Source organism: Zingiber officinale, chromosome 1B (genome assembly GCF_018446385.1).
Source record: "Zingiber officinale cultivar Zhangliang chromosome 1B, Zo_v1.1, whole genome shotgun sequence".
Taxonomy (NCBI): Eukaryota; Viridiplantae; Streptophyta; class Magnoliopsida; order Zingiberales; family Zingiberaceae; genus Zingiber; species Zingiber officinale.
This window is the reverse complement of record NC_055986.1, coordinates 85,376,684-85,448,772: the sequence shown is the minus strand read 5'-3', so window position 1 is coordinate 85,448,772 and position 72,089 is coordinate 85,376,684. Positions and strand designations below refer to the sequence as shown.

At 39.5% G+C, this 72,089-nt stretch overlaps 2 protein-coding genes across 5 annotated transcripts; one reads left to right on the top strand and one right to left on the bottom strand.

Moving 5' to 3' along the window:
* The first annotated feature begins 13,881 nt into the window (after positions 1–13,881).
* Positions 13,882–43,356, top strand: LOC121969040 (galactose mutarotase-like). 2 transcript variants are annotated; one of them, XM_042518998.1, is made up of 5 exons: positions 40,074–40,276; positions 40,415–40,464; positions 41,391–41,517; positions 42,358–42,465; positions 42,541–43,354. In XM_042518998.1, the coding sequence occupies exons 1-5, from the start codon at positions 40,177–40,179 to the stop codon at positions 43,161–43,163; spliced, it is 1,008 nt and encodes a 335-aa protein (XP_042374932.1). In that variant the 5' UTR covers positions 40,074–40,176; the 3' UTR covers positions 43,164–43,354. The 2 variants fall into 2 exon arrangements, with proteins under 2 accessions (XP_042374931.1, XP_042374932.1); XM_042518997.1 differs by lacking the exons at positions 40,074–40,276; positions 40,415–40,464 and adding an exon at positions 13,882–14,191 and having other exon boundaries at positions 42,541–43,356.
* Positions 19,256–25,890, bottom strand: LOC121969004 (TORTIFOLIA1-like protein 1). Of its 3 annotated transcripts, none has more exons than XM_042518995.1 (7): positions 24,982–25,890; positions 23,631–23,822; positions 23,442–23,529; positions 22,699–23,351; positions 21,354–21,504; positions 20,641–21,272; positions 19,256–19,734 (listed from the first exon to the last, which is right to left on the bottom strand). In XM_042518995.1, the coding sequence occupies exons 1-7, from the start codon at positions 25,825–25,827 to the stop codon at positions 19,543–19,545; spliced, it is 2,754 nt and encodes a 917-aa protein (XP_042374929.1). In that variant the 5' UTR covers positions 25,828–25,890; the 3' UTR covers positions 19,256–19,542. The 3 variants fall into 3 exon arrangements, with proteins under 3 accessions (XP_042374929.1, XP_042374930.1, XP_042374928.1); XM_042518996.1 differs by having other exon boundaries at positions 20,641–21,263; XM_042518994.1 differs by having other exon boundaries at positions 20,641–21,504.
* Positions 43,357–72,089: the final 28,733 nt, after the last annotated feature.

Sequence of the window (72,089 nt, the reverse complement as noted above, 5' to 3'; positions counted from 1 at the left end):
TGAAGATGATTCCAGTGAAGAGTGACCTCGCTCTGATACCACTTGTTAGGGTCGGTTAGTACTAGAGGAGGGAGTGAATAGCTCGTCGCATTCGTTGTCTTGATACTTCTTGACAATGTGCAGCGGAAAAGAGCTCGAAGCAAACACTCACAACGCTAACAAAAGGATTTACTTGGTATTCACCTCTAGAAGAGGTGACTAATCCAAGGATTCACACACGATGCTCACTCCACTAATAAAAATACTCATTCTCGATAACTACCGGAGGTAGAGAAACCTTATACAACACTCACACATACAACACACAAGAAGAAAAATACAATGAATACAAATGAAAAACTGTCTTCTTGTTCACTTATTGCTTGTTGATGTCTCTTGAACCTTGGAAGTGCACCTGCACTTGCCTCCAAGTGATTCCAAGAACTGGCAGTGAGTGTCAAGGAAGAATGTCTATGAATCAGGAGAAGAGTTGCGAAGACAAATGCTCACCACAACTTTATATCGTGTGCTTCTAGGGCTCCCAATCGATTGCACTTAGTCCTAATCGATTACCATGTTAGATCAGCGCGATCCTAGCCGTCCAAAACCTACATCATCGCAACGGTTATATCCCAATCGATTGGTCAATCAATTGGGGAGGCTTGAATCGATCGACTAATCAATTTGGAGTGCCTCTATGCTCTGTTGGAAAAGGCTTGAATCGATAGCCTGATCGATTCAGCGTTCCTTGCATCACTTAGAAATCCAGCCCCAATCGATCGTCCGATCGATTAGTGGTGCCCAATCGATCGGATGATCTATTGGGCTGCTATTTATCGCAACACTCTCCTAATTGATCAGTTGATCGATTGAGCTTCTGTTCAATCGATCGGCTGATCGATTAACCACCCTTGGCTTGCTTAACTCAAGGTCAAGGGTCCCTAATTTCAACATTCGGTCAACCGTGACCTGTTGGAACTCTTCATGCCTAGCATCCGATCAATCTTGACCTGCTGGGATTTCTTCATCAAGTGGCTGGTCAATCCTTTGACCCACTTGGACTTTTATCCTCGTGTTAAGTGTCCGATCAACCTTGACCCACTTGGACTTACCATCTCGTGCCAAGTGTCTGGTCCTCCATGACCCACTTGGACTTCCTTCCACTAGATGTCCAGTCACCTTTAACCTATCTGAATTTCCTTGTACCAAGTATCCGGTCACTTCTTTAACCTACTTGGACTTCCCAATACTAGGTGTCCGATTAACCTTGACCCACCTGGATTTTCATGCGTCTGGCTTCACTCACTAGGACTTTCCATCTACCTAGCTTCACTCACTAGGACTTTCCATCTGCCTGGCTTCACTCGCCAGGACTTTCACCTAGCTTCACTCACTAGGATTTTTCCACTGCCCGGCTTCACTCACTGGGACTTTCACCTGCCTAGCTTCACTCACTAGGTCCTTCACCTGGCTTCACTCACTAGGATTTCCTAACTAATTGACTTCACTCACCAGGACTTCCACTTGCCTAACCTCGAGTTAGGACTTTTCCAATTAAGTATTCGGTCAACCCTTTAACCTATTTGACTCTTCTTCACAACTAACTGGTCAATCCTTGACCAGAGGGGAATTATATCAACAATCTCCCCAATCGAACGATTGTTCCTACAATCTTCATATATTATCAAACATCGAAACCCTGAGACTTAAGCTTGAGCCAACTCGAGCTCAGTTAACCTGGTCAAACTTGACCCAGGGGATATTGCACCAACACCTGTGACCCACTCTTTGTGCCGATCAGGACGACGAACAACAACACTAGGCACATGTTTTCCTTTTACTTACGCATCCTCGGGAGAGCTCGGTCCTTGCTAATGTCATCTAAATTTCTTGAATATCATGCAAATCCCTGATAGTTATGGCCGAGCACGCATCCATACATTTTTAATTAAGCTCATTAAATGTTATTCGGTGACCGAAGGACATGTGCCCCATACTGTCGCCGCACGCTCAATGTGACAGGCGGATATTCTCTTGTAACGAGTTATGCACCTTTTCAAAATCAACGATGGGATTTGCTTCTAGGTTTCCGTAGCTTTGGATCGGACAGCTGAGATCGATCAACCGCGAGGTTTATAAACCTTGCTTGCGTTGTCATCTTCCTTCCTCTGCGCCTTCGTCTTCGAACTTTCCAGCGACACTGTGTTCTTCTTCCTTTCCGGCGATCGTAGCGATCTCTCTAGTAAGCTTTTTGTGCCCTTTAACCGACTATGTTCTTTGTTCTTAGTGTCCTTTCTTTCAATCAAACTTCTTTGTTATTTCTTGTTGGCATTTATTCCCGATGGCAAGCTCCTTTCAACCTCCAGTCTTCGTCCCTGAGCTCTGGTACACGTTCATTGAGTCTAGGTTTGATGGAGGCAATGCTGAGAGTTTGAGAGCTGCCTTTGAAATTCCCTCCGATTATCAAATTGGTCTTCCTTTGGCTTTTGACTACCCGAACGAGCTCCCTCTGGGCTTGTATGCTTTTTTAGGGACCAATTTACCGCCGGTCTGCGGTTCCCAATCCACCCTTTCTTCTCTGCCGTTTGTAAATATTTTCGTATTTCTCTATATCAACTAGTGTCGAACTCCTTTCGGCTGTTGTGCGGGGTCGTCGTTCTGTTCCGCCTGCACGACATTCCTCTTACTCCTCGGCTCTTCCACTATTTCTATTATCTCAAATTGTCCAAATCGGGGGCTTTTCTCTTCCAAGCCCGCGTGGGCCTAGTTTTCTTCGATAAGATGTCGTTCTCCGACAAGCATTGGAAGGACTACTGCTTCTTTATTCGCTTTCCCGTGCGGCTGGATTTTTCGACCGGCTAGTAGTTAGAGGTGTCGAACCCTCCCGAACTTAGGAAATATAAGAGTCGATCAAACTACCTCCATGTAGCTTCCATCTTGGCCAGTCAGAAATATAATATCCACAAGTTGTTGCTGGAGGGCGTCCTCTACGTGTTCGGCCTGAGCCTAATCCGCACAAGGCTTCTGTCCAGCCTAGGTATGCTCTTTTTTTCCCCAACCTTTGAATCTAACTGATTTTTCTTACTTTTGTGCAGCTCGAATCATGTTGCGAGCGTGTCTGGCTGGCAAGTGTAAGCTTGCGGACGCAGATATCAACACCACGGTCGTGGCCGAGCTAGAGAGCCATGATTTGTAGCCGGTCGGTTCCCACGAGGATTCGCTCGGTGAGGAGGAGGGAACTCAAGTGCTAGGGAGCCGCGCTGGAGGAAGTCGGATAGCCATGAGCGATGCGGCGACTGCCACAGTGGACCTTCTGCGTGAACGACCGTTTATGGTCCTGATCGTTGTCGCTTTGGAGTCAAGAACTTCTGACGTGTCCCTGCAACACCGCAAGAGGCGCCGAGTGGAAAGTTCCTCTCAAACTACCACTTTAGCTTTACAGACTCCTACCGTGGTTAGCTCTCGACCCCCATTCGAGTAGGGTGATACTTGTCTCCCACCTTTTGAGCAGGGCCTTGGGGAACTCCCTGCGTCCCTGTCCTCCGACCGGACACCTTCATTGTCCAGGCTGCCTCAAGGGACAATCTGTGCGCCACCAACTGCCTTCATGTCCCCTGTTCTGCCGGTGGCACAAGTGTCTTGCATTCGGCTAGTCTCTTCACAGCCAACCGACCAGGCAATTTCTGCACCTTTTGGCCCGAGTGGTCAGAGATCAATAAAGACAATTATCCACTTGTCGACTAATGAGTGCCGCCATTCGAACGACCCAATGTCCCTCATCCCCGAGCATCAAATAAGAATACAAGGGCCACTTGTATATATATGGGTTAATGCCCAAGATTGTGCGGGATTGTAACTCCGGGGGAACTTGCTAATAGCCACACCCAGATGTCTACTGGGTATGTATACCTTTCTTTTTTTTCTCTCGTCCTCTCGGTTTGTATAATGCTTAGTGTTTTTTGCAGTATTGGGTGGAAAGTTTGACCATGTGTCATAGGCTCGCTTACCTAAAGTATGAAGCCCAGCAACTCCGTGCTCCGAGCGGCCAATCATCTGCTTCTTAAGCACAACTGGAGCAGATGAACGCTGAGATAGCTCAGTTATGAGCCGATTTGAATAAGAGCTCCGAGCAGCTGGAGGCGGAGAAGAGCAAAGGCGTCGAGCATGTTGCAAAGTTGGCTCGGCTAGACAAACAGGTCAGCTCCTTTGAGTCCAAGCTCAACTTGGCCAACACCAAGAAGCTCCAGGCCATCGAGGACTTGGAGATCAAAAACAAGGAGTTTCGGGTGTTGGCTCAGAAACTAAAGGATACGGAGGTGTCTCTGGATGCCGAACGAGAGGGCAAGTTGGCTGATCAGTCTGCAACGATAGTCCAGCTAGACGCCAAAGATGAGGAGCTGGCGCAGTTGAAGGCAGACTTAGAAGCCTCTCCAGCGGCGCTGCAAGTTTATCAAGACGCCGAATCCACGTGGTTCGAGGCATAGAAGAAGGCTTATCTCCGCTCGGACGCTTTCAATGACAATGTCACCAATCAGGTGCTCCGTCTCTTCAACCTTGTAATCGACGGGACGCTGATCAACTGAAGGATGACGACTACATTCCAAACGCTCTGACAAGCAAGGTCATCAGCCGAGACAAGATGACTGATAGTCGCCGTTTTTCATGTCATGAGGTGCTTCAAATTAATAAAGATAGGAAATCAAAGTACTAAAGAACAGAGATGTAACAACGAGTCCCAAGTCGTATTTTTTTTCCAAGGATAACTAGTAAATGTGTGCTTAATTTTGACAAAATGTATTCTATTACAGAGATTAAACCTGAACAATCAAGTAACCAAACATCATAAAACCAATTCAAAGTAAACTAATTAAATGAAAACCTAAACTAGTTCAGAAATTAAATTGAAGTAAGAAGAAACTAGTGTCTTAATGCAACTTAATTACTTGAAACTAAACTACGACAACTGAAAACAATTAAAGAAATGCAGAAGAAATCAGAATTGAGGTATTTAAACAAGGTATCAGCAATGTCGTGATCAGGATTTGAATCAATGTTATGAGACAAGCTAAATCCTTACCTCTGGTCTCTGCACAATGAAGAACTACTTAACCAACTAATGAACTGATGCAATTACCTTACAAACTTAGACAATCAACTAAAAACAAGAATTGAAGTTGAAAATTCAAAGTGTAAATAGAACTTGTTGTAAGCAATTGATGAATTGGATTGCATAAGCTCAATCAACCATTACAAAAATGAAATCTAGTTGTAAAATTGAAACATGCTAAACTAAATGAAAATTCAGTAACAAATCTTAAGCACGAGTACTCGACATTAACAAATCCAGATTGAGTGGTGTTTGAATGAAAAGTAACAATTCTAAGTTTAAAATCTACAATTCAAATCTAGAATCTAGGTAAAGAAATCATTCCACAAACTCAGTTCGTTGGTCTGCTCCTTCCCTCCGTCGTCACAAGAGTTTCTTCTGGGAACACCCTTCGAGCAATCGACGGCAAGATCTGAAATCCTAGCTGATTCCGACGTTGTTCTTGTCCTTCTGGGAACACCCATTGAACATGCAATCATCTGAATACTTGAGGTGAACGACAGCAGCTCAGATCGGGGAACACCCTCGCATTTTTGCTTGAATGTCGCTCGCTAAAATCAAGATCGCAAAACAGGGAACACCCTCAAATTGCGCCTTGCTCCTTGATCACTGGATGCCGATTGGTTCAAAGCTCACTGTCAACGATGGAATTCGACCTCAAATCTGGTTGTGGAATGGGAGCATCGGAAACGAGGATGAAGAACAGTGCAATGTCGTGAAGATGAAAACCGAGCTCGAAGGGCACTGTAGCTTCTCGCGGCTTTTAAACCCTTCTCAAATCTGATTGGACGGTCCAGATCAATTCAGGTCTTGATCAACGGCTAGATTGTCTTGGATCTGGATCAAAATCTCTAGATCTTTATCAACGGATGAGATCTGCTTCTCATTAGGTTGGATGGACCAGATCCTTGCGATCTTCAATGGACGGTCCAAATCGCTCCAAGGCTTGATCAACTTGTTTAGCCCTAGATTTGAGTCCAAATGTGGTCTGATCTGATCAGGTCCATGACCTTTTTGACACCTACAAAATAATAATCAAATTAATATTAGCATCAAATATCATGATAATAAACTAATTTATAATTAAGTCCAAAATTAAATGCAATTAATGAAACATGATGAAAATATAAGTTCAAACTATGAGAAGATCATTAAAAGCATGCATTATTAATCAAAATAATATAGTAAAATCATGGTTATCAATGACCAAGTCATTGTCTGACGACGTTCTGGATTATCTTGAATGAGCCTGTTCATGCGAGTTTTACTTCTGAAATTTTTTTGAAGTATTAATGAATGATTGTTTATCTAGTGAACCCTTATTTTTTGGCCCTTTCTTGCCGTTCGACAGTTTTGATTTTAACTTGCATTTAGTTCAGGTGTTACCGCGCAAACTAGAGTGATACTAAGTCACTTATGCTCCCAAGTGTGGTTTCATAATCTCTTGATCGGCCACGGGCTATTTGATTTCATAGCCGATCGATCAGTTCTAAGTTGAAGGTCGCTGCTCGACCGTTGATCGAGACAAGAGTTTAAGGTCATCTCTAGACCGTTGATGACGAAAAGGGGTTAAGGTCGCTGCTTAACCGTTGATGGTGACAAGGGTTTAAGGTCGCCGCTCGACCGTTGACAGAGACAAGGGTTTAAGGTAGCCGCTCGACTGTTGATGGAGATAAAGGTTTATAGTCGTCTCTCGACTTTTAACTTGACCAATCGGCTCAAGAGTATGGAAAACTTGTTTTTTATTCATGTCTGTCCTACATCCAGAAGGTGTATGCACAAATACATCTATATTTACTTACGCACCTCTCATCCGACCCTCTAGGGTTGGAGATGATTCGCGCTCCATGGCCGCTCGAGCCGCCTTCCGTCTTCATCCTCTAAGTAGTAGGCCCCTGAGCGTAGTTTTTGTATGACCTTGTAAGGTCCTCCCCATGGCGCCTCGAGTTTGGTGACGTCATTGACCGACTTGATTTTCTTCCACACCAGATCTCTGACCTGGAAAGACCTCGGGATCATCCTTCGGTTGAAGTTCTGCCTCATCCACTGTTGTTCTGCCATTAGTCGAACGATGGCTTTATCCCACAATTCATCCACCAAGTCGAGCTCCATTAACCTCCGCTTGGTATTTTCCTCGTCATAGAGTTGCACCCGGTCGAATTTTACTCCAACCTCCACGGGGACCACTGCTTCCCCTCCATACACCAGCTAGAATGGTGTTATGCTGGTCGATTCTTTTGTAGTCGTGCAAAGTGTCCATAAGACACTTGGCGTAAGCCTCTGAGGATCTCTCGATTTGTGACTTCCGTTTGGCCGCTGCTCTGGGGGTAGGCTACTGAGGTGAAGGCTTGCTGGATGTCATAGCCTTCACATCACTCCCTGAGCTGCTGACTCGCGAATTACCTTCCGTTATCCGAGACGAGCCAGTGGGGGATACCAAACCGACACAAGATGTTTTGTTAAATGAATTTTATGACCATTTGCTCACTTATCCTTGCTAGTGGTTCGACCTTCACCCACTTTGAGAAGTAGTCCACCACGACGAGCAGGAACCTTCGCTGACCAGTCGCCATGGGAAATTGTCCCACGATATCCATGCCCCATTGGTTGAACGGGCAAGATACCGTGGATATCTTCATCTCCTCGGTTGATCGATTCGGGATGTTATGATACATTTGGCAGGACAAGCATGTGTTTAGTGTCCGAGCGACATCCTTTTGGAGAGTTGACCAAAAGTATCCGGCCAAGAGAATCTTTCGAGCCAGCGAACAACCGCCCGAATGGTTTCCACAGGAGCCTTGGTGTACTTCATGCAGGATGTACTCTGAGTCCTATAATCCAACGCATTTGAGTAAGGGCCTAGAGAAGGCTCTCTTATACAGCGAATCTTTGACCAATGTGAACCGTCCGACCCTCTTTCTTAATAGTCGTGCTGCCTCCTGGTCAGTCAGTGTGCTACCTGATCAAAGAAACTCAATCAACAGTGTTCTCCAGTCGATCCAAAAGACCACTCCCTCCATCCGGTCGATGTGCACCACCAATGAGACATGCTCGATCGACTGGCTGATCACAACTGGTGATCATGAACTAGCTAACTTAGCCAGTTCATTCGCTGCTTGATTGCCCGATCGGAGGATCTTCTGTATAGTGACCTCTTGAAAATTTGCCTTTAATTTTTCGAAAGCTTCTGCATATAACTTGAGTCAGGAGCTGCTAATCTCGAACGTCCCTAATAGTTGTTGGCCGGCCAGCTGAGAGTCCAAGTGAATGAGGACTTTTGTTGCTTCGACATGTCGTGCTGCCTGTAAGCTGGCTATCAAGGCTTCATACTCGACTTCGTTATTGGTGGTCTGATAATCTAGCCGAACGGAAAGTTACATCCGATCTTCCCGTGGTGATATGAGTAGAATGCCGAACCCGCTGCCTTATCGAGTGGATGAACCATTGACATATATTCTCCAAGTTGCGGCCAACTCGGCGTTCTGGACCTTTGTAACAAAATCAGCCAAGGCCTGAGCTTTGATCGTCGTTCGGGGTTGATATTGTATATCAAACTTGCTTAGCTCGGTTGCCCATTTGATTGGCGGCCTGGACGCCTCTGGATTGAGGAGGATTCTTTCCAGGGTACTGTTGGTTATGACGATGATCGGATGAGCGAGGAAGTACGAGCGGAGTCTCCGAGCGGCAAGCACCAATGCGTAAGTTAATTTTTCCAGACCAGTGTAGCTGGATTCAACATCCTTCTATATATGGCTTAAAAAATACACGGGTTGCTGTTCATAGTCATTCTGCTTGACTAATGTCGAGTCGACTGCATACTTGGTGGATGACAATAGATCCAAAGCGGCTCCCTGACGCTCGGCTTAGCTAACACAGACAAGGAGTTAAGATACTCCTTGAGCTCTTCCAACGTTCGATCGCACTCCACGTCCCACTGAAATTTTATCACTTGACGCAGCACCTTGAAGAACGATAGGCTCCAGTCGGATGACTTGGATATGAATCTAAACAATGTTGTAATCCGCCCGGTCAGTCGTTGGGCCTCCTTTAAGTTGCGTGGCGGAGGCATGTCTTGCAACGCCTTTACCTTGCTCGGATTTGCCTCGATACCCCGTTCGGTGATGATATATCTAAGGAAGCGTCCACTCTTAGCGCCGAACAAACACTTGCTCGGGTTTAACTTCATTCCGTATGTCCTCAAGGTTCGGCATGTCTCTTCTATATCTGCACACAGATCAGTAGCTCGGACAGACTTTATTAATATGTCATCGATGTATACCTCCAAGTTGCGACCGATCTGCTTCTGAAACACCTTATTCATGAGAATTTGGTAGGTGACGCCGACGTTCTTTAGTCCGAACGGCATAGTGTTGTAGCATAACGTTCCATTAGTCGTGATAAAACTTACTTTTTCTTGATCTTCTTTGGCGAGCGGCACTTGGTGATAGCCTTGATATACGTTGAGCATGCAGATCAGCTCGCATCCTACCGTAGAGTCCACCACCTGGTCTATTCGAGGTAGTGGATAGAAATTCTTCGGGCATATCTTATTCAAGTCATGGAAGTCGATGCACACCCGCCATTTGTTGCCTAGCTTGGAGACTAGCACGACATTAGCGAGCCAACTCGGGAACTGGACTTCCCGGATGTGGTCGACCTCTAGTAATTTCATTAGTTTCTGTCCAGATGATCAAGTTTTGCTCCGCACTGAAATCCTTTTCCCTCTGCTTTATAGGTCGGGCGTCCGATCAGATATGAAGCTTGTGTTGGGCGACGCTCGACGAGATTTCGAGGAGCTTGTGGGTCGACCAGGCGAACATGTCATAATTCTGCCTGAGGAAGGCGGACAACTCCATCTTTTTCTCTCTCTCTAGATAAGTGGCAATGAAGGTTGTCACATCCGATCGATTCAGGTGAATTTAGACTTCTTCTTTTTCTTCATAAACCATCGCAGGGGCCTTCTCAATGATGATGTTTACCTCCAGGCGCGGGTTTTTTCGAGCGGTCCTTGCTTCTGATCTAACCATCTCGATGTAACATCGCCGAGCGGCCAATTGATCACTTTTGACTTCTCCTACCTTATTGTCCACTAAGAACTTAATCTTCTAGCAGTAGGTGGACACTACCGCTCGAAACTCATTTAGGGTCGATCGACCTAATATAACGTTGTATGCTGACGGGGCGTCTATCACAATGAAGTTTGTGATCCTTGTCCTCTTTAAAGGCTCCTCGCCAAGTGAAATGGCTAGCTTGGTCTGGCCGATCGACAATACTTTGTTGCATATGAAACCATAGAGCGGGGTTGTCATCAGCAGCAATTCGCTCCGGTCGATTTGCAACTGATCGAATGTCTTTTTGTATATGATATTCACCGAGCTCCCTGTATCAACAAAAGTTCGATGGATTGTATAATTGGCAATTACCGCTCGGATGATCAGTGCATCGTCGTGAGAGATCTCTATTCCTTCCAAGTCTTTGGGGCCGAAGCTGATTTCGGGTCCTTCAGCTTTTTCCTTACTACAGCCAATAGCGTGTATCTCGAGTCGCCGAGCATGTGACTTCCTTTCTCGGTTAGAATCTTCGTCAGTCGACCCTCCTGCGATCATACCTATTTCCCCCCGAGCGGTGTTACTCCGATTCTCATCCTCCTGTGTCGATGGTTCATTCTGCTCAGTGAAGCCTCAAGCGGGGCTTCGAACGTTCTAACGCTGAGGTTGATGGTGGCGTGGTTCGAGCGTTGTCCTTTCTCCCTCCCTTCGAACGGTTGATCAGTGCCTTTGTTTCCGATTAGGTGATGGTGATCGACGGATGATATCCTCGCGGGGCTGGCCTGTTGGCTGTCAGGTAATAGCAGTCTCGGGTATTGTGCGTCGTCAATTAGTGGAAGGAGCAGAACATCTACGTACATACCTTATCTCTTGTAGTCTTTGGATGAGCGGTCACCACATGCTGTACGACATGTGTCCTGAGCTCATGTGGCAGCAGTCCTGATCGAGGCCCCTTGGGAGGTTGATGGCTGCTCGGTTGACGTCGTTCAAATACTCCTACGGGCTCGGCATGCGTCTCCTTCTTCCTTGCCGCCTAGGCTTCTTCCACGTTGGTGTATTCATTAGCCTTCTTTTGTAAGTGGCCAAAGTCCTTCGGCGGTCTCCGTATGAGCGAACGGAAGAACTCTCCTTCGGTGCGCCCTTGTGTGAAGGCGTTTACAAACACGTCCGAGGAGACCGTCGGCATGCCCATCGTCATTTGATTGAAGCACTGGATATAGACCCTTAATGGCTCTCAGGGCCCCTGCTTCAACGAGAATAGATTCACACTCGTCTTATGGTGGCGGCGACTGCAAGCGAAGTGGTGTAGGAAAGCTGCTCGGAAGTCCTTGAAGTCGTGGATCGAGCCGCTCGACAACCATTTGAACTAACGTTGCGCCGATCGTGGTGAGAAAGACTCAGCATTTCACTCCATCCGTGTACTAGTGAAGTGTGTCCGCGTTATCAAACTTGGCCAAGTGGTTGTTGGGGTCAGTCGCTCCATTATATTCCCCGATCGTCAGTGGAGTGTAATGCTTCGGCAGAGGGTCGTTTAGAATTCCCTCTGAAAACTGTTGATTGACCTGTTCGGGAGAATCATCCTCTCAGGGCGCCTTCCCTTTCCTTGCGTCTCGAGCGGGTACCTCATCCGAGGATGATCCCCGATCTCTTTCCGCTCGGCCCCTCTCTTCCGCTGGAGGCCATAACGACGCTTAGTAGAATGGGATTGGCGCATGAGGGCCTTCCCTATAGGTGTCGATCAACCTCTTGTTTTGTTCCCGAATGTCTCGGTCCTCTCGCTCAGCCTGGTGGCCTACTGCGGAGTTTGCAAGTTCCTGCACTTGACACTCGGATAATATCGGTTGACACTCAACCAACGAATGTTGTTGCTGTTGTTCCACTATCTTCACTGCTCGGGCTTATATCAACGTGTCAAGTTCCTCTTGAGTCAGCGTCACCGTTATGATTCATCCCGCGTCTTCTATCTTCTCGTTCGGATGCAGGTTACGTTCCCACAAACGACGTCAAAATGATCCTGTCCGAGAGCGTGAAGTTGTAAAGCCGGGGAGGTGGGCGTTCCGCTGACTGGATAAAGACTTTACTCCTATCTGCAAAACAAACCAGATCAATGAAGGAGTCCCTAGTGTTGATCCTCCGACGCTTAAGTTAGAAACAAAAGGAGAGGAATTAAAAATAATAGAGGCCGAGATCCTAGTTACCTTTCTTCATACCTATCATATTCTTTTATACCTATTTTAGTGACCCGTCATATGCCCTTGTTTAATGATATTGATTGCAGACAGATGACATTTTTGTCTTGACTTCTTTGCATTCAATGATAGATCGAGTATTCTCTTTTGTTTTCTCTTCCCCTTATGAAGTATCCGTTTTTTCCTCTTTTATTATACCGGTTCATTTTTCACTATCAATGGCATACTCCGAGCCGGACGGGTGGCCCGTTCGACCCTCTCTTCTGTCGATCGGGCTGATCAGACGTTGTTTCCTCTAGTCGGTCGACCGGACAGCGGTTCCTCCAATCGGCCTATGCAGCCTCGTCTTGCTCGGGTTACGCGATTGAGCCTCTGATCCCTGACGTTGATCATTTTGACTTTGACCTCCATCGTGACCGTTAATCCGTGACAGATGGGCTCCTCCTCATCGCCGCATCAGTATTCTTTATCAATTTTGTCAAAAAAATGTATTTAAACTCCCTTAAAATTATTTAAATTTTATTAAAGTCAATTTAAAATTTTTATAACATCTATTCGGTAGCCAGCTTCTTAAATTTACTCGCTATTCCAAAATAATTTTTAAAATAAAAAATAAATACGACATTGAGAGTAGGGGTGAGTATTCGGTTAAAACCGAACCGAACCGAACCGAATTAACCGAACCGAACCGATTTGTTTTCGAATAAACCGAACTGAACCGATTTTCGATAAAAACCGAACCGAACCGAACCAAATTTCCAAGAAAACCGAACAAACCGAACCGAACAAACCGAATAAACCGATTTTTTCTAAAAATTTGGTTTAGCTTAATAAAAATTTGGTTTGGTCTAAAATTTATGGTCTAAAAAACCGATTTGGTTTAAAAATTCGGTCTATTCGGTTTAACCGAATAAAAAAAATCAAAACCGAATCCGAACCGAATTAACCAAATTAATCGATTTTTTAGAAATAAAAAACCGAATTTCCGAATAAACCGAACCGAATTTTTAAATTCGGTCGGTTTAATCGGTTTATTCGGTTTAACCGAACTTTTGCTCACCCCTAATTGAGAGTACACTTGTACGGTGATACAGTCGAAGTAGCTAACTACTGCTAGGGGTGAGCAAAAGTTCGGTTAAATCGAATAAACCGATTAAACTGACCGAATTTAAAAATTCGGTTCGGTTTATTCGGAAATTCGGTTTTTTATTTCTAAAAAATCGGTTAATTCGGTTAATTCGGTTCGGGTTCGGTTTTGATTTTTTTATTCGGTTAAACCGAATAAACCGAATAGACCGAATTTTTAAACCAAATCGGTTTTTTAGACCATAAATTTTAGACCAAACCAAATTTTTATTAAGCTAAACCAAATTTTTAGAAAAAATCGGTTTATTCGATTTGTTCGGTTTTCTTAGAAATTCGGTTCGGTTCGGTTCGGTTTTTATCGAAAATCGGTTCGGTTCGATTTATTCGAAAACAAATCGGTTCGGTTCGATTAATTCGGTTCGATTCGGTTTAGTTTTAACCGAATACTCACCCCTAAAACTGAATCACTGGTCAAAACAATATCTTCTCCATTCGATCAGAACCAAAGGCGATCTCCTCGGCAGATCTAATCCGCCACCGTAAATCCATCCTCGATCTTGCTCCGACGTCGACGAGTTGGAACGATGCACGACTTCTGTTTCACGATCCCTATGGGCTCCTGGTCCTCGTTGTCGGTATCGTCGGCTATTTGCGACGGGGTAGCACGGCGTCGCTCGCCGGCGGAGCGGGCTCCGGACTCGTCCTTCTCCTCGCCGAATTCATTAGCCTTAAGGCTTTCGAGAAGCGGCGGAACTCCTACTTCGCCTTGGGCCTCGAGACTGGTAAGAAGTGCCCTCCCTTCCTTCAGCTAACCTAGATTTTGCTGAAAGGTTTGCAAATTTATGTCTTCATGTATATCGTGCTCTCTATTGTTTTGACTGTTTCTCTGATAAAAATTGGATCTTGCTTCTACTGTTTAGTCTTGATAAATGTTTTGCAGTTTTTATCGTGATTTCTTTCCATAAAAGGGAAATGCCTGAATTGATCGCAGTGCAGTTGTTTTATACTAACCGGAATGTATGAGTCTTGAGTTCAACATAATTGTTGCAAGATTCATTGGAAGAGTTCAATTGAACGCGCAGTATCAATATTTGGTTTCTGAATGTATAATGTGAAAAGGAAAAGTACTACTTATCCTTAAACCATCCATTGGATTATTGTCATATCATATACTGGAACACGTATATAATACAGATTATTAAATGAATGCACTCTATGAAGGTTCTTTCATATAAGTTTTGTTCCAACAAACAACTATAGAAGGAGATAGGAAATTACTGGAGCTGGGTACAGAGCCAAGTATAGAACCAAGGAATAAACCTTCCTAACAAAATTTTGGTTAACCCTAAGACCAATATTATGGGTTCATACTATTTTTCTTCTTTTGGTAAGTGGGGTTGGATTAACCTGTTTGAACCTCCTAAACTTGTTTCCATAGTGCTCATGTAATGCATGTCCTTTAGGATGAATTTTCTATTCTTGGCTTTGTTATATGTTGATAGGCAGGGTGAGTCAAGACCCATAAGTAAGTGGAGGAACAATTCCTATTGTATCACTCATTTTTCGATAGAGTTAATACTTGAATATGGTACAACCTTTAATGTTTTTCTCAAATCTAGTAGAATTTTTCATTTTTCCCCCCCTAATCTAGCATAACATTTAAGTTTCATGTATCCATCATTAATCAAGTTTCAATTAAAATGCTGACACTTTGCCAACTTAACAAGTTGCACACACTTCCTATATTGTATTGGTTCAGTTTGAGTCAGATTTGTCACTTTGTACGTTTTATCAAATTTAGCACAATCAATATAATTTTTTTTTTAAAAAAAAATCTAAGAAAACCAATATAAGTTCTATCAAATCTACCACAACCACATAAGTTCTATCAATTGTAACACAACCAAATAAGTTGATTTTAAAAATCTAGCACAACATTCCACATACAAACTCATATAATTAAAACATTAATTTAAGAGAAGTAATTAGTTTGATATAAGACGACACAATCAAAATACAGTAGACAAAAAAAAAGAAAAGAAAAACTATGCATACTACATTGAGTGTTCAATTCTACTTTACCACTAGTTAGTTATTTGCATGACAAGCTCCAATGACAACCAATAATGTTAACAATAAACAAATCAAATAATTGGTAAATCCATCTCTTTAGCCCTCTATTTTTCACTATTTCTTTAGTGGATTTTAATATCTTTAGTTTTTATTTAAATCTTCTTGAGTTTTTGATGCATACTACTCTAGTGCCCAATCACACATGGCCTTATCAATCTACTCAAGGAATTCATATCCCCTGGCTCTACAATAGACATCAATAAAATAGTAAAAATTACTTTCTATGTAATCTACTCAAAATATTAATCATATCACAATCATATCCTTTGGACACCTTAGAAACCTTCGACCTAGGTTTTGATCTTCCATGATGTTTTTTGGTATATTAGGCTTATGAGCCTGCATAACAGAATACATTATTTTTTGTTTGGTAGTCCTGTCGTGCTCATCTAATTGAGCAGCCTTTTATCTCTTTTTTTTTTTTTTTTTTAAATTTGGGGGAAATATCCATGGTGATTATATTTTTATGCACTTCTAAGGAATTATTTAGGTTTGCTCATGCATGCTTACCTGAAAGTTGAGAAAGTAACAGGTAGTGGAAGTATGCAGCCAGCAAAACACAGTAGTGGGGGAAGACGTGCACTTTAGTTCAAGCAGGAGTTATTGCAAACTTTACCATGGTTTGAAATCTCGTATCGTTGCCTGGTGAAACCTGTTGAAATGTATCATACCAATAAATTAGCAAAACTCAATACTATTCGACACAAACGTCTCTTTCCTGTGCCTCATCTCTTTCTTCCTACAACCTTCAATCCATCACCGGCGCCATGTATTAGAACATCGACATGATACTGAAACAGTATCGTTCCAATTAAAGACCGAAATTCAAGAATTTGAACCTTGATTGATGCACTTTTAGTTTAAGAGTTTGTTACAAAATTATAAAAGAAGTTGAGAATAACCGAGAGCATTCTATTAAGCTAAATTGATACATGCTAAATTGAAGCCTCTAGTTGTTTTTGGCATAAAGCATGTGGAAAAGTTCTCTTATTCCGGTATATTTTCTTAAGTAACTGGATTCTCTTCTGAACGTGTAAGATACACTAAATTATTCTGTTTACTAAATAAACTTTCTTGTGAAAAAAATATCAGATGAATTAGCGGTATACTTAATGTCTCTGGTAAGATTGTGAACTTAGTAGAGATTAAGGGAATGGCTATACACCGGCTTCTGCTCCTGTGAAAGGCTTCTATCTAGTTGAAAGAGATGGTGCAATGCCATTCAAATAATATCTAAGTTCAGATGCAGCTACTGGCACAATGCCATTCATATATTAGACTAATTGAACACCATTCACGAGACTGAGTTCGGGTTCAGGCAGTGGGATAGGAATTGAGGGTATCAACATCGACTTGGGCAGCAACTGGTGCTCCGCCTTCACTTGACCATTCTACTATCAACTGCTGTTTGGTATTTTTCCCGTGCTTTCCACTATCTTATTTGAATTACAGGCATAGGTTTGCTTAGTTATATTTAGTTGTGTAAGATCATTCAATTTGAACTTGACATTGATTTTCACTGATATTAATATGATCCTGAACCATCTGTCCAGTGAAAACTTTAAACAATACAGTTGAACTGTATATGCTTCATCTTGTTGGTTGATTGATACAGCGACTTCTCAACATAATCATATTAAAAATTGCTCTAAAACAAGGCCAGCTGATGTTCAGAAAAATCATTAGGATAAATTAATAAACTGAAGTAGTAAGTAAATGTTTCAGAGATTATAAGAATTTAATTTGTATATAAGTCTCTTCTGCTGCTTATAAGTGCATTGGCTACGCTTCAAGCTTTCTTTGGACAGACTTTTTTTTTTGTATCTTGATGTTTGTCTTCTAAAATTGTTACAATTGTGAAGTAAGTTTAAACTAATATGGTAGTACTTATTTTTCATTGTTTCTCTTAACATAGTTAATGGATTGTGCTAGTACTTGAATGCTTGCTGAAAACTCATGAATTTTGCTTATCATGTGATCGCTATGCAGTGCATTGATATCTCTGTTCTATCTGTATAAGATGGCAACTGGAGCAAATCATATTCCACCCAAAGCTGACTGAACTAGGTCGTAAAATCTACTGGTGGTAAAAGATACTTTGGCAGTCCTTCGAGGGCAGCCCCACACATTTTAGAAGTGGATAAATTACGGGGGCTTATTCAGCCTTAGTCGAGTAGCCTTCTTAGACAGGGGACACAAGATAATCCGAAGCAGTATTTGCATCTATCAGGAATCGAATCATGTCTCACTAGTGGCAAACTCTGCCCGAGTACCAACTCGGTTACACCCATGAGGGCAAATGCATATACTAGTGATCAAATTTTGACATGTGAAGTCGTATTAGTGACATTTATGGAGGTGCTATTGTATTCCAAATCATGTGCTATGTATAGTTTTAGCAAACAGTTTTGCTATGTTGTTTGGAGGAAATTGCTCAGTTTAGGGACAACGAGATAGGTTGCATTATGTCACTATTTAAAGACTTCAGTGGATGGATCTAAGGCTTAGGTACATTTTAGGATTTTTTAAATGATTTTGTAAGTGTATATTGGTAGTTTATGAGAGATCAAATATGATGTTACAGAGGGATTAATAACACAATAATAATAATTTTAGACAAAAATTAAAAGGGCTTCTCATTTTTTTCAAATAATCAAAGAGGCCACTTTTATTTTGATTGACGTCTCATTCTAACCAGTAACTCATGTATAATTATTCAACTATTCTATAGATATATTGTTTTCACGTTATTATCTTGTGACATCTGACCATATCTCTTGATTGTATGAACAAGACAAGTCCCCATTGTAGTAATTACGAATTCATAACTCCTCCGATAGTTATAGCAGTTACAGTCTGTAGCTGCTATAATACAATATTGTTGGACAAGATAAATCTATGTTGTTACAACTATAATTTCATAGTTGTTATAATGTTATAGTAGTTATGGTTTGATAGTTGCTACAACGTAAATATTATTAAACAATATGAATTTATATTGTAGCAGCTATAAAATCGTAGTTACTATAATATTATAGTGCTATGTTATGAATGTTGTTGAACAAGTCAAAATCAGTTTGACATTGTATTACTATATATGACAGAGATAATAATAATAATAATAATAATAATAATAATAATAATAATAATAATAATAATAATGAGGAGGAGGACAATATCATTTTACATGGGTTGTTAGTGGAGTAGAATCTCTTTTTAATTAAAAATTAAAAAGGAATGTTCTTATGATGATTTAGAAAAAATAGGATGTCATTTTAATTTTTGCACAATAATTTTAGAGTTATTATTATTATAGTCATACCAAATAATAATAATAATAATAATAATAATAATAATAATAAATTCTTGTATGTTATTGTTATAGCCAAATTACGCTATAAATACCAGTTGTTACAACCGTTTATAAAATATATCATCAAAAATATAATAACAGCAATTATGACAAACAATCACAATAATTATGATAACACAAGTATCATGATAACTGCAATTATAACACTGAATATGGATTATATGGTACAAACTTTCCAACCATATCTGCCAAAAAAAAAAACACATTTCTAAGGCACATTCCAAAAATATGGGAGAGTAGAATAAAAAAGATTAAGAATACTATGCATGATAATGTATACAAAAGTAAATTTAAAAGAAATACTGAAATCGTTTATTAACAGTAAAATAAGAATGAAAGATTTACAAGACCAAGAGAAATGTTTGTTTTTTACTAAGTGCAATGAAGAAAGGATCAATTTTCCTTGTAGAATTTAATTACAACGTATATTTCTAACAAAGCCAATACAACCAAAAATTGAAAAAGAAAATACATAGCAATGACAGATCTGTTATATGTTTTTTTCCCCTCACTTTAGCTTTGTTAGATGCTTTACTTGACAAGTTGTTGCAAACTGAGACCCCAAGCTGAACCTAACTGCATCATAAGTTGGTCTGGAAGTGCCCCCTCCCAGCTTTGTTAGATGCTTTACTTGACAAGTTGTTGCAAACTGAGACCCCAAGCTGAACCTAACTGCATCATTAGTTGGTCTGGAAGTGCCCCCTCCCAATTGTCTGGAAGTTTTAGCCTGCAAGCTTCATGGAGATTCAATAAAATCTCCCTTTTCAATTCAAGTGGAACCTTAAGGAAGTTAACGTCATTCTCTACAAGGTCTGACAACTGCAAATCAAACACAAAGTGCTCACATACGATTTCAGAAACAGTTAATAAGAAATGCCAAATCATCATGAAAGGCAGAATAAAATACTAGCTATTGGTTTGTTTTCCTATGGACTCGCATATTTTCAAGAGAGTAAACAGCAAAAATATAGAACACTCGGTGGAAAATACTGCTGCATGATAAAGCTCTCAAAATTTTTTTTTATTAAGACTAGATTACCATACCTATCTGAAACAACAAGTATTTATAGTTATACATTATTTTCAGCTGTCATATGATTCTCTTGCACCATGTTTGATCATGATTCTGGTGGTCATCCAACCAATCCTTAAGACGCATTTCATAGATTGGCATGACAGGAATTGGGAAACTGTTGCAATTTGCACACTTCCATGCTATGCCAAAATGTACACAGAGTAATCTTCGATACCTTAAGCCCCGTTTCATAGATGTCCTGATTGGAAAACAATATTCTAGACAGACTTATTTGCCCCAACCTGTATTGATTCAAGGAAACTTATGCAATTTGCACACTCTGAAGCCAAGTCAAATGTAAACAGTGTAACCTTCAATACCAACGAACAAGAACACTAACAGCAGCCAATAGAGAATTAAGCAATCAAAAAAGATATTAAAATCAAACAGGAAAACCTTAGAACCATCAATGCCTGTGCTTCCCTGCTTTATGAGCTTAATAGTCTCAGTAAACTGCCAATTGATGTTAACAATATGCACAACAATAGAGTCTCTCGAGATACAGGAAGGAATTAAATGATTGTGAGATAAGCCTATTAGCGCAATTAGTTTAGACTTTAGAATTTGATATTTTGAGAAATAACATCAGATATAATGAATTTTTTTAACAGACAAGATAAACTCTAATGTTGAGAGATAAAAATCGGTACCTGCTGAAGCCAGCTTAGGGCTATATCAAACAAACCTTGTTCTAGAATAAACTGTCCAATTGCATGCAAGACTGCACTTGTTATTTCACTAGAGAGTTGGTCAAAAACTGGACCTGATTTATCCATCAGCTTTACAAGCAATAAATCATCACTAGTTGAAAGAATCTCTGCATAAGCTGAATCAATATCACCAATATGAAATAAATCCATGGTGCGAGTCCAAGATGCCCAATGCGGACCCTTATCTGGCAATTGATTGTCATCTGTTAAAGCTTCAGCATCTAATTGGGGAGCAGGTATGTGTGCAGAATTTCTGGAAGTACCATTATCGTCCCCAGCTACCCGAATTGCTTCCAGAGTAGCCTCATCCTTTGAGGAGCGCCAAACACTTCTTGCTGAAGGTCCTTCACCAAGCCTAATTGATCCTGATCCCTTGTTCCACGAACTCCTGCCATTGATTTGATCCGTGTCATGATCAGTTCTGTGTGCCCCAACATCCACTGGAACAGCATCAAAATCCCGCTTTGAGTTCAAAAATCCATTTCTTGACATCGTGTATCCGTATGAATCACATGCTTCAGATTCAGACCTCCATGTAGAATCTCTTCCTCTTACACTAGAAACTACACTGCCTGATGAGAAAAACCTTTTGGAAAATGGAAATCGCATCTCAACTATGCTGCTAAACTTTGAGCTGGTATATGAAGATCTACCTGAAGAATTGTCAAATTGTAGAGCCATACTTCCTCCTCTCCTTCCAGATGGCATAGCCAAGTCATGAAGCATTTCTTCCACAACTCTCTCCAGACACCTGACTCTATTTTCTAGATTCACCATATTATCACGGGTGCCTCCCATGAAGTCCTGAAGTTGTGACAAATTAGTGAATAGTTTAATACCAATGAATGGGTATATCAGATGGTAAGAAAGAAAAAGACAAAATCCAAACAATGTGATGGGTGAAAATCTGACATCTCAAGTGAGAGAATTGACCTTGTTTCTGAAAGGGCTAAATTGTGAAGCATCTGGAGGTAAATGCAATATCCAAGATGAAGATCTGAGTGATGGTTGAAGGAGGATATAAAGTGCATGATATTTTTGTAGAAGCCTTGTGAAAAGGGATGTCTTTATCATACATCAATTTTCTTTATAGTTTTACAGGGGTGCATGGTTCGATATTTATATCAGCAAGATTATATTTTCTTCAGATCATGATCAGCAAATGCCAATATCATGCTTGCAAATATGCTACAAACATGGAATTTTTCACATGGATTAAATGTAGAGAAACCTTTAGGGACTTTTCACGTATTTCCAGCATACTAGTTTCAGACAATACCAGATGCAGAGACAATTAGAAGGAAATTATGTTGAAAATAATAACCATATGAATATAAGAGCTTTTAGGTGTTTTAACATATTTGAATAATATTCTCTATAATCAATAAAGAACAGTATATTTCAACTACTAATGAAATAAGCCAACTTAATAGGCCTACACATGCAACTGAAAATTCATAAGCCATAAGTAATAGTAATACACATGATGACATCCAGTTCTCCGACCCACCATAATCTTCCACTTCAGATATGAATCTAAAGAGGGTGTCATAAGATGACCCCACAACATTAGGATAATATGACTTGCTATAATTAAAAAAAATAAAAGAAACATGGCTTATTATAGAACCATAACTAACCAACATAAAGGAAATGAAAAATAATAGAGGAAAAGCTACAGAAGATGCTTGTATTTCAGGGACAACAAGGCAAAATAAAATGAGAATTACAAATTGAGAAAGTTATGCAAAATCAGCAATAGATAGAAACTGATAAAAACTTCAGATATATCCTGTGCAGACATATTATCATATGTTTTAGGAAAAAAAAAAACATAACCTAGGATGTAAAAAATGAATGAGAATCTAATGGAATTTGGAAAATAGAACATTTCAACAATCAGTTACAAGCCACCAATATTCAAAGCCATGAACAGAACGGAAGGGGGAAAAATCACATATGATGAAATAATAAAGAAGTTTTAGTTTATCGATAAACCTGTAACATATTCGTGATACTGGCTTGTTGCCTCTCTAATTGAGCTAATCGTCTCTGTATGGCTGACCAACTGGCTTTATTACTCATAAATGGCCCTTCAGTATGGGCATCAGATCTAGTGGCCTCTAAATGATCTGGAGGTAAATCCTTCAAAAATCTCTCACTTCTATTATCAATAAGTTTTTCTTTTGAATCTTTCCACCACAATAGCCTTTGTTCTGACCCCTTGTCCCATGTATTTAAATTTTCACATCCATCAGAGTAATCCAACTTTGGGAGTGTCGTTCCATCACAGTTTGGCACTCCCACCAAGTGTCTGCAATTTTCTTGTTGCCCTTTGATTTGTGAATGAGAGGACTGCAAGCACCTATGAGGTACCATTACTTCTATAGGTAAGTCATCTGAACTCCTGTTCTCGAGTTTCTGGAAGAATTCTGGGTTCAATTCTTTGTCTGTCAAAGCAGGTGCCTTTTTCTTTATAAGTGCAGCTGCTTTCTCTGGTATGTTAGTGCTGTTTCCCTTTAATACAGACATGGTTTCACCAGATGAAGCAGAAGCATAGGAAATCTTTGATAAGTCCTGAACTCTAATAGAACCAAACCCTTCATGATCTTCGTTTTCATTGTTATCAGCCAATTCGGATTTCCTAGATTCTGCAGTAATGTTAAATACTAAAAAGTAAGATGAGCGTCATGAACAACAAATACATAGCAGAACTCAGAAGGAAATTTAAAGTCACGGACCTTTTTTTTGTGGTGAAGTTCCATCCTGCCCTTTAATCCTCTTCCATAATTGTAGTGCCTCTGTTATGCTATCTCTGCAAGGTTTTACCTGAAAATGTAATGCAAGATTAAAAAAATCAACCTTGTAAAGAAATTCACGTAGGCACTGCATGTTAAATCATCATTAGTTATGGCACCTGACTAGCTTACCTTGTCAAAACGGCAAGCCTCAAGAGCAGCTATGGTTGTTGCAGCACCATCACCAAGAAAATGACTTGGGTAAGAAGCTAACACACATAATGTATCAGCAGCTGCCTTACGGGTAGCCCAGTCATTAATCTCAAGGCATTCACAAATTATTTGCAGTATTTGTTGTATGCTCTCGGGATTAATAGCTCCTACCTGAAAAAGGATATGACAGAATGATTTTCTGATTGAAAAAACAAAAATAGATTTCATCATTAAGTTCACAAATTGAGGCCTTTCCTATGTAGATCTGATTCAGAAGTCTATGACCCCATGGGCATAATAAAATTATGTCCAGTCACCTGTGTCCACCATTAGCACTAAACAAAACCAAGAATGGCAGAACAGATTAACCATAAAAGCATATGCAAAATATAACTATCCTCTGGGAATGTTGAATGTTGAAAAGTCATAGATCATAGCCGAAGCAGGTGCATGAACTAACTTCAAAGAAGCAAGACATGTGTTTATATTTATGGTGGTCCAACCTTTCAAGACTTCAGATTTTCTGTTTAAAAACATGCCTAGATAGATTTCATCATTAAGTTTACAAACTGAGGTCTTTCCCACATTAATCAATCTGATTCAGAAGTTTATGGAACTAACTCCATGGACAGAATAAAATTATGTCCAGTCACCAGTGTCGACCATCAGCACTAAGCAAAACCAAGAATGACAGAACAGATTAACCATAAAAGCATATGCAAAATATTACTATCCTCAGGAATATTGAATGTTGAAAAGTTATAGATCAATAGCCCAAGCAAGTATGCTTGAACTAAACTTCAAAGAGGCAAGACATGTGTTTGTATTTATGGTGGTCCAACCTTTCAAGACTCTAAATTAGCATCAGATAAGATAGTTATAAGAAGTTGCAAAATTGCATAGGTTATTCAAACTATCAAAGATAAAATTGTCTGTTTCACACAAACAGTATATGGTTCTTTAAAACCAATTATGAATATGATGTAAGAGATTATTCTTTGTCTCTATTTAAAAACAAAATTCAATGAAACAATAGATGTATAAAGACAAAAAAAAATATGTCCGAGGTAACTTCTAAGATTTAGAACAAAAAGATGGAGGGAAATGGCAGAATAAGTTGGCTTCAATAATTCCGATAAGGAAAAAGACCTGGAAGATGAGAGCAAGATGGTATGTATCCTAATCCCAGTAGTTCATAATATCAATATATGATTCTCTTCAATGCCATAGTCAGCAATGTTTAAAAGCATAATGCAAGGATACATGGTGTGCAAAGCCAGACATAAATTTATGATCTTATGTTTTAATGGAAACTACGGAGCCAACAAACCTGAGCAAGGCTAGAGACAACTGAAAGCAATGCTCCTTTGGCTAGAAAGCTCTGGCCACCAAGCATCTTAAATATCCTCGGGCACAGCCTCTGGAATGCGGACCCTGCTGCTGCAATTTTCCCATCTTCTCCTTTCCCCCCACACTCCACCACCTTTGCGAGGCACATAGCCGCCCCGCCCTGCACCACCTTGTTCTGTTCCGCCATTGCCTCAAACAACGGTTTCACGAACATCCACACCACCGGCGATGATCCGCCTACTCCACTTCCGCCAGGGCCGTCCTCTGACGCAGTCTCCGCCACGACCGACGGGAGGAGGTACAGCGTGGCGAGTGAGCCTGCGGCGTCGCCGCAGGCTTCTCGAACTAAGGAATCGGAAGTAGGGTCCTTGAGGCGTCGGACAATGTGGGCGATGCTCTTGGGGAGGTGCGCGGAGGCCGCATCCGTATGGCAGGCACAGAGAAAAGTGAGGAGGCGGAGGGACTCGCGGCGGGCGACGAGGAATGAAGATTGCTTGGACGCGGGTAGGTCCTGCAGGCCGGGCGAAGGCACGGCGGGGTCGTGGATGAGGGCGTGGAGGAGTATAGGGACGCCGGTATCTGGGAGGGTCCGAATGATCTTCTCGAGTTCGTCGACGGCGATCTGGTGAGTGTCTCTGTCGGAGAGTTTGGAGAGCACAGCGAGGACACGCGAGTTGAGTTCCACCATGGCGAGATGGGAGGAAAGCGAAGAGGAAGAAGAAGAAGAAGGTACAGATTTGGACAAGGAGGCAGAATTGCGAGGGCTTAGGAATGCGGAAAGGGACCTGGAGAGCTTGAAAGGAGGCCTGGGAACGGGAGTCGCCATGGAAAGAAGATGAACAAGCGAAGGAACAAAAAAAATTTATTTTTGGGGGAAACGGACCGACACTTACGCAAATGGGTTCAAAGTTCGGTAAAAGTTCAAATAGACCTCGAACGTCATCTGTTTTCAACTTTTTCTCTTATGTTTGAGCTGTTAATAAAAATAATAATAATAATTTTAATTAGTGTAATTGACTATCTCTTATCTCATAAAAAATTTTCTCTAGCTATCAAGATAAATTGAGAAGTGTACATGATGATTAATTTAGAAGTCTAACATCCTTTGATTCTGTCCTTCATTTAAAAAAAAAATTACTACAAATACGTCATAATTAGAGGTGACAATCTGAATATCTTACCGTGATACCATAGTCCCGGGGACAGAGTATGACACTTAATGAACCAAGAGCAACTTTATTGTTCAATTTAATAAGAGCTTATTTATATATCTTCAATATAAATTAAATGAATAAGTTTGAGCCCGGGGTTGTAGTGCAATGGGAGGGCATTCAGTTGTCGCCCATATATTCACGGTTCAATTCTTAGATATGGCGTATTTATAGGAAATTTTCCTCCAAATAAAACGCGCAACTAAGGGATATGGGCTTCTGGGTTGTCTGCCACGAGTGCTTCCCGATTTATCTTAGTGACCAATAGGAAACTTCCGTATGGCCGGACTGATCACCCAAGGTTTGACGTTACCTGACCTACTTAATCATTTTTTTTAAAATGAATAAGTTTGAAAGATCAACTTTTTATTGAGTAGATAAGTTTTCAAAATTATCAAATCGTGTAAGTTAGTTTCAAATCATGTATCTGCTTTCCATTTTGTCCCTAAATAATCAACTGATAAAAAAATCAATCAAATTGATTTTTGTTTGAAAACTAATCAATTGATTTTTAACATCAGTCGAATCAATTTCTCTATATACAAAGTTTCAAGTAAATCAGTCGATTGATAATGAAAATCAGTCAAATCAATTTGCATCTATATGAAAGTCAATTTTGGACAAAACTGGTTGATGAACCAAACGATGTCGGATTGACATGAAACTAGCTTTTATATATTCATCTAATTCTCCTAATATTCATGTTCTCAAATATCAATTTGATCAAATATATTGAAAGTAATGATTTTTTGAACACGAATATTTTTAAAAATTTAATTCATGTTAAAAAAAATCACTGCTCTCAATATATTGAGTTAAATTGATATTTGAGAACATGGAAATAATGAGAAGAAGTAGACAAACACATAGAAACTAGTTTCATATCAATCCAAGGTTGTTTGGTCTATTAGTTGATTTGATCCAAAATCGACTGATGGACAAAATGTCCTCGGATTGATAAAAAACTAACTTCTATGTATTTTGTCTACTTCTTCTAATTATATCCATATCCTTAAATATCAATTTGACTTAATATATTAAGAACAGTGATTTTTGAATATGAATGTATTTAAAAAAATTCAATTCGTATTTAAAAAATCATTACTCTCAATATATTGAGTCAAATTGATGTTTTAAGGCATGAATATTGATCCTCTCCGAAAGCGTGAAGGTGGGAAGCTAGGGAGGTGGTAGCTTCGCTAACCGAATGTGGACCTCGCTTCGCTCTACAAAACAAGTAACATCAGTGCTGAGCCAGCGAAGGAGCATTCGACGTTGGCCTTTTGACGCTCAAGTCAGTCACCGAAATTTGTAGAAAAAGTAGAGCAACAATAGAACTAACACCAAACAATAATCGCGCGTATCTTCGCCGGTGATGGACCCCCATTTATATAGAGTCTTGATAGGCAACGTGCACGCTTCTCGAGGAATTAGTGTGTTCTCCAATACATCCTGTGAAAGGACTTGTCAGGAAAGTACTTTTGACACAATACCTTAACAGGGCATGCATATCCCTAATGAGACAGTAGAAGTTTTTGCCATACGATCCGCCTGTCGACCATGCCTCGTGTCAGCGACACTATCTCCCAAAAGGATGTCAAGAGAGACTACAGTGGTCCTGTTGCTTGGCCGAGCGGGATAGCCGCTCGGCCGGGACTCCTCCGCTTCGTGTATGGCTAGGTCCTGCTGCTTGGCCGAGCAAGGTAGTCGCTCGACCGAGACCCCTTTGCTCTGTCGACCTTAGTTGCCCTTCCATGCGGTGGTTGTGTAGTAACATGCACTCCTCCTCTGTTCGGACAAACTATCTGGTTTCCTTTGGCGTCCTACTGCTCCGTACTGAGCGTTGTCTATCTTATATATCATCCTGAGCTGGACGGGTGGTATGCTCGGACATGTCTCCTACCGGTCTGGCCCCCACTGACCCGACTGGCTATTGTAATTGTCCTCCGTTCAGTCCTTTACCACTTGGGTGCTGACCACCTTGACTTTGATCTTCACCTTGATAATTGACCCCATGTCAGGTGGGCCTTCGTCAGTCACCGCATCACAAGCCTCCCTCTCAAGTCTAATCGAAGAAGGTTGCAAGTCTAATTGACTGGACAAGTAGCATCTTCGGTGTCTTACGCAACCGATCAGACCCTACATGTGTTCCTCGGGTTCTGATCGGACCCTACATATGTTAGTGCAATTTCCTCTGGATGAGTTGCCTCAAGCTTAAGTTTTGATGTTTAGGTTTCGATATTTGACAATATGTAAAGATTGCAGGTGCAATCATTCAATTGGGGAGATTTTTGGTGCAATTCCCCTCTGGTCAATGTTTGACCAGTTTGATGTAAAAAAAAGTCGAGCAGGTCAAGGTTGACCAGATACTTGACTGGTAAAGCCCTAACTGGAGGTTAGGCAAAGGTAAGTCTTGGTGAGTGAAGCCAGGCAGTTGGAAATCCTGATGAGTGAAGCCAAGTGAAAGACCTAGTGAGTGAAGCTAGATAGTTAAAAATTATGGTGAGTGAAGCCATGCGAAAGACCTAGTGAGTGAAGCTAGGCAGATGAAAGTCCCGATGAGTGAAGGCAGACAATGGAAAAATCCTAGTGAGTGAAGCTAGGTGAAAGTCCTGGTGAGTGAAACCAGGCGGATGGAAAGTCCCGGTGAGTAAAGTCAGGCATATGGAAAGTCCTAGTGAGTGAAGCTAGGCAGATGGAAAGACATAGTGAGTGAAGCCAGGTACGAGGAAATCCAGATGGGTCAAGGGTGACCGGACATCTAGTGGAAGTCCAAGTGGGTCATGGAGGATCGGACACTCAGCATGAGACGGTAAGTTCAAGTGGGTCAAGGTTGACCGATACTTAGCACGAGGAGAAAAGTCCAAGTGGGTCAAAGGATTGACCGAACACTTGGTGAAGAAGTCCCAGCAGGTCAAGGTTGATCGGATGCTAGGCACGAGGAGTTCCAACAGGTCATGATTGACCGGATGTTGGATCTGGGGACCCTTGAGCTTGAGTTAAGCAAGTCAAGGGTGGTTGATCGAGTCGATCAATTGGATCAAAGCCCAATCGATTAGGAGAATGCTGCGATAAACAACAGCCCAATCGATCGGTCGATCAATTGGGGATGTTTATCGCGTAAACAGAAGCCTCGGGGGCTGGAAATCGCATGTGACGCAAGAAAGTTGAATCGATCGATCGATCGATTCAGACTTTTCCAGCAAAGAGCACAGATGCGCTCTGAATCGATCAGCCGATCGATTCAAGCCTCCCCAATCGATTAAGATACGACCGTTATGCAGGATGTAAGTTTTAGACGGCCAAGATCACTGGGATCTAACGTGGCAATCTATTGGGAGGAGCTCCAATCGATTGGAAGCCCTAGAAGCGCAGATATAAAGACGGTGAAACCTTCAAATGCGGCAAATCCTTCTTCCTGATCTTCACGCGATCTTCTCCGACACTTCTCGCCAGTTCTTGGAAGGTCTTGGGGACAAGTGTTGGTGCACTTCCAAGGTTCAAGAGGCAACCACAAGCAACAAGTGAGCAATAAGAGTGTTTTTCATTTGTATTCATTGTATTTTTCTTCTTGCATTGAGTTGTTGTATGTTTGAGTGTTGTATAAGGTTTCTCCACATCTGGTAGTTACCGAGAATGAGAGTTTTATTAGTGGAGTGAGCGTCGTATATGAATCCTTGGATTAGTCACCTCTTCTTTAGGTGGATATCAAGTAAATCCTCTTGTTAGTATTGTGAGTGTTTGCTTCGAATTCTTTTCCGTTGCAAATCATCACGAAGCATCAAGATAACGAACACGACGAGCTATTCACCCCCTCTAGCTACAAATCGACCTTAACAAATAGTATCAGGGCAAGGTCGCTCTTCACCGGAATCACCACCGGAAAGGGCAATGGGCTAGAGGGAGAAGAAGTTGAAGCAAATTTCAAAAGTCAAAGACTTCATCAAAAGGTTTAACTTTAAATATAATTCTAAGATGGACTTGGATTCAACATAAGAGTGCCTCCACAATACATATCGACAAGCTTCGATTCTTGGAAATCAAGAATAGAAAACTTCTTCGTGATGGAGATAGAGCAATGGTTTGCTCTAATGGAAAGCTTTGAAGCTCCAACAAATTCAAAGGGCAAGCTCCTCAAGAAGAACAAATGGAGTCAAGAGCAAATTCAAAGATGTGAGGTCAATGATAAAGTGACCAAGCTATTGGTTAATTTATTGCCAAGCAATATTTTGACTCAAATTGGAGAATACAAGGATGCCAAGGAGCTATGGAGCAAATTGGCTAAAGTTCATGAGGAATCCTCCACTGTACCAATTCAAGAAAAATCCAAAGAGGGCAACTCATTGGATCAAGAAGGAGAGGAGCCCGAAGTTGAGAGATGCTCAACATCGGATGAAGAAGAAGAGACTTCATCTTCAACAGAATGCAATGAAAAGGGCAAAGAGGGAGCATACTCTTTGTTCTATGTATAAGATGAAGATGAAGAAGTCTCCACTTCTAGGATTGAGGGGGAGCGACATTCGATGACTCTGAACCAAGAAGAAGGAGAAGCTTCTACTTTCGGGTCAAGTGGAGAAAAAGAAGATAGGGCATCCTCAAAAAATCAAGAGACATTAAATGGAGGATCAAGTGTCATCCCTACACGTGAAGGTATAAGTATTTCAATTAATAATAAAAATCATATTATTTACTTTGAGTGTAGGGAACATGGGCATTACAAGAGTAAGTGCCCCAAATTGACCAAGAAGAAGGGTCAAGTGGCACCCAAGGCTAAGGAGAAGCCTAAGAAGGTTGGCCCTATAATAAGGAAGAGCAAGGAGCACATTGTGTGTTTCTTGTGCAAGTAAAATGGACATTATCGAAAGCCAATGTTCAAAGAGGAAGAAACCAACCAAGCTCAAAGAAGGAAGCAAGAGTCAAGGGGAAGCTTGTAAGAGCAAACCCAAGATATTATTTGTTTAGCCAATTTCTTTAAATCATGGTAAAAAGCATGCTAGTTCAACTTTATATCATTTTAATGCTATTTATCATAAAAATAGAAGGGATGATAGGATTAAAGAAAAATATGTAGCTCTTTATGCCAAGACTACCTCACCTAAGATTAGGAAGGTAGATAAACTAGGCAAGAATACTAAGGACCTTATTTATAAGCCTAGAAATAAAAATGCTAAAAGATTTAATGATAAATCAAAATCATGGGATTTATGGAAAGAAAATCAAGTCTTGAGGTCAAGGTTTGACAAAATTGAAAAGACCCTAAAAATGATGGAAAATATCATTAAGGGGTAAAAAGAACATAACCTAGGTTTAGGAAACCAAAAGTCTGTTGGTTGGTTCTAGGAAGATCGTACCGGTTTCACTGTACAAAAATTTTATACAAGTGTCGAACTTTTCCTAACAACCTATTGTGTTCTTTAGAAATTAAATTAGGAATCGCAAACGGAACTTAATATTATTAATTTCAAATTTAACTTATCTATTCTTAATGATTTAGACTTGGATCGCAAATGATGCTTAACATTATTGATCCAAATCCACCTATGTTATAAATTCAATTAAATATTAATTTCCAAAATTAGCTTCCAGGACTGCATGACGAGGCACTAGTCCTTCTTGGGTATGAGATCATCCACCACTGCCTAGACAAAGCCTTTTAAAGAAATCTAATATTTAATTTCCTTATATAACTTTAGGTTTAACCAAAAAGAACAATCGAATCACAAGATCAAAATAAAATAAAAGAAACACAACTTCGAATTACAAATCCGAAAATCTAGAATCATATGTCTCTTGTGTTTGAAATTCATACAAAGAAAAACTAGCATGATGCGGAAAATAATTACTGGTTATACATTTCTTTGTATGCAACGACCTCTTGATCTTCTGTCGTATTCCTCGCCTCCTCTTGGATGTCATGTGGGCGACGATCCTCCAAGATGAACACCACCCAAAAGCTCCTCCTCCTTCTTTAAGATTCGGCCACAACCACCACCAAGGAACAAAAGAGATCAAGAGGAAAGGGAAAGGGTCGGCCATAAGAGAGAGCACAAGCAAGAGAATAAGAATTGATCCATCATGAGGCCTCTCCTCCCCTTCTTTTATAATACTTGCCCAAGGCAAATAAGAAAAGATTTTTATAAAAAATTAAAATCTTCCTCTTGTTTTCCTTTCCTCCTTTTTAATTCCTTTTTCTCCTCTTAATTGATTTAATGGCTGGCCTCTTGCTTGGACACCAAGCAAGGGTGGTCGACCCTTAAAAGAAGAAAAAAAATCTTGTAAAAATTTTATAAGCAAAGAAGGAAAGCTCTTATAAAATTTTACAAGCTCTCTTTTAATTTCCTAACGTGGATGTTTTAAAAAAGGAAAATTTTAAAACAAGTTTTAAGATTTAAAACTTCTCATTTAAAATTTTCTTTTTTAACATGGTTACAAAAAGGAAAGTTTCAAATTTAAAACTCTTTTTTAAAACCATGAGGATGGTTAAAAGGGAAAGTTTTAAAACTTTAAAACTTTTTTTTAAACCATGTGGCCTAATTCAAATAAGAAAAGTTTTATAATTTTAAAATCTCTCTTTCAAAACTTGTAGATATCTACAAAGAGAAGATTTTAAAAATTTAAAACACCTCTCATACTTTGAATTATGTGGCCGACCCCCTTCACATTGCTTGTGGCCGACCCCCTTTGAGAAAGTAGTGGTCGACCCTTGGCTTAGTCACCAAGCCTTGGGTCGACCCCCTCTTGGACACCAAGATGGACTTTTCATGAGTGGAAATAAGGCATTAATGAGTCTACGACAGAGACCTAGAGGAGAAATTGGTTTTGGCCTCCCGACGAGCTCGAGTATCCCATGTTCGCCCTAAACACACAACTCAAGTTCATCAATAATAACTCATTCTACTAGAGAGTTATTATTGCACTACCGCATCAATCCCAAATTACATTATGAACTCCTTCTTATCATGAGTGCGTTAATCTCCCGTGTTTAAGATATCGAATGTCCATTAATTTAATGAGTTACCGACAACTCATTTAATTAACATCTAGCTCCGAGAGTAGTATCACTCAACTTTATTGTCATGTCAGACTAAATCCATCTGCAGGGTTTAACATGATAATCCTTATGAGCTCCTCTTAGGGACATTATCAATCTAGATTATTAAGACAGTTTCCTTCTATAATAAACAACACACACTATAAGTAATATCATTTCCCAACTTATCGGACCTTTTGATTTATCGAACTAAATCTCACCCATTGATAAATTAAAGAAATAAATATTAAATATATGTGCTTGTCATTATATTAGGATTAAGAACACATACTTCCATAATAACCGAGGTATTGTTCTTTTATTTAGTCAGTATAAAAAAGAAACTACCTCAATGGTCCTACTCAATACACTCTAAGTGTACTAGTGTAATTATATAATCAAGATAAACTAATACCTAATTACACTACGACTATTCTGATGGTTTGTTCCTTTCCATTTCGGTCGTGAGCTACTGTTTATAATTTATAAGGAACTGATAACATGATCTTTTGTGTGTGACACCACACACCATGTTATCTATAATATAAATTAATTGAACAACTACACTTAGCATATAAATGTAAACATTTTTTACCAATGTGATTCTTTATTTTAAAATAAATGTTTACAAAAGTTAGGCTTTTAGTATACACTCTAACAAAGTCATCCAATGACCATAGAGGTTTGTGATACAAACCTAAGGCTAAGAAGGATGTAGCTTCATATCATAGGATTCCATATACCTATGGAACAAATCCTAGGTCTAGGAGTCAAGTCAAGGATACAAGGGAAGTTATCCCTAGGAGTATCTTTGCAACAACAAATGTGACTAAGACTTCTAAGAAGTCAAAGAAAGTCACCAAGAAGGTCACAAGGGAAGCTATCCCTAGAGTTGACCTAAAGAAAGTGACCAAGGCTCCTAAGAAGCCTAGAAAGGTCATTAGGAAGGTATCTAAGGAAGTTATCTCTAGTGAATACCTAGAACATCCAAGGAGCACCAATAAAATTTGGGTTCCGAGGAGCATATTCTCTACATCCTAGATGGGTTTAGAGAGTGTCAACTCGAAATGAGAAGGGTGGTTAATCCAACCTTGATAAAGTTGACACTTTGAGACATTTTCAAGGTTTTTGTTCACCTTTGAAAATTAAAAGGATATATTAATTACTCTTTGGAAGAGTAAAATGTGCCAAAATTTAAGGAATTAAACTTAATTTTATTTGACACAACAAATCAACAGTAAAAGGAATACCAAGTTGGGTTTTGGTATTTTCTTGAGAAAATGAGGGTAAATCTAGGATCAATTTTAGATTTAGCAAGAATTAAGGATACTTAGATAGGTTATCTAGGTATATTTTATTTATGCTAAGGTGCTATGATTGTTTGCCCATCATATGTCATAACATCATATTTTACATTCATGTTTATTATGAAAAATAAAAATACCATGTCATGTCATACATACATCATGTAGCTACAATATATTTTCTTTTGAAAATTATTTCTTTTTGATGTAGCTATAACTTGCATCTTGCGCCTCTGTGCTCTTTGCTAGAAAAGCCTAAATCGATCGATCAATCAATTCAGTTTTCTCGTGTCACATGTGATTTCCAGCCCCCAATCGATCGGTTGATCGATTGGGGAGGCTTCTGTTTGCGTGCTCAGCGGGCGTCTCCCTCCTTCTTGCCGCCTTGGCTTCTTCCATGTCGATGTATTCGGTGACCTTTTTTTATAGGTGGTCGAAGTCCTTTGGCGGCTTTCGAATGAGCGATCTGAAGAACTCGCCCTCGATGAGCCCTTGGGTGAAGGCATTTACCAGCATGTCTGAGGAGACTACTAGGATGTCCATGGCCACCTGATTGAAGCGCTGGATATAAGCCCTCAATGCTTCCTTGGGCCCCTGCTTCAACGAGAACAAGTTCACACTCGTCTTCTGATGGCGACGACTGCTGGTAAAGTGGTGTAGGAACGCCGTTCAGAAGTCTTTGAAGCTGTGGATGGATCCGTCTGGCAACCTCTTGAACCAACGTTGTGCTGACCCGGGAGGGTGGTGAGAAATTCCCGACACTTCACTCCATCAGTGTACTGATGAAGTGTGACCACGTTGTCAAATTTGGATAAATGGTCATCCAGGTTGGTAGTTCCGTTATACTCCCCGATCGCTAGTGGCGTGTAGTGCCTTGGCAGAAGGTCATTTAGCATCCATTCCGAAAATTACTGATTGATTCACTCAGGCGAATCATCTTCCCTGGGTGTCTTCCCTTTCCTTGCATCCTGAACGGGCACATTATCTAAAGAAGACCCTTGATCCTTATCCACTCAGTCCCGTTCCTCTGGCGAGGTCCTGAACAGCGCTCGGTGGAAGGGGATAGGCCATTGGGCGCTTCCCCATACGTGCCAGCCGACTTCTTACTATTACCCTGAGCGGATACTCGGTCCACTCGGTCACCGTGCTCAGCTGGTCGACCAGCGGTTGATACTGCGGGCTCCTGCGCTTAATGTTCGGCCAACGTCTGTTGTTGTTGCTACTCCACTATCTTGGTTGCTCGGGATTATACTAGCATGTTGAGCTCCTCTTGTGTCAGCGTCACCGTGGTGAATCATCCAACGTCCTCAATCTTCTCGTTCAGATGCAAGCTACGTTCCCATAGACGACGCCAAAATGATCATATCCAAAAGCAGAAAGGTGGAAAGTTGGGGAGGTGGCGGCTTCGCTAACCGGATGTGGACCTTGCTCTGCTTTGCAAAACAAGTAACATCAGTGTCGAGCCAAGGAAGGGGTCCCCGACGTTGGCCCTCTGACGCTCAAATTAGTCACCAAAATTTGTAGAAGAAGTGAAGCAATAGTAGAACTAGAACCAAACAGTAATCGTGCGTACCTCCACCGATGATGGACCCCCTTTATATAGAGCCTTGATGGGCAATGTGCATGCTTCTCGAGACATGGGTGCATTCTCCAATAGATTCTATGAAGGACCTGCCAGGAAAGTACCTCTGACACCATACCTTAGCAAGGTATGCATATCTCTAACGAGACAATAGAAGCTTCCGTCGTACTATCCGCTTGTCGACCATGCCTCGTGTCAGCGATACTATCTCCCAAAAGGATATCAAAAGAGATTGCGGTGGTCCTGTTACTTGGCCGAGCGGGATAGCCGCTCGGCCGGGACTCCTTCGCCCACTCGGTCGGGACTCCTCCGCCCGCTCGGCCGGGACTCCTCCGCTCTGTTTATGGCTAAGTCCCGTTACTTGGCCAAGCGGGGTAGCCGCTCGGCTGGTACCCCTCCGCTCTGTCGACCTCAGTTGCCCTTTCGTGCAGTGATTGTGTAGTAACATGCACTCCTTCTCCGTTCGGACAAGCTATCTAGTTTCCTTTGGTGTCCTACTGCTCCGTACTGAGCGTTGACAATCCTATATATCATCCCGAGCTAGATGGGTGGTCTTCTTAGACATGTCTCCTTCCGGTCTGACCCCCACTGACCCAATCGGCTATTGCAATTGTCCTCCGTTTGGCCTTTTACCACCTAGGTATTGACCACCTTGACTTTGACCTCCTCCTTGGCAGTTGACCCCGTGCCAGATGGGCATTCGTTTGTCGCCGCATCAGATATAATTAGGAGAACTAGCCAACACATAGGAGTTAGTTTCATGTTAATCCAAGGTTATTTGGTCCACTAGTTGATTTTGCCTAAAATCGACTGATGGACCAAACAACTTCGAATTGACATAAACTAGCTCCTATGTATTTGTCTATTTCTCCTGATTATATTCATGCCCTCAAACATCAATTTGACTCAATATATTTAAAGAAGTGACTTTTTTAATACGAATTAAAATTTTCAAATACATTCATGTTCGAAAAATCATTGCTCTCAATATATTGGGTTAAATTAACCTTTGAGGGCATGAATATAATTAGGAGAAGTAGACGAACACATAGGAATTAGTTTCATGTCATTCTGAGTTGTATATATCCATCAAACATCATTTTAACTTAATATATTGAGAGTAGTGATTTTTTTAAACACAAATTAGAATTTTCAAATGCATTCGTGTTAAAAAAATCACTGCTCTCAATATATTAAGTCAAATTAATGTTTGAGACCATGAATATAATCAGGAAAACTAGACGAATATATAAGGGCAAAACTGGCTAATGAACCAAACGATCTCTGATTGACATGAAACTAGCTCCTATGTATTCGTCTACTTCTCTTGATTATATTCATGTTCTCAAATGTCAATTTGACTCAATATATTAAGAGTAGTGATTTTTTAAATTTGAATGTATTTGAAAAACTCAATTCATATTCAAAAAATCACTGCTTTCAAAATATTGGGTCCAATTGATATTTGAGGGTATAAATATAATCAGGAGAAGTAGAAGAACACATAGGAGATAGTTTTATGTTATTCTGAAGTCGTTTGGTCCATCAGTCGATTTTGGACAAAATATATTGATGGAACAAACAACCTTAGATTAACATAAAATTAGTTTCGATGTGTTCGGCTAGTTTTACTAATTATATCAATGCCTTTAAATATCAATTTGACCCAATATATTGAGATCAGTAATTTTTTGAACATGAATGTGTTAAAAAATTCAATTAATATTCAAAAAATCACTATTCTAAATATATTGTGTCAAATTGATACTTGAGAACATAGATATAATTAAGAGAAGTAGATGAACACAAATGAGATATAGTTTCATGTCAATTCGAGGTCATTTGGTCCATCAACCGAGTTGATGGACCAAACGACTTCGGATTGATAGAAAATCACTGCTCTTAATATATTAGGTCATATTAAAATTTGAGGGCATGGATATAATCAAGAGAACTAGCTGAGCACATATGAAACAGTTTCATATTAATCCAAAATCGTTTGGTCCATCAACTGATTTTGTCCAAAATTAACTTTGATATAGAAGCAATTCAGCTTATTTTCATTATGAGTCAACTGATTTGCTTAAAACTTTGGCACAAAGAGAAATCAATTCAACTAGTGTTAAAAATCAATCGATTGATTTTCAAACAGAAATTGATTTGACTAATTTTTTTAATAGCCAACTAATTAGGAGTAAAACGAAAAGTGAGTACGTGATTTGTTAATTTTGAAAATAACCTACACGATTTGGTAATTTCAAAAATTTACCTATATGGTTCGGTAAAAACCTGTTAAAAGTTTGTTAAATATTCTCATGGGTGTAGCGCAATTGATATTTGGATGGCAGATTTACTAGATTGGGCATGGGTCGATTCTTGAAGATTTCATCGCCCTGTGTTATGCCCTCCTACTTGGAGGTCGTTGTGTACTATGATTTTCTTGCTTGTATATTGTCGTGGGACTGGTGATGCTGGACCATTTGAGGTAAGTGAAATCACCTTTTACGGGATTGAATAACTCATTAAATTAAATAAATAAATTTAAATATATATGTATTCAACTCATTAATATTCGTAAACTAATATTGTGGAGTATATTTATTAATGAAACTCTCATCAAAATAGTACATAAAATAAGATAAATAAATAAACATATTATTAAACTTAATAATCAATCAAATAGCTTAAAATTATAAAATTTTCAAACAATCAACAAACTTGAACTAAAAACTAAATAGCATTTAAACCAACTCTAACAAGAAGGCAAGGACATCTGAATAAGGGAAACACTTCGACATCAATTCTAGATACGAATGTTGATATGAATGACTCTAAAGTCTGCATTCATTTGATAGGGCAAAAGACAACGAAGAGAAAGGAAAAATCTAAAGTCAGAAAGGGTGATACAATGGAATAAAGTATTGACAAAGATTGATAAGATATTAAAAATATCAAATGCAAAAAATAACTTTACGAGAAACTAAAATTCTTCGTAAGGATTATAAAATTTTTATGAAAGATACTAGTAAGATGATACTAGAATAGTTTTTTATATATGATAAAATAATTTGATGTGTTTAAGTTGATCTTTATATATATTGTTATAATTTATATTTTTTATTTGATATAATGCAATATTTATGTAATTTATTATTTTTAATTATTAATGTTATTCAATGTTGGATTTAAATCTTATAAAATTTTAATTATATTTTATCAATTATTATTTATAAAAAATTATATATAAATCTATATAATAATATATTAAATATATTAATTATAAGTTTGATTTTTTTATAGTAGAAAGAAAACTAAAATTTTTTACTTTTTAATATGACATAGATGTGGTATTGTGAGAGCTCTTGGAGATGCCCTTAGAATTAGAGTTGTATTGCTAAGATATATAATCTACGTAATCTCGTCCAAGCTTAAGAGCATAAGATCTATAAATATTTTTTTTATAGTTTTTAATGAAAAATGATATACATAAGGAAAAAAACTCAATGAAAACATCAAGGATAGACACATAAAATGATGGGGCCCACAAAAAGTGAAATGGTGAGCCATGACTTTATGTGTCTATCCTTGAGGTTTTTATTGAGTTTTTTTCCTTGTGCATATCATTGCTCGTTTTTAATATGTCACATTAATATCATGCCAAAAAAAAAATCTATCACTCTCTTTATAATTAAAAAATTTCCCTATAATTTTTTTTATGTCCTATATTATTAAATTATATATGTTTAGTTATTATTTTTTATTTAATATATCTATATATAACTTTCATCATTAATTAATGACCACCTGCCTTGATAATTTTGAAATGACTTTAAAATTCCACTACATTTATTAAACAAATTATAAACCTCAAATTTTGCCTCGAAAATGACCGTTTTAAAAACCACTCATTGAGATGCCGTTGGCATAGGAGCCTCCAAAAACCCATCTAGCTAGAATTACACGTGGGACGCCGAGACGTGAACCTAGCAACACAATTCTACCGCCTCGCTCGTAGCATCACGATCGAGGTCGCGGACGACGCGAAGCAATGGCAGCAGAGATATACGAACTCAGCAACGGCACCATCTCCGTCAAAGTATCCAACTTTGGCGCCACCATCACATCGCTCCTCGTCCCTGATGCCAACGGTGATTGCTCCGTACCCTAGTTGATTCCCCCTTCCTCTGTACTCGATCTTTTGCCGGTCTTTCGAGTTTTTTTTCTTCTTATGGTTTCACCTAATATTAGGTCTGTTTTCCTTTCCGCTCTGTCGCTATGGGGTTCAGGGAATGTCGCCGATGTAGTACTCGGTTTCGATACCATCGAGCCGTATCAGGTAAGATTCTCTATGGGTTTGATCATTGTTTAAAGTCGTAATTTTTGTTGGGCAATATTAGTAATAACAAAAGATCTGATTTTTTTTTTTTTTTTTGTTCTACGTGTCTGAATTTTTTCCTTCATGAGTTATAATTTTTACTTCTAGTTATAAATACTACGGACCTGTTGTTTTTCGCTAGCAAGATACTCTTTGTGGTTAGACTTCTATTTGAGAAGCTAATTTCATAATGAATAGCGTCCTGCTTTCTTGATTTTATAGACTATGCCTAGATGGAAGAAAATTCAGTAAAAATTGTATTTCTTGTTCCCGGACCTTAGTTATTATCACCATTGAGTCATTAACAAACATTTGAATCATCAAGTCGGTAATATCACCGAGTACAAATTTAAGCTTGTCTGGTCAGGTGGTTTGTGCTTGAACTGTAGAAATCGTTGGCCTGTTTCCATTTGGTACAAGAGTAGTAGTCTCTTTCAGAACCAGATTTTGTCTGCCGAATTATGAAGAGGTAAGATCTAGAGAAGACAACAGGTATCCTTGTTTAATTGGTGAACTGTATGCTGTGATGACTGACGATAAATCTAGAATTTTGCTTTTGTTTCTTAAAATTTTATGTTGCTGTCTAATTTTGATATAAAGATGCCCCATGTCCCTCATAAGCATTGACCCAAAATAGTTTATATGCATATGTTGCAGAATTGTCGATTAATCTTGATTTTGAATCTTAAATATCCATATTGATCTAATCTCTTCTTGTTATCTTGTTTCCTTTTACTATGTTATTGAGTGTTCTGAAACATCCTGGATTGCGAATGAATTTTCATATTTTCATTTGGTGGTGCATTCTTGATAATCTTTTCTTTTCCTTTGCCGGTGCATGCTCTTTATCTATTTTGTGTCTGTTGTTTTCATATGTTCCTAATCAGAAAGGCGCTTCTCCTTACTTTGGATGCATTGTTGGGCGGGTAGCAAACAGAATTAAAGAAGGAAAGTTTACTCTCAACGGCGTTGAACATTCCTTGTTTATCAACAATGGACCGAACAGCCTTCATGGTTGGAAATGAAGTCAATTTCAAATTTGTGATGTTTCTGTATCACATTTATTTTTCTTGTGAAACAAATATAAACTACTTCAAAAGATTATGATCTTACTCTTTATCCTGAGTTGGATTAGCTGCTTTTTTAGTTTGTAGTTATCTACTATCTTTGTTAAATTGTACTCATGGCACCTATGCAATGGTTTTTCCTGTTGGTTAAGGAGATATGGGTTAAAAACCTTTTACTTGGAGGGGTAGTTCTGATTACAAATAAAACAAGACGAAATGGTCTAGGTGACTTGTGTAAATGTAAGTTAGAAAGATGTAATAATTATGATATGATCAGAACTCATGTGTGGCATCAATCTAGATGGATATTAATATGACTAGACACATGTTGTCAAACCCTTTGTGACTTTTTTGCTTTTATTAACAATTACAGCTGTCCTGTTGTGTCTCTAAAGTTTTATGTGGAAATTAAACTGCAATACTGAAAGGATGCATGCTGACAATCCTTAATATTTGGGACCTTTTGTCTTATGTAACTATGGTATCTCATGCTGTGCCCTATGGCACTGAGGGTTAGGACAGATTAATCTAACTTGGTTTGCAAACCCACTCTTGATTGTTGAAGCGTCATCAAGCACCGATGCTATCAACTTCTCCTCACTTGAATTATGTTATTAAAATTTGGGCAACGATGCTAGTGTCAACTAGAACAAATATTCAGTTTGAAGGTAACTCTTTTTGTGCTGATTTGTGTATGTGGTATGAGCCATGCAACTTTTTTTTTTCACCTCATCCATGATTTGATCAGGTTGTTGGAATAACTGAACTTCTTCGGCATGTTCTTCAGGTGGGAAGACAGGTTTTGATAAGGTGCTATGGGAGGTTGCTGAATATAACAAGAATAATCAGTTCCCTTCAATCACCTTGAAGTATCACAGCAAGGATGGTGAGGAAGGTAAAATGATGAGGAGGAATAGTTTCATTGTGCTGCTCATCATCTAGTTAGAGATTGTTATCGATATTTGGACAGGTTACCCTGGAGATCTCTCTGTCACTGCCAAGTACTCCCTCCCTTCGAGCACATCGCTGAAGCTTGAAATGGAAGCTGTTCCTGCTAGCAAAGCCACTCCTGTCAGTCTTGCTCAACACACTTACTGGAATCTTGCCGGGCACAACTCTGGCAATGTCCTTGATCACTCGATCCAGATATGGGGATCTCATATCACTCCCGTCGATGACAACCAAATCCCTACCGGCAATATCAAACCAGTCAGTGGCACCCCCTTCGATTTCACAGCAGAAACCGAGATAGGCAGCAGAATCCTTGAAGTACCTGGCGGTTATGATCACAACTACAAACTGGACCATGGAGAAGAGAAATCTGGCTTGAAGCACGCAGCTAGAGTGAAGGATCCTTCGAGCATGAGGGTGCTTGACTTGTGGACCGATGCGCCTGGCATGCAGTTCTACACCGGCAACTTTCTCGACGGTGTTGTGGGAAAGGGTGGGGCAGTGTATGGCAAGCAAGCAGGACTGTGCCTGGAGACGCAGGGGTTCCCGAATGCCATCAACCAACTGAATTTTCCATCTGTTGTGGTGCAACCCGGAGAGAAGTACAAGCACACCATGGTGTTTGAGTTTTCGAGCAACTGAGCTCTTCTTCCATGTTTGTATTCATCTGTTCTTCTCTTTTGTTGCAGTCTAACTTGGGGAATAAACTGTATAAAACATGAGGTATTAATTCCATTGCCTCATATGTTTCTAGATTAAGCAAGGTAATTAGAACTACTTTCATTTCATATAACTATATCAGTTCTTTGATTGTATTCTTCTCAGAACAATGAGTCATATAAATGTTGCTGTTCAAGATGAACGAGTGTTTGTCGTCACTTTTCTTGGTGTCTCTATCTTCCTAATCACTTGCTGGTTTGGGTAAGGTGTCGTCCTCACCATCTTCAGTTCCGATCTTGAATAGTTTCTTATATGCAATATAAGTCGATATCATCCTGATATCCGGCATCACTATCTTCCTGATCACTTGCTGGCTTTTCTTAAATTCGTTTTCCTTAAGAAACTATTTACTCCACTAGGTGATGCATTCGGACTAAGCAAAAGTTTCTCCAGAATATAATATACAATTAATGATGTTGTTTCCAAAGTGCACATTTGAAAATAACCCTGAATATTTTGGATTTGTTGAAACATGATACTGAATGTATCATAATATCCAAACAGTATGTTGAAAGCAAGTACAAAAATAGAAAGATTTCTGTTCTGTAGGTGTAGGATGTTTGAGCAGAATAGAGTTTTTTAGAGTTTGAATCATTCTGTGATAGGACATGAACAATTGCAACGGTTCTGGTTCCTTCAACTTCGATTACTGCCTGTCAGGTTCCTTCAAACTTGGTTCCTTTCATTCTTTTCTATTCTAGCTAACTACAAAAAAAAAAAAAAAAAAACACACACACATACATTGATTTAAGAAAGAAATTTAGCAACAAAATTTTTTTGTCCTAAATCTCTAACAAATTTAATAACAAAAAAAGAAATCGTCGCTAATTAGCAACGAAAACGTTTATCGCATATTAGCAACAAAGTATAATTCGTGCCAAATTCATTCGTCACAGATTTACAATGAAATTAATATTTGTCGCAGATTTACGACGAATATGACATTCATCGTAGCTTTTTGCAACGAATATGACATTCATCTCAGATTTTTGCTACAAATAAGGAATTCATCGTATTATTTGTAACAAATTTCAGATTCGTTATAAATTTTGAGACGAATATCATTTTTGCCACAAACTTTTGAGACAAATTCAGTATTCGTCATAGAGTTTACAATAAATATCGAATTCGTTGCAAATGTATCGATGAATACAAGGATTTGTCGCAAAATTTTAGACATCCTAAGATTCAAATGTTTGGTAATAATTATTCTTAATTATTTTAAAAATTTATGATGAATTCACTAATTCGTAGCCGATTTTATACATTTATTTGTCGCAGATTACTCGAAATAGGCATTGGTTGAGTTTAAAAGATCAATTAAGTTAATTAGGATAGTCAAGCTAAAGATGTGTGCCGTGTTGATCATACTATTGAAAGTAGAAGTTTTGAGGGAGCAAACAAATTAATTAAGGTTGATAAGAGCTAACTTGGTTAAAGGGATCGTGTATGCTAGCTAGACAAGCCAATAAGGTCAAATGAGTTTAATGAGTTAGTCATGTTGAGAATAACGTGGGTGACTTGGATGTGTATGTTGGAACCCCAAGGTTGTTTTGGTGTGATCAACAAGTTAAGTTAGGTCCTGCGTTGTTTCTAACCTTGTGTCTAAGTATGCAGGAGCTTAGGAATACAGGTAGTCGAGTGGAAGACGCAGCTAGCAAGAAGGACGGCAGTCCGAGGGACGAGGTGCTGCGGAAGAGTACACCAGCGGATGAGAAGGAAGCGTGCGGTGGTTCCGAGGGACGAAAGCCGGAGCGGAAGATTGCTCGGGGAGCAAGAGACGCAGCTAGCGAGAAGGTCGACGACCGAGGGACGAAGACTGCGGATGAGTACGCTGGCGGACGAGAAGGAAACACGCGGCAATTCCGAGGGACGAGAAGCCGGAGGAAAGCCCGCTTGAGAAGACCGGAAGTTGGGTTCGGGTGAGCCCTTTTCCGGATGGCAGAGATCACCCAAGTAAGCGGATCCGGATCGGAAGACCCGGACCGAGGCGGGACTAAAACGGAGCAGAGGTCCCAGACGCAAAAGTCAACCAGAGTTGACTTTTTGCTCCGGGGCACCCGGAACGTGAAGTTTGACCAGAATGCGTCTTTCGCGTTCTGGACGTTGGGGGATAAAGTTTTATCCCCCCCAGGGCGCCCGGAACCCTTCCAGGCGCCCCGACCAAGACTATAAATATAGCCTTGGTCCAGAAGCTATCAATCAACTGAGAACTCAAGCATTCTTTCTACACTTGTACGCTCTTCTGTTTTAAGCTTCTATTGTGCGCTTCATTGCTGTAAAAGGCTTCTCCGTCTGAAGGAGATACTAGTGCTACGCTTTCTTGGATTAACAACCTTCCCGGTTGTAACCAAGTAAATCTCGGTGTGTCTTTTACTTTTCTGCTTTTATTTATTTCTCTTATTTTACAAGTGTTAGTTTAAGAGTTCGAGAAGGGTGTTTGCGTTTTGATTTTTGCAGGGCTATTCAACCCCCCTTCTAGCCGGCCCAACGGTCCTACAAGTGGTATCAGAGCCAAGACGCTTCAGGAGGACTAACCGCCAATCGAAGCAAAGATAATGGCCGGAGCAAGCATCCACCCGCCGAAATATGGAGGAGATTTCGCTACGTGGAAGAATCTGATGCAGGTATTTTTTACCACAGACTTTGAATTAACTTTAACAATGGAATCCGGTTTTGTAGCTCCAGAAGGTAAGGGAAAATGTCAATGGACAAAAAAGGAGCAGGCTGAATTCGTGGCGAACGGCAAAGCAGAATACCATCTGCTAAGCGTTTTTCCACCTCAAGAAGTCAACAGAATCGGACAATACCACTCGGCAAAGGAACTTTGGGAAAAGTTCCTCGAGCTGCACGAAGGGACTTCCGAAGCCAAGCTTGCCAGAAGAGATCTGCTTCGGAATCAGCTCACCAGCCTGCAACTTGGGGAAGATGAGACAGTCGCGCACTTGCACTCGAGAATCAAAGAGATCATCACCGGACTATCGAATCTCGGAGAAACGGTAAGTAACCGAGATTCGCTAAGGTACGCACTAAATTCATTTCCTAGAAATTCAAAATGGGCATCACTAGTAGATGCCTTTTATATTTCTAAAGATTTAGAAAAGATCTCGTTAGAAGAATTTTTTTCTACTTTTGAAGTGCATGAGTCAAGATGTGCAGGAATGAAGGAGCCCAAGAATAACGTCGCCCTCAAAGCTTCGAGAGACGAACAAGAGTCGGAATCCTCTCTCGATGACGAGGAAATGGTAATGATGGTAAGAAGATTCAAGAAGCTTTGTAAATCCAGATCTACTAACCATCCACAGGGGAAGAAGAAAAGGACGATCCGCTGCTACCACTGCGACGAAGAAGGGCACGTCAAGGACAATTGCCCCAAGCTGAAGAATAAGAACAAGGAAAAGGGTAAGAAGCCTATCCAAAAGAGAAAAGCCCTAAAGGCGACGTGGGATGATACGTCGTCGGAGTCGGAAGTCGAGGCATTCTCCGGACTTGCTCTAATGGCAAGTCATCAAGACGACGACTGCGAGTCAAGCTCTTCCGAAATGAGCATCGAGAGCATCAATGAAGGGGGAGCTTTGTCAGAGGAAAGCAGTAGTTCAGGGGGAGACACGGAAAACGAACTCGACAAGGTATCAGGTACGTTCACTTCCTCCCGATAAACTTTATAAATTTGTTAAGTTATTAACTAAAGACTGCTGTAAATTAGAAAAAGAAATAAAAAATTTAAAAATAATCTTAGTTAAATCCTTCCCTCTAGAAGAATTAGATAAATCAAAATAGGAAAATGAAAGATTGAAACTTGAAAATAATAATTTGAAAATTCAAGTAGATAATTTGAAAAACCATGCATGTTCATCTAATTCTAGAAAATTTAAAAATTTAAATTGGTATTATAGATATCACCCGGGACAAATTAAGAATATCTCTAGAAAATATGTCCCTAAGAAATTTTTAATCAATCCAGTAGGCTGGAACCTTTATTGGGTTCCTAAATCTTGCTTAGTCTAAGTTTTAAAATTAAAATTAAAATTAGCGCTTTTCAGTGAGAAAATTAAACAATGAATTTCTCTATGAGGTTTTGTCTAAGGAAGTGGTTGTTGCTCCAATAACCAAGAAGGCCTAGTGTCTTGTCACGACCTGGAAGCCAAAATATTGAAATAAATGTTTAATTAACTTTCTGTCAAAGCATTAAAATTAGAATTAATTAATGCTTTCAAAGTTAAAAAAAAACATTTTTTTAAAATATTTTTATACTTAGAAAAATACTTTTTGCCAAAGTCAAATTTTCACGTCAAATTTTCACTTAGAAAAATTCTCAAAGTTTTCACTAAGAAAAATTTTCTGCTTAAGTTACTTAGAAAAATTCTCATTTTTTGTTAATTTTGAAAAATTTTCATAAGACAATTTTGTTTAAGTTAAAATACCATTTTGAAATTGAAAATTTCTGCTTAAAAGTCTTTAAGAAATTTTTTTTACTCTAAGTCTTTAACCCTTAGTTCTTTTTAAACCCCATTTTTTTGTGATCAAAGGGGGAGAAAAATTAGTATAAATCTAGGGGGAGGTAGAAATTGAAAATTGAAAATTTTTGAAATTTAATTTTGTTGCACATTATTGCAATAACTTGTTTTAATTTTATGTCTAGTTTTGACCTAGCTTAACTTGGGTTGATCACACCAAAAATGGGGAGATTGTTGGAACCCCAAGGTTATTTTGGTGTGATCAACAAGTTAAGTTAGGTCCTGCGTTGTTTCTAACATTGTGTCTAAGTGTGCAGGAGCTTAGGAACACAGGTAGTCGAGCGGAAGACGTAGCTAGCGAGAAGGACGGCAGTCCGAGGGACGAGGTGCTGCGGAAGAGTACACCGGCGGATGAGAAGGAAGCGTGCGGTGGTTCCGAGGGACGAAAGCCGGAGCGGAAGATTGCTCGGGGAGCAAGAGACGCAGCTAGCGAGAAGGTCGACGACCGAGGGACGAAGACTGCGGATGAGTACGCTGGCGGACGAGAAGGAAACACGCGGCAATTCCGAGGGACGAGAAGCTGGAGGGAAGCCCGCTTGAGAAGACCGGAAGTTGGGTTCGGGTGAGCCCTTTTCCGGATGGCAGAGATCACCCAAGTAAGAGGATCCGGAGCGGAAGACCCGGACCGAGGCGGGACTAAAACGGAGTAGAGGTCCCGGACGTAAAAGTCAACCAGAGTTGACTTTTTGCTCCGGGGCGCCCGGAACGTGAAGTTTGACCAGAACGCGTCTTTCACGTTCTGGACATTAGGGGATAAAGTTTTATCCCCCCCAGGGCGCCCGGAACCCTTCCAGGCGCCCCGACCAAGACTATAAATATAGCCTTGGTCCAGAAGCTGTCAATCAACTGAGAACTCAAGCATTCTTTCTACACTTGTACGCTCTTCTGTTTTAAGCTTCTATTGTGCGCTTCATTGCTGTAAAAGGCTTCTCCGTCTGAAGGAGATACTAGTGCTACGCTTTCTTGGATTAACAACCTTCCCGGTTGTAACCAAGTAAATCTCGGTGTGTCTTTTACTTTTCTGCTTTTATTTATTTCTCTTATTTTACAAGTGTTAGTTTAAGAGTTCGAGAAGGGTGTTTGCGTTTTGATTTTTGCAGGGCTATTCAACCCCCCTTCTAGCCGGCCCAACGGTCCTACAGTGTAAACCAATTTAGATTTGTTGAGAATGAGTAAGTTGTTCTATGAATATTTGATAATATTTTTTTTATGATTCTATGATGAATCCATGAATTCGTTGCCAATTCTGCGATGAATCAAAGGATTCCTCGTAGAATGGTAAAAACAAAACAAAATAAAATAATATTGTCAAATGTTTTATGCTTGTATTTTTTTTTATGTTATATTTTTCACAATGATGTTAGTCATGTTAATCATACTAGTGAGAGTAGAAGTTTTGAGGGAGCAACAAATTAATTAAGCTAGATAAGAGCTAACTTGGTTAAAAGAATCATGTACGCTAGTTAGGCAATTGCCAATAAGGTCAAATGAGTTCAATAATTTAGTCATGTTGAGAATGAGGTGGGTGACTTAGATGAGTAAATCAATTTAGATTTGTCGAGAATGAGTAGGTTGTTCTACTAACGGTCGATAATGCTTATTTTATTTTATATTTTTTTTTTATGATTCTAAGATGAATTCATGGATTCGTCACTAATTATGTGACGAATCCATGGATTCGTTGTCAACTTTGTGACAAATCGAAGGATTCATCGTGACAGATCCTTATATTAGTCGCAAAATGGTTAAAAAATAAAATTATCAAATGTTGTATGGTTGTATTTTCTTTTATGTTATATTATTCACAGCCAATGATGTTGCCGTGTTAATCATACTAGTGACAATAGAAGTTTTGAGGAAGTAAACAAATTAACTAAGGTAGATAAGAGCTAACTTGGTTAAAGGAATTATCTACTCTAGCTAGACAAACCAATAAGGTTAAAAGGGTTCAATGATTTAGTAAATGAGGTGGATGACTTGAATGAGGAAATCAATTTAGATTTGTTGAGAATTTATAGGTTGTTCAACGAATGTTTGACAATGTTTATTTTTTTTTTATTTTTTTTTATTTTACCATTCTGCGATGAATCCATAGATTCATTGTCAAAATATTGGCAACAAATCCATGGATTCGTCACCAATCATGGATTCGTCGTAAAATGGTTAAAAAAATTTAAAAATTTTAAAACCCTAAAAATGTTTTAATTATTTTTGTATCATTCTGCTACAAATCCACGGATTCATAGCCAATTGGCGATGAATTTGGTGACAAAAATGTTTTCGTCGCCAAAAAAACCCCTAAAAATACTCATTCACCTTATTCCTATTTCCCCCTACCCTAACCCTCTTGTCTTCTCGGCGGCGATGGCGGCTACGATTCTTCTCCTACGACGACGATCTCCTGCTGGTAAGCTCCCCTTACCCTTTTCTCTCATCTACGATGGGTAGCGAGCCTTGGATGGTTGTGGGTGGCCGCCATGAGCTAGTGGTGAGATATGGTATGTTGATGATCGTGAGCCTATATTTGTTTGTCGACTTTTATATTTGATTGTTGATTTCGTAATATTATTTGTACATGTATATATTTGACTTGTTTGGAGAGACACTCTGTAACGGCCGAAAAATTCTCAAAACTATTTTAGAAATATTCTGTTATTTTTCTGGAATTTTTAGATATTTTTCCGGAATTTTCCAAGTAACGGAAGTAGCAAAAATAATTAGAACCGCAAAATAGCTTAGGCGGCGGGAATCGAACCCGAGACCTATGGCTTAGGGATAATGTTGGGAACCAGTTGAACCCAGCAGGGCCGTGCTGAAAGGAAAGGGAACCAATAAAATTTATATTGGAGTTGGGCGAATTAAGTCTTTAGTATAAATAGGAAGGTTAAGTGGGAGTTGGGTTATTTTGTTTTGGTTCGGCACATTCTTTTTCACCGTGACCTATCCCTCTTCCAAAAACCTCACCGCCGCCCACACCTCTTCCTCCTCCTCTCTCGGCGCCCAAACCCAAGGACTCTCGGCTCATCTTCCGGCGACGACTCCAACACGAAAGAGGTTCTTCTCCGCGAGAGGAACGCGAAGACGTGAGCGGGTCGTCGAGAAGGTCATCTCCACCGGAATTCTAGCGAATAGAATTGTAAGGAATTTAGCGTACGAGGTAAGAAACCCCTCACCTGCGGTATAATAGCTCCGTTTGGTTTCCTACGCATTAGTTTTAGCTATATGCAGGTTTTTCGGCACATAGGGTGTGTTTAAACCCTCCTCGAGGATTAGGGATCTAGATGAGCACCTCTAGACGGGCCGGACACGTTGTTCTCCTTTAGTTGGAGATGCTAGACGTTGTCGGGTGCCTAGAGGTGATCTCCCTATTAGAGGAGAGAGTTGGAGCACACCAAGTGTTCGGTAAAATGTTAGTGTAGCTAAATACCACCTCAGTTATGTTTAATAGCTCAGTTAAATGCATTAGAAGCATTGAAAACAGCACATTAGTTTAGTTCAGTTTTATGGGACTACGGTCCAATGGGTGGGCTCCCACAGTCGCCTCTAGGTTCAGATAACCTAGAAACAGCAAGTTAAAACAGTTAGCTATATTCAGTATTTTATTTTCAGTGGCACTGTACTGGATTAGACCCCAGGTTTAGATAACCTAGTTAACCCTACTAAATTCGGGACTTGCAAACCCGGGTCTAGTTAGGGATCGCGCACAGCAAGTACAGTTGCCGGGCCCAAACAACATGATTATGTATTTTCACTTACTATGTATTAGTTTTCAAAACTCATAAAAATCAGATATGTTAGTTGAGTTTGAATTCAGCATCAGTTTAGCTTCAGTTTAGCCTTCCTTGCTTATACATTATGATAGCTCATGTTCAGTTCTTGATTGCTATGCTTGTATGATCATATGCCATGTTTATATGTTTAGCCTAGCCAGTTTATTTCAAATGGCATGCTTTAAAAATCATATTGCATCGTCGCATGTTTTTGTGAGGTAGATGGTTTCTTACTAAGCTTGTTAGCTTACAGATACTACTTTTCTTATACTGCAGATAAAGGTAAAGGAAAAGTGGACTAGCAGCGGAGGCTGGAGGTCAATGCAAATGAGGATGTGTGTGGCAGGAACTGGAATGAAAGACCCTCTGAGGATTTAGCATTTACTTTAGCACTTTACAGTTATTAGTTTAGTTTTCATGTTTTGGGCACTTTTGAATCTTAGCAAGTTTAAGCAGTTAGAACTTTTGGAAATTCATACCTTCATACACTTTAAGTTGTCAAAATGCCATGAACCAGTAAACCTTGCTTTGGTTTAAGTTTAGAATTGTTACTACGTGTTATTAGAATAGTTTATCATGCATTAGATAGTGTTATGGAGTGTTTTGGCACACAGTGCTTTGAAATCGAGTTCCCGGGTGAATCAGACTCGATCGGTCTCCGACCGATCGCTCGGTTGTCGGATCGGCCACCGACCGATCTGATATCAGATCCTCCGGATCGGCCACCGACCGGTCCAAAGATCGAATGTAAGGCATCCAACGGTGTCGGTGCGATCGACCGATCCACCCACTGGATCGGCCCGACCGATTCTTTGCCGGATCGGTCCGCACCGATCCAGCAGGTGAATCGCGACAGTTTGATCGATCCTTGATCGATCAGCCTAGCTGGGAAGTTAGTTCGAGTTCTAGCTCGATGGGAGGTCAAGTATCCTCCTTAGCACATGTACACCAACCAAAAGGGTCTTGAATCCTTCCTTATAACAACATGGGTGTATCGGTTGTCGGATTAACCGAGTCGATTAGTGAAATTTTATTTTACCCGCTCGGAGCTTGAGAGTTAATGTAGCGATCCTCCACGCTTTAGTACCGAGTCGGGTCGTTAGTGGTATCGAGCGGTTCCATACTTCCTACACACATCAGATTGTACCTGCAACTTCCAAGTAAGAATACCTCCCTCTCTTTATTCTTGCTTATTACAATTCATGTTTATATGCCTACTTCTGTTAGTATGAGATAGTCTTTGAACATGATATCAATAATTATATAACCGTGATAGTATTAGTTATACATATGTTCTCTATGTCTTTAGAAATGGCACGAGGACGCCCACCTAGAAGGGCACTAGCTACTGAGCCCCAACAAGAGGCAGGCAGTCCAGCCTTACAACATTAGTGGCTCAATTACAGCAGCAGCTAGAACGAGAAATAGCCACCTTAAAGGCTAATCAGCAGAGTACCAACCGAATCGAACGACTCCGAAGTCTTAGAGGTTCCACCCGCTCAGCCCACCAGCAGTCACAGCAGCTGAGCCAAGAAAGGAAGCCTATCCGATCCAGGAGAGTCAAGCCGAGAACTTCTCAGCACTAGTGAACCATGGGATGCACAAGCATGGTTCAAAACACCGGAGAGCACGATGGAGCTTCGGACTGGCCGGAGCACGAGAAGGTGAAGTGTGCCTCCTTCGGCCGACAGGAGATGCACGCATGTGGTGGGAAAGAATCAGAGCGGAGCCAGTGAACCGGATGACATGGGCTGACTTTGAGAAGGAATTCTTTGAGGAGTTCTTTCATACGGGTTACCAACCGCCACTACGACGAGTTCACCGAGTTTCGCCAGGGCAACCTATCGCTTGAGGAAGCCGTGAAGAAATTCAACAGTTGGCTCGTCTATGCCGAGCACAGAAAAGGAACGAGTCCGGTTGATGCTCAAGATGCCGAGGCCGGAGATAGTGAACGTGGCCGGTGGCATACATAGGCCACAAATCACGAGGAGTTAGTGAGCGGTGCCTTGACCACAGAGCATTACCAGAATAAGCAGAGGCAAGTCTCCTCGAGTCCAAGGGCCAAGGAAACTCTCACACTCAAAACAGCAAGGCCACGGCTCCAATCGGAAAGGAACTCCAACAGCAAGCGCAAATCGTGGAGTGACTCAAAAGGAGGACCATCTAGCAAGCGACCCGGTTATCCAAAGTGTGCCACTTGTGGGAAATTCCACCGGGGTTTGTCGCAAGGGCACACGAGGATGCTTTGAATGTGGACAAGAAGGGTACATGGCCAAGCCGAACAAGACCGGTCTTCCTCAACCACAGCAGATTCAGATGCAGGCCGCTCAGATGCAAGCCGCTCTAGAAGGTCCACTTATCAGCCAGGGCATTAGAAGCCCCTCCAGCTATGGCAAATGCGAGGATCTACTCACTCACCGAGAGGACGTAGCAAATGCCTCGGTCGATTAGCATTTTCAAAGATAGTGCTACTTCTATTTGATCTTGGGCAACCCATTCATATATAGCCGTGGATGTTCTCCGAGAAATTAGAAATACCCCGAGGTACTCGGTGGACGGCACTACCTTCAGGAGAGGTCATGGCATCAACGCCGCTCGAGCAAAGCGCCATTATAGCAGCATCGAACTCTTTTGTGATCCGATCCGCTGAAATAATCGACTACGACGTCATCCTTGGAATGGACTTTCGATCGACACGGTGCTTCCATAGAGGCCGTAAATGTAAAGTCGATTCCAACCCAAGCGAGTACATCGGAGAACCAAAGAGAAAAGCCAGAAAATTTCTCTTAGCTATGAAGGCACAGAAGTTGATGGATTCGGGATGTACGGGGTACCTAGCACAAGTAGTCAATACCAGCCAGGACAAGGACCAACAGCTAGCAGAGGTCCGAGTTGTAGGTGACTACCCAGCAGTCTTCCCTGAAGAGTTACCAGGCCTAGCACCAGTCAGGGAGATTGAATTTGAGATAGAGCTCCTCCCCGACACAAATCCTATTTCCAAAGCGCCTTACCGCATGGCTCCAGCAGAACTGAAGGAACTTCATATTAGAGTGTATACTAAAAGCCTAGCTTTTGGTATGAACATTTATCTAGAAATAAGAATCACATTGGTCAAATATCTACATTTATGATAAATGTAGTTGCTCAATTAATTTATATTGTAAATAACATGGTGTGTGGTGTCACACACAGAAGATCATGTTATCGGTTCCTTATAAATTATAAACAGTGGCTCACGACCAAGATGGAAAGGAACAAACCATTGGAAGGTCGTAGTGTAATTAGGTATTAGTTTATCTTAACTATATAATTACACTAGTACACTTAGAGTGTATTGAGTAGGACCATTTGAGGTCGTTCCTTTTATACTGACTTTATAAAGGAACATACCTCAGTTATTATGGAAGTGTGTGCTCTTAATCCTAATATAATAACAAGCACATATATTTGATATTTATTTCTTTAATTTATCAATGGGTGAGATTTAGTTCAATAAATCAATAAGCCCGATAAGTTGGGAAATGATATCACTTATAGTGTGTGTTGTTGATTATAGAAGGAAACTGTGTCCTAGTGATCTAGGTTGAGAATGTCCCCAAGAGGAGCTCATAAGGATTGTCATGTTAAACCCTGCAGGTGGACTTAGTCCGACATGACGATGAAGTTGAGTGGTACTACTCTTGGAGCTAGATATTAATTAAGTGAGTTGTCAGTAACTTACTTAATTAGTGGACATTTGTTATCTTAAACACAGGGAGACTAACACACTCATGATAAGAAGGAGCCCAAAATGTAATTTGGGATTGGTGCGGTAGTTCAATAATAGTTCTCTAGTGGAATGAATTATTATTGATAAAATTAAGTTGTGTGTTCGGGGCGAGCACGGGATGCTTAATTTTATCGGGAGACCAAAACCAATTTCTCCTCTCGGTCCCTATCGTAGCCTCTTAATTATAGAGTACTATACCCACCTATACCCACCTTCTTACCCATCCTATAGGGGCCAACCAAGCTAGCTTGGAGACCAAGCTAGGGCCGGCCATGGGTATGTTCATGGGTGAATTCATGTGGCCGACCCTATTAAATAAAAAGGAATTTTAATTTTAAAATTTTTCTTATGTGGATAATATAATTTAAAAGAGAGTTTAAAATTTAAATCCTTCCTTTTATAAGATTCTACAAAAGATTAAGAGAAGAGTTAAAATCTCTTTCCTTATTTGTAGATTAAAGGTTGATTTTAATTTTGGTAAAAACTTTCCTTTTAATTATATTCATGATTTAAAAGAAAGTTTAAAAATTAAAAATTCTCTTTTATTAGTTTCTACAAAAGATTAAGAAAAGATTTAATATCTTTCCTTATTTGTAGATTGAAAGGAGATTTTAATTTTAGAGATAACTTTCCTTTTGAAATTATCCACATGTTTAAAAGAAAGATTTTAATTTATAAAATTTCTTTTTATTAACCAATCATGAAGGGATTAAAATTATTGGAGAAATTTTTATAAATTTCTAGAAACAAATTAGGAAGTTTTAATTTTTGTTTTAATTAAAACTCTCCTTGTTTTGGAGAGAAGAGTGGCCGACCATTATAATTTGAAAAGAGAAAATTATTTTAATTAAATAAATTTTCCTTTTCAATGGCAAAAGAATTAAGGAAGTTTTTATTAAATTTTCCTTATTTGCCAAGACCAAGGATTATAAAAGAGGGGGTAGAGGAGGCTTCAAGGCTAACGACTCTATTCTATTTTTCCTCTCTTTTCTCCTTGGGTGTGGCCGGCCCTTTCTTTACTCTCCTCTCCTTTGTGTGGTCGAAACCTTCTCATGGTGGAGATAGCTTTGGTGGCCGGATCTAAGAAGGAGAAGAAGGAGAGAAAAGAAGCCTCTTTTCTAGCATCCCTTGGAGCATGGTGGTGGTGGCCGAACCTCTTCATCTTAGGAGAAGTTTTGATGGGCGAAACTTGTAAGGAAGAAGAAGGTGCTTGGTGGTTCTCATCTCGGAAGATCGTTGCCCACACAACGTCCGAGGTTAGAAGATGAATACGGTAGAAGATCAAGAGGTCTTTCTAAAAGGTATAACTAGTAATTTTTGTTTCCGCATCATACTAGTTATTTTTGGAAATAATACTAAATACAAGAGGCATACGATTCTAGAATTTCGAATTTGTTTTCGATATAGTGTTCTTTTGTTTTTCTTTCCCTTGTGATTTGATTGTTCTTTTCGGTTAACCTAAAGTTATTTTAGGAAATTAAATAATAGCTTTCCATAAAAGGTTTTGCCTAGTCGGTGGTGGTTGCTCCCATATCCAAGAAGGCCATGTGCCTTGCCACCAATTGTGGAAATTAATATTTAATGGAATTAATAACTTAAGGTGATTTGGTCGAACGTGTTAAGTTCCCAGGAGACCCAAGCCAAAACCTAAAAGAACGAATAGATTAAGTTTTGGATCAAACGTGTTAAGTTCAGCGATCCAAAATTTAATTTAAAAGAACACATGGTAGCTAGGAAAAGGTTCAGACCTTTGTACAAAATTTTGTACAGTGGAACCTCTAGGTTTTCCGAGTAGCAACCAACAATTGGTATCAGAGCTAGGGTTTTGCCTCTGTGTATTTGGTATTAGTTTAATTATGCACATGTCATACATAATTTAGGCAGGTTAATAGTAGGATGTGCTAACTTTGTGGATGCAGGATCCAACTATTATGGCTTATAGTTATTATGTGTGTGATTGGACCCTTGGACATGTCAAGGGCATTTTATTGAGTGCATGATTGTATTATAAAATACAGCAGGAGCTGTATTTAGTTTTATTAGGATTTTATTTTTGATCTAGTTACATGTACATTCCTTTTATGGAATATAGGATCGATGGATGTAAATTTTATTTTATGTTCGATCTAGTTTACATGTACATTCCTTCGAGGAATATAGGATCAAAATGTAAAATTCTATTTATGTCATGGATCGAATCTTGCAAAGCATGGAACCTTCTAAGGACTAGAGGTGCAGCGGAACTAGGAGCAAGATGGATGACAGCAGCTTGGGATGACAACACACGGAGGACAACAAGAGATAAAAGTCATAATAGTTGAAAATTAGATTTTCTATTTATTGCTTTTATATTGTGCATGTTAGTTTACATATTTAGTAGGCTAGCATAGTTAAAATTCCTCATTTATAAATAACTAAGTGGGAGAGGGATTTTTAAGTAAATCCCATGGTCTCCATTACTGGTTTGTAAGTGATACAAACAAGCTTGCGCGTTGGCTCTGAGTGCCTTCCTCCATAACGGATGAGCTTGTTTGTGGATCACTAGAGCAGACATCCATTTTTAGATGACTATAGGAAGTTAATTAAGAGCGTGTGATCTTCCCCAACGGAAGGGGCATAATCTTATTAATGGACTTAGTGTCAAGTAATGGTATACACTTAGACACATCTAATAGTATCCTCCCCATCGGAGTCACTGCTATTATTTGTGTGACCAAATGATACCAACTATTAATTTTATTTGTCAAAACGTTAGGTTGACACGATAATAAAATTAATGGGTTAAAACCCTCCTTTTACAAATGTTGAATTTGTATACGTCCACACTAACGTGGCATACAAAATTCACGGTGTTTGACGTGTTGGTGAATTTAAATAATATTGTTTGAGGAATCAATATTTTTTTTAAATTCAAAAGTTTTTGACCAAATATTTGATCAAAGACAGATCAACTATTAATTTTATTCGTCATAAAGTAAAGTTGACGAGATAATAAAATTAATGAATAAAATCTCCTCTTCGATTTTGTATACACAAAATTCATGGAAATTTTAAGGAGTTGATCTTGACCAAATATTTTTGTAATTCTTAGAATTTAAAATGTTTGTCAATCCCTAATAGTCATACTATAGAAAAGACTTAGTAGTCCCAATTGTAATGATTGGAAATAATACTTGGACATTAAGGTAGACTGTCTTCTTAGAACTAAGAACAATATAGGTGTATTTAATTCATTAGTTGAAACATGTTTAGTGGTGTTATCTACCAGAACCTGGAGTGTAGATACAGATGCCATCAATCATGTCCGCAATTCATTGCAGGGTTCCAGGAAATCCGGCAACTAAATGAAAATTAAAACACCGTTCACATGGGCACTACTGTAAAAATGGTAGCTGTTGCAGTGGGAGATGTTTATCTTTTGATAAGAATAAAACATGGATTTTTGAGTAATTGTCTTTACGCACCAAGTTTAGAAAGAACTAGTTTTCAGTTTCTAAACTATTCAAAGAACTTGATATTCTGCCTTTTTTAATAACAAAGTTGTTATTAAGAAAAAGAGGGAAGTTATCTGTTCTGGTACGTTGGTTGGCAATTTATAAATCCAATAACTCTCACGATACAACAAATGAAAATTAGTAACACATCTTCTAATTTTAAGAGAAAGCAACCTTCAGAAATGAATCATTAATATCTTTGGCATCTAAGGCTAGGTTATATTAACTTGAGTAGGATTCATTGGTAGCTGATGAACTTTTGGGTTCATTAGTAGTGGAAATCTTTCCAACCTGCGAGTCTTATTTGGAAGGAAAAATAACCAAGAAGCTTTTAAGTCTAAGGGGTATGGAGTCAAAGATATGTTGAAATTGGTTCATTCTGATTTGTGTGATCCTATGACTATCCAGACAAGAGGTAGTATTGAATATTTTGTCTATTTTATAGACAACTATTCAAGATACAAATAAATTTACTTAATGTACCGCAAGACTAAGTACTTTGATTAGTTCAAATAGTACAAGGCTGATGCGGAGAAATGTTAAAGTAAAAGTCACTATGGTAAGAACATAGTGGCAAGTACCTCTTGGGAGAATTTAGGAGTCACTTATCAGAAGTAGGGATTCAATCCCAACTAACTGCACCTGGTACACCCCAACAGAATGGTGAAGAAAAAGGAAGGTATAGGACTCTTATGGAAATAAGTAGATTGATGAGTTATTTAGAATATTACCAAAATCATTTTTAGGATATATACTCTGGAAACGGAAGTGAATATACTACCTTCCAAAGTCAGAACTCTCTACTCATATAGAATTGCTGAATAGGCGTAAGCCTATTTCGAAGCATATTCGGATACGGGTAGTCCATCACATATGCTGAAGAGAGACAATGATAAGTTGGACAGGAATTCACTTGTTTGTGGGTTATCCTAGAGAAATGAAAGTAGGTTTATAGTCTTAAAAATTAGAAGGTCATTGTTAGCATCAATGACCGATTTTTAGAAAAAGACTATGTAATAAACCACGTGCCCATAAGAAAATTTGTTCTTAAGGAAATATTAAAAGGCATGTCTAATCTAGTACCAACTGTACAAGATGAGATATCACAAGGAAACTGCAACACGTATCACAAATGATACACAATTGCAGAAAGTGCCTTGTCGTAATGGGAGGGTTGTTAAGCAACCTAAAAAGATTCATGTTTTGGAAGATTTTTTGGACTCGATCCCTGGAGGACATGAACCTGATCTCCGGACATATGACGAAATACTCCAAGATAAAGATGCAATATCTTGGCAAAGATTAATGAATAACAGAATTAGAATATATGTATTCTAATAAAATCTGGAAGCTTGTAGAACCACCAAATGGTGTAAAAGCCTTTGGGTATAAAAATGTCTATAATAGGAAAAGAGGGATAGACAGGAAGGTAGAAACTTTCAAAGCAAGGCTAGATGAAAAAGGAAACTTTTTCACTGGTAGCCATGCTTAAGTCTATCCGGTTTTCTTTTATCTATTTGGTAAGTGGATGTCAAGACAGCATTCCTTAATGGAAGTCTTGAAGAAAGCATCCATATAAAGCAACCAGAATGGTTCATTGCAAAGAGCTAAGAGCATCTTGTGTGCAAGCTCAATCAGTCTATGGACTGATACAAAGCTTCAAGGTCTTGGAACATCCAGTTTATCAAAGTAATCCAGACCTTTGGATTCATTTAGTAACTGGATAAGTCTTGTGTATACAAAAGGTGTGATGGAAGCGTGGTGGTATTTCTTGTACTATACGTAGATAACATTTTTGGTAGTTGGAAACAATATCAAAATGTTGTCAGAAGTAAGGGTATGGTTGTCCAAATAATTTGATATAAAGGACTTGGAAGAATGTATATATTCTTGAGATCAAAGTAATAAGGGATCGCAAGAAAAGAATATTGTACTTATTCCAAGCTTCATACATCGGAAAAATCCTTGCTCGTTTTAAGCATGCAAAACTCCAAGAAAGGTTTCTTACTTTTTAGGATGGAGTAACTTTATCTAAAGATATGTTTCTGTAGACATCAAAGGAGATAAAGGAAATAAAGGCAGTTCTGCTATCGGAAGCCTAATGTATGCTATGCACGAGATCAGAAATCTGTTTTACCAAGGGCATAGTTAGCAGATATCAAAGTAACCCTAGACAAGGACATTGGACTGCAGTAAAGCATATATTAAAGTACCTTAGAGGCGCTAGAGATTATATGCTAGCTTACAAGGCAGTTAATTTGGTCCCTGTGGGTTACACGGATTTTGACTTCCAATCGGATAGGGACAATAATAAGTCGACCTCGGGGTTTTGTGTTTACTTTAGGAGGAAAAGTCATAACTATGGAAGAGTGATAAGCATAGGTGTTTTTTCTGGACTCCACCATAGAAGCTGAGTATATGGCAAGCCTCTGAGGTAGCCATAAAAGCTGAATGACTTAATTACCTCAAGATAGACTTAGATATGATTTCTAGTTTGTCCAAAGATTATTACAATTTATTGTAATAATAATGGTGCAGTAACAAACTCGAAGAAACCATGAGTCTATAAGGCAAGAAAACACAATAGAGCGCAAGTACTACCCAATACAAGAAATTGTATAACGAGGAGAAGTTGTTGCCGCCTAGATTGCATCAGATGATAACCTAAGGTCCTTAAGGCAAGAGCTTTTTGAAAGGCTTGGGAATCAGATGTATGGCAGCAGATATGGCAGCTTAGTCTTTTAGTATAAGTGGGAGATTGTTAGAGTGTATACTAAAAGCCTAGCTTTTGGTATGAACATTTATCTAGAAATAAGAATCACATTGGTCAAATATCTACATTTATGATAAATGTAGTTGCTCAATTAATTTATATTGTAAATAACATGGTGTGTGGTGTCACACACAGAAGATCATGTTATCGGTTCCTTATAAATTATAAACAGTGGCTCACGACCAAGATGGAAAGGAACAAACCATTGGAAGGTCGTAGTGTAATTAGGTATTAGTTTATCTTAACTATATAATTACACTAGTACACTTAGAGTGTATTGAGTAGGACCATTTGAGGTCGTTCCTTTTATACTGACTTTATAAAGGAACATACCTCAGTTATTATGGAAGTGTGTGCTCTTAATCCTAATATAATAACAAGCACATATATTTGATATTTATTTCTTTAATTTATCAATGAGTGAGATTTAGTTCAATAAATCAATAAGCCCGATAAGTTGGGAAATGATATCACTTATAGTGTGTGTTGTTGATTATAGAAGGAAACTGTGTCCTAGTGATCTAGGTTGAGAATGTCCCCAAGAGGAGCTCATAAGGATTGTCATGTTAAACCCTGCAGGTGGACTTAGTCCGACATGACGATGAAGTTGAGTGGTACTACTCTTGGAGCTAGATATTAATTAAGTGAGTTGTCAGTAACTTACTTAATTAGTGGACATTGTTATCTTAAACACGGAGACTAACACACTCATGATAAGAAGGAGCCCAAAATGTAATTTGGGATTGGTGCGTAGTTCAATAATAGTTCTCTAGTGGAATGAATTATTATTGATAAAATTAAGTTGTGTGTTCGGGGCGAGCACGGGATGCTTAATTTTATCGGGAGACCAAAACCAATTCCTCCTCTCGGTCCCTATCGTAGCCTCTTAATTATAGAGTACTATACCCACCTATACCCACCTTCTTACCCATCCTATAGGGGCCGCCAAGCTAGCTTGGAGACCAAGCTAGGGCCATGTTCATGGGTGAATTCATGTGGCCGTCCTATTAAAATAAAAAGGAATTTTAATTTTAAAATTTTTCTTATGTGGATAATATAATTTAAAGAGAGTTTAAAATTTAAATCCTTCCTTTTATAAGATTCTACAAAAGATTAAGAAAAGAGTTAAAATCTCTTTCCTTATTTGTAGATTAAAAGGTTGATTTTAATTTTGGTAAAAACTTTCCTTTTAATTATATTCATGATTTAAAAGAAAGTTTGAAAATTAAAAATTCTCTTTTATTAGTTTCTACAAAGATTAAGAAAAGATTTAATATCTTTCCTTATTTGTAGATTGAAAGGAGATTTTAATTTTAGAGATAACTTTCCTTTTGGAAATTATCCACATGTTTAAAAGAAAGATTTTAATTTATAAAATTTCTTTTATTAACCAATCATGAAGGGATTAAAATTATTGGAGAAATTTTATAAATTTCTAGAAACAAATTAGGAAGTTTTAATTTTGTTTTAATTAAAACTCTCCTTGTTTTGGGGAGAAGAGTGGCCGGCCATTATATAATTTGAAAAGAGAAAATTATTTTAATTAAATAAAATTTTTCTTTTCAATGGAAAAGAATTAAGGAAGTTTTTATTAAATTTTCCTTATTTGCCAAGACCAAGGATTATAAAAGAGGGGGTAGAGGAGGCTTCAAGGCTAACGACTCTATTCTATTTTTCCTCTCTTTTCTCCTTGGGTGTGGCCGGCCCTTTCTTTCCTCTCCTCCCCTTTGTGTGGCCGAAACCTTCTCATGGTGGAGATAGCTTTGGTGGCCGGATCTAAGAAGGAGAGAAGAGAAGCCTCTTTTCTAGCATCCCTTGGAGCATGGTGGTGGTGGCCGAACCTCTTCATCCTAGGAGAAGTTTTGATGCCGAAACTTGTAAGGAAGAAGAAGGTGCTTGGTGGTTCTCATCTCGGAAGATCGTTGCCCACACAACGTCCGAGGTTAGAAGAGGAATACTGTAGAAGATCAAGAGGTCTTTCTAAAAGGTATAACTAGTAATTTTTGTTTCCGCATCATACTAGTTATTTTTGGAAATAATACTAAATACAAGAGGCATACGATTCTAGAGTTTCGAATTTGTTTTCGATATAGTGTTCTTTTGTTTTTCTTTCCCTTGTGATTTGATTGTTCTTTTCGGTTAACCTAAAGTTATTTTAGGAAATTAAATATTAGCTTTCCATAAAAGATTTTGTCTAGTCGGTGGTGGTTGCTCCCATATCCAAGAAGGTCATGTGCCTCGCCACGTCAGTACTGGGAACCAATTATGGAAATTAATATTTAATGGAATTAATAACTTAAGGTGATTTGGGTCGAACGTGTTAAGTTCCGCAGGAGACCCAAGCCAAAACCAAAAGAACGAATAGATTAAGTTTTGGATCAAATGTGTTAAGTTCCGCAGGCGATCCAAAATTTAATTTAAAAGAACACATGGTAGCTAGGAAAAGGTTCAGACCTTTGTACAAAATTTTTGTACAGTGGAACCTCTAGGTTTTCCGAGTAGCAACCAACACTTCATGAGCAACTACAGGAGCTGCTTGACAAGGGCTTCATACGCCCTAGTCACTCACCCTGGGGAGCGCCTGTACTGTTCGTGAAGAAGAAGGATGGAAGCATGCGGCTATGCATAGACTACAGAGCACTGAATCAGGTCACGATCAAGAACAGGTATCCTTTTCCCAGAATAGATGACCTGTTCGACCAGTTAAAGGGAGCAGCAGTGTTCTCTAAGATTGACCTCAGATCAGGATATCACCAAGTCAGAGTCAAGGAGGGTGATATACCGAAGACATCATTCAGGACCAGATACGGACATTACGAGTTCGTAGTCATGCCTTTTGGCGTGACAAATGCTCCAGCTACATTCATGGATCTCATGAACAGAGTATTCAGGGAGTATTTAGATCAGTTTATTATTGTGTTTATCGATGACATTCTTATCTACTGGGAACTCGTGAAGAACACTCGAGCACCGAAACTAGTATCCCTTCAATATACGCCAAATTCACGAAATGTGAATTTTGGCTAGATCAGTGTCCTTCGGTCACATCATCTCAAAGGATGGTATTATGGTAGATCCCAGCAAGATAGAAGTAAGTAATTGGAAGAGACCCAAGAACGCCAGAGAGATCGGGAGCTTTCGGGATTAGCAGGATATTACAGGAAGTTTGTAGAGGACTTCTCCAGATAGCCTCCCACCGACCGCTCTTACTAGAAAGAGAAAATTTCAAAGGATGAGGACTGTGAGAACAAATAGCTAAAAGGAGATTGACCAAGGCTCCCATTTTGGCTCTACTGCAGACATCTATAGTGATGCCTCTAAGTTGGGATTAGGAGCTATACTGATGCAAAATGGCAAGGTGATCGCCTATGCCTCCAGACAACTCAAGGATTATGAGAAGAATTACCCTACTCATGACCTTGAACTTGCAGCAGTAGTGTTCGCTCTCAAAATTTGGAGACATTACTTATATGGAGCTCAGTGCAGAGTGTATACAGATCATCAGAGTCTGAAGTACTTCTTCACTCAGAAGGATCTAAATATGCGACAACGCAGATGGCTTGAGCTTGTCAAGGACTATGATGTAGACATCCTCTACCACCCAGGGAAAGCCAATAAGGTAGCCGACGCACTTAGCAGAAAATCCAGTGCTACCTTATTATCTCTTACAGCCATGTCACCGCCCCTACAGAAGGAGATCGTAGATTTCGGTCTTGAACTCATCGTTGGACAGCTCTCTACTATGACCTTAGAGTCCACCTTGCTTGGTGATATTCACGAGCAGGACCACAAATTCAGAAAATCAAGTAAGGGCTAGCGTAATCGGAAGTGGAGAATTGAGGTGTCCGATAGCGGGTATTGTATTTTGGTGATGACTGTGTTCCGATCGGGAGGAGCTACGAGATGATTTTAGATGAGGCTCACCGGACTCCCTACGATCCGAGTTCCACCAAAATGTATCAAGACACGAAGAACCGTTTTGGTGGCCCGGATGAAGCGAGACATCGCCAGATATGTTAGCATCCGCCTCACCTGTCGGAGGGTCAAGGCAGAACATCGGAGGAGTTCTGCAGCCTATACAGATTCCGAATGGAAGTGGGAGGATATCTCTATGGACTTCATAGTGGGACTACCCAGAACCACGAATGGTTTTGATGCCATCCGGGTAATAGTCGACAGGTTGACTAAGTCAGCCCACTTTTAGCTATCAAGATATCCTACTCCATGGAGAAGCTAGCTCGGTTGTATCTCGGAGATCGTCGACTTCATGGAGTCCCACGTACCATTATTTCGATGAGACAGATTTACATCACACTGGGAGTGTACACGGCACTAAGTTAAAGTTCGACAAAGATTCCACCCTCGCATGGATGGTCGACTGAGCGAGTAAACTGTACTCGAATACATGCTCCGAATGCTCCTAGACTTCAAGGGAAGTTGGTGCAAATATCTGAGCTTAGCAGAATTTGCATACAACAACAGCTATCAGACCACTATCGGTATGACACCTTACAAGGCTCTCTATGGGCGGAGGTGTAGATCTCCAATCTGCTGGTATGAGAGTGGTGAACAGAAAGAACTAGAGCTTCAGACAGATCTAGTTGCAGATACCACAGCAGCTATACAGCAGATCCGCCAGAGGATAGAGACAGGCAGACCCTTAGAGTTTTCAGTCGGGGATACAGTGTTCCTCAGAGTAGCTCCCATGAAGGGAGTGATGCGTTTTGGGAAGAAGGGCAAGCTTAGTCCCAGATATGTGGGACCATACCTTATTATCAGAAGAGTGGGCAAGGTAGCATATGAGCTAGAGCTACCCCAGGTGTTGGTTGCTACTCGGAAAGCCTAGAGGTTCCACTGTACAAAAATTTTGTACAAAGGTCTGAACCTTTTCCTAGCTACCATGTGTTCTTTTAAATTAAATTTTGGATCGCCTGCGGAACTTAACACGTTTGATCCAAAACTTAATCTATTTGTTCTTTTAGGTTTTGACTTGGATCTCCTGCGGAACTTAACACGTTCGACCCAAATCACCTTAAGTTATTAATTCCATTAAATATTAATTTCCATAATTGGTTCCCAGTACTGACGTGGCGAGGCATATGACCTTCTTGGATATGGGAGCAACCACCACCGACTAGACAAAACCTTTTATAGAAATCTAATATTTAATTTCCTAAAATAACTTTAGGTTAACCAAAAAGAACAATCAAATCACAAGGAAAAATAAAACAAAAGAACACAACTTCGAAAAACATATTCGAAATACTAGAATCGTAAGCCTCTTGTATTTGGTATTATTTCCAAAAATAACTAGTATGATGCGGAAAGAAAAAATACTAGTTATACCTTTTAGAAAGACCTCTTGATCTTCTACCGTATTCCTCTTCTAACCTCGGACGCTGTGTGGGCAACGATCTTCCGAGATGAGAATCCACCAAAGCACCTTCTTCTCCTTTCTTCAAGTTTCGGCACAAAGCTTCCAAAAGATGAAGATCTTTTTCCACCAACCAAGCTCCAAGGGATACAAGCTTTCTCTCCTCCTTCTTCTTCTTCTCCAAGTAGTATCCGGCCACCACAAGAGCTCCAAGCAAATAGAGAAGGTTCGGCCACCACCAAGAGGAAGAGAGGAAGAGAGGTTGGCCGGCCACAACACCAAGGAAAAGAGGGAGAGAAATAATAGAGGTTGTTCCCCATGAAGCCTTCTCTACCCCCTCTTTTATAATCCTTGGTCTTGGCAAATAAGGAAATTTAATTAAAAACTTCCTTAATTCTTTTGCCATGAAAAGGAAAAATTTATTTAATTAAAACAATTTTCCTTTTCTCAATTTACATGGCCGGCCACACCAAAGCTACAAACAAGGAGAGTTTTAATTAATTAAAACTTCCTAATTTGTCTCCAGAAATTTATAAAATTTCTCCAATAATTTAATCCCTTCATGATTGGTTTATAAAAAGGAAATTTAATAAATTAAAATCTTTCTTTTAAACATGTGGATAAAAAGAAAGTTATCTCTAAAAATTAAAATCTCTTTTAATCTACAAATAAGGAAAGATATCAAATCTTTTCTCAATCTTTTGTAGAAACTAATAAAAGAGAATTATTAATTTTTAAACTTTTCTTTTAAATCATGAACATGGTTAAAAAGGAAAGTTTTCTTAAAATTTAAAATCCTCCTTTAATCAACAAATAAGGAAAGATTTCAAATTTTAAACTCTCTTTTAAACATGTAGATGATTTACAAATAAGGAAAGTTTTTACCAAAATTTAAACCATCCTTTTAAACTACAAATAAGGAAAGAGATTAATCTCTTCTCTTAATCTTTTGTAGAAAGCTATAAAAGGAAATTTTTAATTTTTAAACTCTCTTTTAAAATCATGATATCCACATAAGAAATAATTTTAATAAAAATCCTTTTAATATTCTAGTGGTCGGCCACCTAAGCTTGGGACCCAAGCTTTGGCCGGCCACCTACATGACTCATCCACTTGATCTTGGCCGGCCCTAGCTTGGGTTCCAAGCTAGCTTGGCCGGCCCCATTGGATGGGTAAGAAGGTGGGTATGCGGTGGGTATAAATCTCTATATACTAGAGGCTACGATAGGGACCGAGAGGAGGAATTGGTTTTGGTCTCCCGATGAAATTAAGCATCCCGTGTTCGCCCCGAACACAACTTAATTTCATCAATAATAATTCATTCCACTAAAGAACTATTATTGAACTACCGCACCAATCCCAAATTACATTTTGGGCTCCTTCTTATTATGAGCGTGTTAGTCTCCCTGTGTTTAAGATATCGAATGTCCACTAATTAAGTGAGTTACTGACAACTCATTTAATTAATATCTAAGTCCAAGAGTAGTACCACTCAACCTTATTATCATGTCGGACTAAGTCCCCTTTCGGGGTTTAACATGACAATCCTTATGAGCTCCTCTTGAGGACATTATCAACCTAGTATCTCTAGGACACAGTTTCCTTCTATAATCAACAACACACACTATAAGTGATATCATTTCCCAACTTATCGGGTTTATTGATTTATCAAACTAAATCTCTCCCATTGATAAATTAAAGAAATAAATATCAAATATATGTGCTTGTTATTATATTAGGATTAAGAGCACACACTTCCATAATAACTGAGGTCTTTATTCTTTTATAAAGTCAGTATAAAAGGAACGACCTCAAATGGTCCTACTCAATACACTCTAAGTGTACTAGTGTAATCATATAGTTAAGATAAACTAATACCTAATTACACTACGACCTTCCAATGGTTTGTTCCTTTCCATCTTGGTCGTGAGCTACTGTTTATAATTTATAAGGAATCGATAACATGACCTTCTGTATGTGACACCACACACTATGTTATCCACAATATAAATTAATTGAGCAACTACATTTATCATAAATTTAGACATTTGACCAATGCGATTCTTATTTCTAGATTAATGTTTATACCAAAAGCTAGGCTTTTAGTATACACTCTAACACCAGGAAATGTCAGCTGTCCACAATATATTTCATGTCTCTATGCTGAAGAAGCATACCCCAGATGCCACTCAGGTGATTGAGCCCCAGTCGGTACAGATCCGCGAAGACCTCAGCTATGATAGTTGGCCTATTCAGATAATAGACCGAGCAGTTAAGAAATTGCGGAACAAGGAAATACCATTAGTCAAAGTCATTTGGCACAGTCACACAGCAGAAGAGGCAACTTGGGAGACAGAAGCCAGCATGAGACAGAAGTACCCAGAATTGTTCTAAGTTCGAGGACGAATTTTTTATAAGGTATGGGGGATTGTAACGCCCGAAAAATTCTCAAAACTATTTTAGAAATATTCTGTTATTTTTCTGGAATTTTTAGATATTTTTCCGGAATTTTCCAAGTAACGGAAGTAGCAAAAATAATTAGAACCACAAAATAGCTTAGGCGGGAATCGAACCCGAGACCTATGGCTTAGGGATAATGTTGGGAACCAGTTGAACCCAGCAGGGCCATGCTTAAAGGAAAGGGAACCAATAAAATTTATATTGGAGTTGGGCGAATTAAGTCTTTAGTATAAATAGGAAGGTTAAGTAAGTGGGGTGATTATTGTTTTTTCTTTTCACCGTGACCTATCCCTCTTCCAAAAACCTCACCGCCGCCCACACCTCTTCCTCCTCCTCTCTCGGCGCCCAAACCCAAGGACTCTCGGCTCATCTTCCGGCGACGACTCCAACACGAAAGAGGTTCTTCTCCGCGAGAGGAACGCGAAGACGTGAGCGGGTCGTCGAGAAGGTCATCTCCACCGGAATTCTAGCGAATAGAATTGTAAGGAATTTAGCGTACGAGGTAAGAAACCCCTCACCTGCGGTATAATAGCTCCGTTTGGTTTCCTACGCATTAGTTTTAGCTATATGCAGGTTTTTCGGCACATAGGGTGTGTTTAAACCCTCCTCGAGGATTAGGGATCTAGATGAGCACCTCTAGACGGGCCGGACACGTTGTTCTCCTTTAGTTGGAGATGCTAGACGTTGTTGGGTGCCTAGAGGTGATCTCCCTATTAGAGGAGAGAGTTGGAGCACACCAAGTGTTCGGTAAAATGTTAGTGTAGCTAAATACCACCTCAGTTATGTTTAATAGCTCAGTTAAATGCATTAGAAGCATTGAAAATAGCACATTAGTTTAGTTCAGTTTTATGGGACTACGGTCCAATGGGTGGGCTCCCACAGTCGACTCTAGGTTCAGATAACCTAGCTCTAGGTTCAGATAACCTAGAAACAGCAAGTTCAAACAGTTAGCTATATTCAGTATTTTATTTTCAGTGGCACTGTACTGGATCAGATATCCATTGGGTTGGACTCCCACAGTCGTCCCTAGGTTTAGATAACCTAGTTAACCCTACTAAATTCGGGACTTGCAAACCCGGGTCTAGTTAGGGATGCGCACATAGCAAAACAGCATGATTATGTATTTTCACTTACTATGTATTAGTTTTCAAAACTCATAAAAATCAGATATGTTAGTTGAGTTTGAATTCAGTACCAGTTTAGCTTCAGTTTAGCCCTTCCTTGCTTATACATTATGATAGCTCATGTTCAGTTCTTGATTGCTATGCTTGTATGATCATATGCCATGTTTATATGTTTAGCCTAGTCAGTTTATTTCAAATGACATGCTTTAAAAATCATATTGCATCGTCGCATGTTTTTGTGAGGTAGATGGTTTCTTACTAAGCTTGTTAGCTTACAGATACTACTTTTCTTATACTGCAGATAAAGGTAAAGGAAAAGTGGACTAGCAGTGGAGGCTAGAGGTCAATGCAAATGAGGATGTGTGTGGCAGGAACTGGAATGAAAGACCCTCTGAGGATTTAGCATTTACTTTAGCACTTTACAGTTTATTAGTTTAGTTTTCATGTTTTGGGCACTTTTGAACCTTAGCAAGTTTAAGCAGTTAGAACTTTTGGAAATTCATACCTTCATGCACTTTAAGTTGTCAAAATGCCATGAACCAGTAAACCTTGCTTTGGTTTAAGTTTAGAATTGTTACTACGTGTTATTAGAATAGTTTATCATGCATTAGATAGTTGTTATGGGGTGTTTTGGCACACCAGAGTGCTAGAAATCAGAGTTCTCCGGGTGAAATCAGACTCGATCGGTCTCCAGACCAGGCGGCTGGATCGGTCCACCGACCGATCCGATGCTGATATGCAGATCCTCTGGATCGGCCACCGGTCCAAAGATCGAAGGCATCCGCAGTGCTCGATCGGTCTGCATCGATCGACCGATCCAGACCCACCGGATCGCTCACCGACCGATCGACCCACTCGGATCGGTCTCGCCGACCGATCCAGCCTTTGCTGGACAGAATCGCGACAGGTTTGATCGATCCGTGGATCGATCAGCAGCTAGCTGGGAAGTTAGTTCTGAGTTCCTAGCTCAGATGGGAGGTCAAGTATCCTCCTTAGCACATGTACACCAACCAGAAAGGGTCTTGAATCCTTCCTTATAACAGCATGGGTGTATCAGTTGTCGGATTAACCGAGTCAGTTAGTGAAATTTTTATTTTACCCAGTTTCCGCACAGTAGCTTCAGTAGTTAATGTAGCGATCCGGCTCACAGTTTATTACCCAGGAGTCGGGTCGTTACACACTCATCTGTGTTGACCTTTGTTAAGTATACCTACACACCGTTACTTTAATAATTATAGTATTAGTGTACTACGACCTTATATATGTTTACATTTTCTTTTCTATATGTGTCTCGCCATTTGTACTGGAACTATATACATATTGATCATTAGTGTACTGTTTAGTTTTTATGTGTCGTAGTTTTTATTAATATTTTAATAAATTAGAAACAAGCAAAATGGAGAATGAAAGGAGTTGGATGTATACAAAGAGTTTATCTGAACGTTGGGGTTTAACTGATGAATTTATGACTAGGTTTACAATTTTTTGAATTTTTCATCTAGTATTCTGAGTATATGGATGACAATAAGATAAGGTGCTCGTATAGAAAGTGTCATAATGATAAATT

Bases quoted from the DNA above. Each gene is read 5' to 3' on its own strand.
- LOC121969004 (XM_042518994.1), bottom strand. From the start codon at position 25,827: ATGGCGACTCCCGTTCCCAGGCCTCCTTTCAAGCTCTCCAGGTCCCTT. The intron at 23,530-23,630 runs GTAAGCTAGTCA...TTACATTTTCAG, and splicing joins AGGCTTGCCGTTTTGACAAG to GTAAAACCTTGCAGAGATAG. The intron at 21,505-22,698 runs GTTTATCGATAA...TCACAACTTCAG, and splicing joins GTATCACGAATATGTTACAG to GACTTCATGGGAGGCACCCG.
- LOC121969040 (XM_042518997.1), top strand. From the start codon at position 13,994: ATGCACGACTTCTGTTTCACGATCCCTATGGGCTCCTGGTCCTCGTTG. The intron at 14,192-41,390 runs GTAAGAAGTGCC...GTTCCTAATCAG, and splicing joins CGCCTTGGGCCTCGAGACTG to AAAGGCGCTTCTCCTTACTT. The intron at 41,518-42,357 runs GTTGGAAATGAA...CATGTTCTTCAG, and splicing joins TGGACCGAACAGCCTTCATG to GTGGGAAGACAGGTTTTGAT.